The sequence below is a fragment of the Mixophyes fleayi genome, chromosome 2 (assembly GCF_038048845.1).
Source record: "Mixophyes fleayi isolate aMixFle1 chromosome 2, aMixFle1.hap1, whole genome shotgun sequence".
NCBI classification, from domain to species: Eukaryota; Metazoa; Chordata; class Amphibia; order Anura; family Limnodynastidae; genus Mixophyes; species Mixophyes fleayi.
The window spans coordinates 185617446-185689534 of record NC_134403.1 but is presented as its reverse complement, the minus strand read 5'-3'; the positions used below and the strand labels follow the sequence as shown (position 1 = coordinate 185689534).

Sequence of the window (72089 nt, the reverse complement as noted above, 5' to 3'; positions counted from 1 at the left end):
CTGAGGGTTTCGGCTGACCATGATTTTGCTGCTCCCTTGCGGGTGAGAGCAGTAATGGGAGAAATGAGAGTTGAAAAGTCTTGGATAAAGTGCCGATAATAATTGGCAAAGCCAATAAAGCGTTGGATCGCCTTAAGGCCCAATGGTTGTGGCCAATTGAGAATGGCAGCCACTTTCCCAGGATCCATGGAAAGACCAGCACCGGACACAATATATCCCAGGAAATGGACCTGAGAGGCTTCAAAGACACACTTCTCCAGTTTGCAGTAAAGGTGGTTGGAACGTAGTCGAGAGAGAACCTCCTTGATGTGACCTCTATGGGATTCTAAGTCTCTGGAGAATATAAGTATGTCATCCAGATAGACAACAACTGAGAGATAGAGTAGGTCTCGGAAGATGTCGTTAATGAACTCCTGGAAGACCGCTGGGGCATTGCATAGGCCAAAAGGCATCACCAGGTATTCATAGTGGCCATCCCGAGTGTTAAAACCGGTCTTCCATTCATCTCCCTCACGAATCCTAATCAAATTATAGGAGACCCTGAGGTTAGTTTGGTGAATATTGTGGCACCTTTGATCCGATCGAATAACTCGGAAACCAGGGGTATGGAATACTTGTTCTTCACGGTAATGGCATTGAGTAGTCTGTAGTCGATGCATGGTCTTAGAGAACCATCCTTCTTCTTTACAAAAAAAAATCCTGCACCGGCAGGTGAGAAAGATTTTCTAATAAATCCTCGTTCGAGGTTTTCAGATACATACTCGGTCATGGCTCGACTCTCAGGGAGGGACAGAGAGTACGTTCTGCCACGAGGAATCCTTTCTCCAGGAATAAGTTCAATGGAACAATCACAAGGACGGTGGGGTGGAAGAGTCTCAGCGGCAGTCTTACTGAAGACATCCACGAAGGCAGCGTATTCAGATGGCAATCCAAGACTTGGTCTGAGAGTGTGACATCTAATAGGTAGGTTATTGAGGCATCGATCAGCGCAGAGAGCGGACCCCAGGACGTAACCTGAGCATGATGCCAATCAAATTGGGGTGAATGGTCCCTTAACCAGGGTAGTCCTAATATTACCGGATTAATAGTCTGTGGAAGGACTAGAAACGAGATCCATTCAAAATGGAGGAGACCAACTTGCAGTCGGATCGGCCGGGTGGCCTGAGAGATAGATCCATTGGCCACTCTGTTACCATCCACCGCTGTCAGAACCAAGGGTTGCAATAATGATTCCAAGGGGAGATGAAGGTTAGCTGCTAAGGATGCAGAAATAAAGTTTCCAGCTGCCCCTGAATCCAAGAAGGCCCGAAGGGAGACCAGACCCTGGGAAGCATGGATGATGATGGGCATCAAAAAGTCTGTCTTGTCTGGGGAATACGGGGAAGATGTACTCAGTCCTAGACCAGCTTTCCCGGCACCGACTAGGATCTGGCGTTTCCCCGGTCTCTTGGGACACTGAGATATAATGTGAGAGGGGTCAGCGCAGTAGAGGCATAGATGGTTTTTAAACCTTCGTTCCCACTCCTCCACAGTTAGACGCGAACGCCCGATCTGCATGGGCTCCTCAGGTAGAATTGGTGGGTTCTGAAAAGTGGAGACCAAACGTGGCGAGATTGTTCTCGTTCCCGATTACGCTCCAAATACCGGATATCGACCTTGATGCATAAGGAGATCAGATCATCTAGGGTAGCTGGTAAATCCCTGGAGACCAACTCGTCCTTGATCCGATCTGTCAGCCCATGCCAGAAGGTAGCTATAAGTGCCTCATTATTCCAGTTCAGTTCAGAGGCGAGAGTTCTGAACTGAATCAAGTAATGACCCACGGGATGGCTTCCCTGGCGTAGCTTCAAAATGCTGGAGGCTGCAGAGGCAAGTCGACCAGGCTCATCGAACACTTTTCTGAAGCTTTGTATGAAGGAGGATGGATTTTGTAACAGGGGGTCATCATGCTCCCATAGAGGAGAGGCCCAGGCAAGCGCTTGATCCGTGAGTAACGAAATAATATATTCCACCTTGGCTCGTTCTGAAGAGAAATTTCCTGGTGATAGCTCGAACTGGATAGCACATTGGTTGAGAAACCCTCTGCACTTTCTCGGATCACCACCAAATTTTTCGGGAGGTGGGATGCGAATCCCTTCAGTAGGATTAGGTGCAGCTGCAGCAGGGGAGCCGACAACGGGGTGTGCGGGAGCAACAGATACTCCGGGAGGAGTCAGGGTTCTCTGGAGGGTATCCATGTGCGTAGCCAGTCCCTGAAGGCATTGCAGGAACTGAGTCTGGTTAACCTCTTGTTGATCAACTCGGCGAGTCAGGTGCTGCAGGAGGTCAATAGCAGAGAGATCACCGGTGCCTTCAGTATTTGACATGGCCAGAGTATACTCTCAGAATCACTAGGTAGAATTAATGATACCTGCCAGCAGTTGGCACTACTGAGTACTGAGGCTCAGAGTCTAACACGCCCCTGGTTTTCACCAGGAACCCCCGCAAGGAGGTATGGACTTTGCTGCAAGGGACGTGCAGGGCACGGCCCTCAGTATCAGTCAGCTGGCAAGGTAACAATTGAGGCAGCGGTGAGAGCCCACCAGGATGCAGGATGGAAGAGTAGTCAGCAAGCCGGGTCAAAATCAGAGGAACGGATATAGCCAAATCAGAAGCAGGAGAATGGTCAGGAAGCCGGGTCAATACCAAATATCAGTCTAAGCCAGAATCAGGAACCAGGGAGAACTCAGGAACAAGCCAGGGTCAGAATCCAAATAACAGCAACACAGGAACAAACACTGGAGCAAGGCTGAAGACCAAATACTCTGGCACTAGACATGTGTCAGAGGCTGCCTTATATACCCTAAGGTGCCTCCTGATAGGGTTAGGGAGATTTTGGCGGTAAGACATGTTGGCTGCAGACAGGTGAGCAGAGATAGCGTCCCGCTGCCAGGCAACAGGACGTGGTTGCTTGGAAGGTGCAGACGTCCGTCTCCTGCGGAGACGGCGCCTGACATTCATTAAGCCACATCAATGCCGATACGTGCCGTATACGGAGTAAAATCACACTGCACATGCCTAGAAACTAACTATATGCAGCAACAACCAATTCATCTTCGAGCGCAAAGAACCCTTACTACAGATTACGATTTCAAGGGCAGATGGGGGAGAGAAATGGGTGTATGCACATAGTCAATGTATTGTAAGGGCTATAGCGCACACAGCAGCATCCCATTCAAGCTTTGGACATGTTAACGGTACGTGTTTTTCAGTTGTAACATTTGCACCATATACAAATCTGGTTCTATGTCTAATTCTACGGAGGTTGGTCCTGTCCTCTGGGTTTATTTTAGGGATGTGCACCGGCCACTTTTGGTGTCTCGTGTTTTGTGTTTTGGATTCGGATTTGCTTGAGGTTTTGGGTTCAGATTTGTTTCGCAAAACACCTGACGAAAGGTTTTGGTTCGGATTTAAGGTTTTGGATTCGGATTTATTTTAAAAAAAACATAAAAAGTGTTAAAATCAAGTTTTTGGGTTTATTTTCACTCCTACACTATTATTAACCTCAATAACTTCAATAACAATCATTTCCACTAATTCCCAGTCTATTCTGAACACCTTACACCTCACAATATTGTTTTTAGTCCAAAACATTTCACCGAGGTAGCTTTCTGGACTGCATAGTGCAGTGGTCCCGGTACACAATTTGGTACTGGGGCCACAATACCTCCGCCTTCAAATGGTCTGAATTCCACTGCACAGCTGCCTGCTCCTACATCCTCTGCAGCATATACAGGGTGTAGTTCGAGCGTGTCAATACCTCTTGTTTTTGACGATGACAGGTCATTTTCATTAATTTATGATTTGGCAGCAACAGTCAACTTTGTTTAATATCTGATACGCCTCTATCTGGACTGCATAGTGGAGTGGCCCCGGTACCCAATTTGGTACCGGGGCCACAATACCTCCTCCAACTTTCAAGTGTAGTGTTTATAATTTATAAAAACTACAGTAGTTATAGCACGTCAATAACTCTAGTTTTAGACAACCATGGTACAGAGCATTCATCATTGAGATCCCATCAAGTATGTGAAAGACAGACAGCGTCGAAGTGTTATTTGTTGACTTTGTTAACCAAAAAATTGTCCCTGTTGCAAATATTCGTGCAATGAAGAGTGACTTTTTCATTTAAAGGCTCAAGCTTTCAAGTGTAGTGTTTATAACTTATAAACACTACAGTAGTTCAAGCACGTCAATACTAGGGATGTGCACCGGCGACTTTTGAGGTCTCGTGTTTTGTGTTTTGGATCCGGATTTTCTCGATGTTTTGGGTTCGGATTTGTTTCGCAAAACACCTGCCGAAAGGTTTTGGTTCGGATTTAAGGTCTTGGATTCGGATTTTTTTTGAAAAAAAACTAAAAAGTGTAAAAATCAAGTTTTTGGGCTTATTTTCACTCCTACGCTATTATTAACCTCAATAACATTCAATAACAATAATTTCCACTAATTTAAAGGCTATTCTGAACACCTAACACCTCACAATATTATTTTTTTTTTAGTACAAAACGTTGCAACGAGGTATCTTTCTGGACTGCGTAGAGGAGTGTTCCCCACAATATAATTAAAAACCCATCGACTAGTCTGAATTACACCCAAAAATAGTATCTGGACTGCGTAGAGGACTGGCCACAGGCCACCACAATATAATATATAGAAAACCTTCAACAGGTCTGCATTACACCCAAAAATAGTATCTGGACTGCGTAGAGTAGTGGGCACTGGGCACCACAATAAAAAATATATAGAAATCCTTCAACAGGTCTGAATTACACCCAAAAATAGTATCTCGACTGCGTAGAGGACTGGCCACTGGCCACCACAATATAATATATAGAAAACCTTCAACAGGTCTGAATTACACCCAAAAATAGTATCTGGACTGCGTAGAGTAGTGGGCACTGGGCACCACAATAAAATATATAGAAAACCTTCAACAGGTCTGCATTACACCCAAAAATAGTATCTGGACTGCGTAAAGGACTGGCCACTGGCCACCACAAAACAATATATAGAAAACCTTCAGCAGGTCTGAATTACACCCAAAAATAGTATCTGGACTGCATAGAGTAGTGGGCACTGGGCACCACAATAAAAAATATATAGAAAACCTTCAACAGGTCTGCATTACACCTAAAAATAGTATCTGGACTGCGTAGAGGACTGGCCACTGGCCACCACAATATAATATATAGAAAACCTTCAACAGGTCTGAATTACACCCAAAAATAGTATCTGGACTGCGTAGAGTAGTGGGCACTGGGCACCACAATAAAAAATATATAGAAAACCTTCAACAGGTCTGCATTACACCCAAAAATAGTATCTGGACTGCGTAGAGGACTGGCCACTGGCCACCACAATAAAAAATATATAGAAAACCTTCAACAGGTCTGCATTACACCCAAAAATAGTATCTGGACTGCGTAGAGGACTGGCCACTGGCCACCACAATAAAATATATAGAAAACCTTCAACAGGTCTGCATTACACTGCACATACGGCTGCTCCTCCATCCTCTCCATCATATACATGTTGGAGTTTCAGCGTGTGAAAACCTCTTGTTTTTGATAATCTCAGTGCATTTTGAATATTTTTCAATTTGCCCCACAACACTGAATGTACTTTATCTATGATACGCATCTATCTTTCTTGACTGCGTAGTGTGGTGGCCCCGGTACACAATTTGGTACCGAGGCCACAATATAATTAAAAAACCCTCCACGGGTCAGAGTTCAACCAAAAAAGGGTATGGACTGCGTAGTGTGGTGTGCCCGGAACACAATTTTTTACAGCGCCAACAATATAATTAAAAATTGGGCATCAACTGTCACCGTTGTTTAATATCTGATACACCTAAATATGGACTGCACAGTGGAGTGGCCCCGGTAGTAAATTTGGTGCCGGGGCCACAATACCTACTCCAACTTCCAAGTGTAGTGTTTATTGGTTTGTTTGGGCCCCCACACCAAAAAAGATATTCATCTCTCCCTGTACAAACTAAACAAGCTCTACTGAGGCAAGATGTCGTCCTCATCCTCAACCTCTGATTCCTCTCCCCCTACAGTGTGTACTTCCTCCTCCTCACACATTATCAATTCGTCCCCGCTGGACTCCACAACCACAGGTCCCTCTGTACTATCTGGAGGGCAGTGCTGTACTTGATTGAGGAATTGATAATTCATTTTTATGAACATCATTTTTTCAACGTTCTGAGGAAGCAACCTTCTTCGCCGCTCACTGACCAGGTTCCCCGCTGCACTAAAAACTCTTTCCGAGTACACACTGGAGGGGGGACAACTCAGGTAAAATAGAGCCAGTTTGTACAGGGGCTTCCAAACTGCCTTTTTTTCCTGCCAGTAACAATATGGACTGTCTGACATGTCTATTTGGATGGTGTCAGCAAAATAATCCTCCACCATTTTTTCTATTGTGACAGCATCCAATGCAGCAACAGTAGACATGTCTGAAATGGTTGGCAGGTCCTTCAGTCCGGACCAGATGTTATCAGCATCCCCGCCAGCGGGTCTTTTAGGAAAACTGAGCTTTTTCCTCGCAGCCACAGATGTGGAAGAAAATGAGGGTGGAGCTGTTGGCATGTCACGGTCCTCTTCAGAGGACAATCTCCTGACCAGCAGGTCTTTGCACCGCTGCAGACTTGTGTCCGCCGGAAACAGAGACAAAACATACGCTTTAAACCGAGGATCGAGAACGGTGGCCAGAATGTATTCCTCTGACTTTAAAATAGTGACTACCCTCGGATCCTGGCAAAGCGTACGAAGGGCTTCATCCAAAAGAGCTACATGCTTGGTGGAATCGCAATGGTTTACCAGCTCCTCCCTCACTTTCTCCAGCTGCTTCTGCAACAGCCTGATCAGGGGAATCACCTGACTCAAGCTGGCAGTGTCGGAACTGACTTCTCGTGTGACAAGTTCAAACGGCTGGAGAACCTTGCACAACACGGAAATCAGTCTCCACTGCGCTTGACTCAGGCGCATCCCCACTCCTTTGCCTATGTCATAGGTGGCGGTGTAGGCCTGAATGGGCTTTTGCTGCTCCTGCTCCTCTGCAGCATATAGAGGGTGGAGTTCCAGCGCATCACAACCTCTTGTTTGAGGTGATGGCAGGGCAGGTTCAGGCTTTTTTGATGTGCCTCGAGCCTGCGGTAGGCACTGGCAGAATGCCGAAAGTGTCCAGCAATTTTGCGGGCCACCGCAAGCATCTCCTGCACACCCCTGTCACTCTTGAGGTAATGCTGCACCACCGAATTAACGGTGTGGGCAAAACATGGGACGTGCTGGAAATTGTCCATATGCAATGCCTGCACAATGTTACTGGCGTTGTCTGACACCACAAATCCCCAGGACAGTCTAAGTGGGGTAAGCCACTGCAAAATAATTTCCCTCATTTTCTCTAATAGGTTGTCAGCGTTGTGCCTCTTATTATTGCCTGTAATACACAATGTTGCCTGCCTTGGCACGAGCAGGCGTTGTGTAGATGCTGCTACTGATGCAGCTGCTGCTGTTGCTGCGGAAGGGGATGCATCTACCCAGTGGGCTGTCACAGTCATATAGTCCTTCGTTTGCCCAGAACCACTTGTCCACATGTCCGTGGTTAAGTGGACAGTGGGTACAACCGCATTTTTAAGAGCACTGAGGACACTTGCTCGTACTTCTCTGTACATCTTTGGTATCGCCTGCCTAGTGAAGTGGAATCTCGACGGGATTTGGTACCGGAGACACAATACCTCCATCAACCTTCTAAATCCCACTCCACTGATGGCGGACACCGGGCGCACGTCTAACATCAACATAGCAGTTACAGCCGCAGTTATACGCTTTGCAATAGGGTGACTACTATCGTATTTTGTGGTCATGGCAAACGACTGTTGGACGGTCAATTGTTTTGTGAAAGACGTAGCGGTCTTACGACTTCCCCTCTGGGAAGATGACCGACTAACAGCAGCAACAGCAGCAGTGGCAGTAGTAGGCGTACCGCTGCAGGATTCCTCGGATGAATCCTGTATAGAAGAGGACTCAGTCTGGCTGGTGACATGGCCTGCAGTACTAAATCTGATGGAGATCGTGGAGGAAGTTGACGAGGAGGGTGTTGGTGGTGTGTATCCAACAGGACCAAGGGATTTAGGTGTCCCTGTACTGATGACAGTCCTAGGCCCAGTTCCTGAACTAACCACTGAACTATGAAGGTTATTCAGGTGACGTATAAGGGAGGATGTTCCTAGGTGGGCAAGATCCTTACCCCTGCTTATTTGAGCTTTACATAAGCTACATATGGCCATACATTGGTTGTCCGATTTGGATAAAAATAACTCCAGACCGAAGAGGTGCATTTTTTGGTCTTCTGACCAGGCATGATGATGGGCTTTTTCATCCCATGGACATCAGCTGTTTCCCCCCCTGGTGCCTCATTTACAATAACCACATCACCATCCTTATCATCAAGTTCCTCCACAGCGCCAGCTACATCAATAGCCTCCTCCCGGTGTACAACATTGACACCTTAATTATCCAAATCTGGATCTACACTGTGGGTGATCCTTCCAACATATGCAGAGGGTGTGCTGCAAATGCTGGATGGAGTCACCTCTTCCCATACAGTGATGGGAAGGTCAGGCTTCACAACCACCAACACCCTTGGACTCGCCTTGGGGATTTGTGATGTCATCTGTTTAAAAGGCAGAGTTCTTTGCTGTTTTGTTGTTGTTGCTGACAGCATAACTCTCTTAAATTTTTTGTAGGGGGGGGAGGAGGAGGGCTTAGATCCTTGGGTGAAGCTGGACCACTAGTCATGAACATGGGCCAGGGCCTAAGCCGTTCCTTGCCACTACGTGTCGTAAATGGCATATTGCCAACTTTACGTTTCTCCTCAGATGATTTTAAGTTTCTCTTTTTGCTATTTTTTGAGAACTTGGGCTTTTTGGATTTTACATGCCCTGTACTAGGAGATTGGGCATCGGGCTTGCCAGACGACGTTGATGGCATTTCATCGTCTATGTCATGACTAGTGGCAGCAGCTTCAGCATTAGGAGGAAGTGGGTCTTGATCTTTCCCTACTTTATCCTCCAAATTTTTGTTTTCCATTATATGTAGCACAAGAGAGCATACCCCTAAGCCACACACACTCGGCAAAGCCTTTAAAAATTATATGCGGCACAGGAGAGTACCACTGGACTTATACTGCTGAATCAGTGAACTTTGTAATATAGCAGTACCACTGGACTTATACTGCTGAATCAGTGAACTTTGTAATATAGCAGTACCACTGGAATTATACTGCTGAATCAGTGAACTTTGTAATATAGCAGTACCAATGGACTTATACTGCAGAATCAGTGCACTTTGTAATATTGCAGTACCACTGGACTTATACTGCTGAATCAGTGAACTTTGTAATATTGCAGTACCAATGGACTTATACTGCAGGATTGTTTTTGGATATTTTTTTTTAATTTCTTTTTTTTATAATTATTTTTTTTATAACTTCTTTTTAAATGTTTTATAACTTGGGAATAATGGGGAAATAACAATGCCCTTAGAAGGACAGAGCACAGGACACAGCACCACTGGACTGAACAGGACACAGCACAGGACCCAGCAGCACCACTGAACTCAGAAGGACAGAGCACAGGACACAGCACCACTGGACTGAGCAGAACACAACACAGTACAGCACAGCACAGCACAGACCTGAACAGCACAGCACAGCACAGAACTGAACAGCACAGCACAGCACAGCACGAGATATAGCAGGACAGAGGACCACCTAACACAATCTCCCTCTACCCTGATCAATGCCCGAGTGAAGATGGCGGCGGCTAGCGGGGAATTTATAGAATACGAGTATCGCGAGATCCGACAGCGGGATTATGACTCAGAGCCTCGGTTTCAGTTTTGCAATTGGCGGGAATACCCGGATCTGTCTCGGATCCGGCTCGGATCGGCAACGTTCGGGTGGGCTCGGATTTCAGATATCCGAGCCCGCTCATCTCTAGTTTATTTAGGATGAAGATAAGGGAACAATGACAAGAGTGGAAGCAAGGCTGATGAAGAGGAGGCAACTGGGAGAATATAAAGGGGAAGGATTTGAAGAGTGAGACAGAGAGAAGTTAAAGAAGAGGATTGAGAGGGAAAGGAACAGTGACATGGTGGAGATTGACTGTGTGGTGGAAGAAATATGAAGAGGATTGAGGATGGGTGTGATATGGGTGGAAGCAGGCTCGGACTGGCCTGCAGGGCAGCAGGACTATCCACCGGTAGGCCCCGCCACATTATAGCCACGCCCCCTCCGTTGTTAGGGAGGAGCTAAGAAAACAGCTGACTCCCGACTTGCATACAATTCATCTTTTGGACATATGCGAGAACAGGAAGGGACAGATGCGTTCCACAGTGGAACGCAGGCACCTTCCTCTCCAACAGTAACAAGCACGGACCACGAGAAACATCCTCTGATTTCAGCACACTGGGTACCCGGCCACCATCTCTATATACATTGAAACTGCAAGTAAACAAAGTTAAATTTGAAAGCATCGCAGCAATAACCATGTGATATATGTGGACAGTGATCTGAATATTTATATTGCACTAGCAGAGACTTAAAGAAATACTAATTCCCATCTACTGAACTTGTATGCTATGAACATTATTTTATTGAGATATCAGTGACTGTGTTATATCTAGATCAATGCAGCATTTATACCCACTGCCATTTGCCTCCCAGTAGCTAGACTAGTCCAGGTCTATATACCTAGGTTTGTCAGATTTTTTATGTATGTTCAATTGATGCCATACCATATGTATGTATATAGAAATCAATGCCTCATAATATAAATACTGTGGTTTAATTGGAGTATTTTATTTATCTATATTAATGTATTTTTATGTATTTTAAACAGGATTCAATAAATTGTGATAAAACTAACATTAAATGTTATCCCACTAATTGAACCGAGCCTCTTGCTCACAGCCTAATACAAGATATAGAAAAATACGAATTGTATTCAAGATAAAAGAATACAAATTTTATTATTAGCATTACACTTGGAATAATACATAAGTCAATGAGCGCTTAACTTTCAGTATATTATTAGTTCGTAGAGAGGGATAACCTGTGTTAATGCTGCTCTTGCAGCAGTAGGGGTAGAGCGCAACTCCTCCCTCCCCCCTCCCCGTTTTTGCCAAACACTCCCGTTAAACAGACTAGCACACAGGTGTAGAGAGTCGCGTCTGGGCTCTCTGAACCTGCGCGGTAGTGTGTTTTTCACTTTGAGCAGGGCAGTTGAGAGTAGGAGTTCCGGATATCCAACCGCCCAGAGGAGCATGAGCAGGTTAGTAACTAAGTGCGCAGTCAGCCTGTCATTTTAAAAGAAAAGGATGAGCACACTACATTCTTTATATACTACACTATGGTGCTAGCTGTCCTTCGTGGGCTGACCACTCTCCCTTTAGTGTCTGGTCTCGCCTCTGATGGCTGGCCACACCCCCTCTGGTGGGCCCCTAGCGTTGCAGTCCCCCGGTGGGCCCTTCATGACCCAGTCCGACACTGGGTGGAAGGGTCAAAACACCAGTCTGCATGGGTCGCCCTAGCTTAATAAGCACCGCCCCACTATGCAGTACCAGAAGTGTACTGAGTGAGCCTGCCGAAGTTCACAAGCAGAGCATGAGGATAAACTATGTCTACATTTCAACAACATTAAAAACAGCCCAGGCCCAGCAGGCCCAGGTAAAGTGATTAATAAGGTGACTTAAAACTGCAGTACCACCTACAAGTTACTTTTTCTAAACTCCCTCCCTTTTCTACCTGGAGAGTATATACAATATATACCTTTTATAAAATGTTGTTTTCTTTATTTAAAGTTATTTCAATGCATAAAGTTTTTCTTTTGATTCTTGTTGAATTACATGACCACTGTTGTTCACCAGCACCGTGCTGGCTAACATGATGCCTTATTCACTGACTAGAACCAGGCAATGTAAGATTTAAATAGCAATTCAGGTGGAAGACACTGGTGAGCTATAGTATCAAGTACCTTTCTTTTTTATATCTTTCAATATAAATAATGTAAAATATACTGCATTAAAAATACTTTATTTTAAGAATAAAGAATGTTCTTTAATGTTTTTGTTCTGGTAATGCCATGTGATGAAGCTGTCATCATACCAGGAAGGACTGTCTTGATATTTGATAAACAGGCACAATTGGAGTTGTTGCTGGTGGCAACCCCATTAATCCATAAGGTGATGGAAAAACAAGTTCTTTTATCCGCGAAAACACCTGTTTTTGCTTTTTGCCGTTTGATAAATGAAGTTAATGAACCCATGTATCAATCCTAAAACCACTTTTTAATGACGGGCCACTGCTCATAGGCCAGTGGCTGTGTGCTTCCCCAGGGTTAAACCTTGCCAGCCAGTCCCTGCTCTGGGTAATGTTTGGTTGTTTACTTAATAGTTGTTTACTTAATACTCTCTTCTCATACAAACGCTGCAATCCCTAGGTCTTCAAGACTCAGTTTTATCCTGGTTCTCATCTTACCTCTCTAATCGCTCTTTCACTGTTAATTTCTCTGGAGCCACATCTGCTCCGCTTCCCCTATCAGTTGGAGTACCACAAGGCTCGGTGCTAGGTCCTCTGCTGTTCTCTATCTATACCGCTTCTCTTGGAAATCTAATAAGTTCCTTTGGCTTTCAGTATCATCTCTATGCGGATGATACCCAAATCTATCTATCCTCTCCTGATATCTCGACATCTGTGTTGTCCCGTGTAACTGACTGTCTTTCTGCCATTTCATCTTGGATGTCCTCTCGTCAACTCAAACTTAATCTTTCTAAAACAGAGTTAATAATATTCCCACCCGCCAACAAGAGCATACCTGACATTTCTATCTCTGTTGATAACATGACCATAAATCCCACCCCACAAGCTCGCTGCCTAGGTGTAATCCTTGATTCACGCCTATCCTTTGTTCCCCACATTGACTCTATATCTAAATCATGTTACATACATCTAAAGAACATTTCCAGAATCCGCACATATCTCACACAAGACACTGCTAAAACCTTAATTCATGCACTAATCATCTCCCGCATTGACTATTGCAATTCCCTCCTTACTGGTCTTCCCAAAAACAGACTCAAACCCCTAAAATCTATTTTGCATGCTTCGGCAAGACTGATTTTCCTTGCAAATAGCTATTCCTCTGTTGAATCACTCTGTATGTCTCTACACTGGCTGCCTGTCTTCTACCGAATCCAATATAAAATACTTTTACTAACCTACAAGGCCATCAACAAAGCTGCACCAACATACATCTCCTCTCTTGTCTCAAAATATCTCCCAACTCGGCAACTCCGTTCTGCAAAAGATCTGCGTCTCTCATCCACCCTCATTACATCCTCCCATTCCCGGTTACAGGACTTTTTTCGGGCTGCACCCACTCTATGGAACTCTCTCCCTCGCACAATAAGACTCTCCTCTGTTCTACAAACTTTCAAGCGTTCTCTGAAAACCTACCTATTCAGACAAGCTTATAATATTCCTCAACCACCATCTTAACCTCACTACCTTTAGCCTGTTACACAATTTCACACAAGACAACTACCCCCGGACCAACATTGTTGTGTGACAGGATCATTTAGCTTATGAGTCACCCTACCTTTGCAGTCTGGCTGGGCCAAGATGCAAAATGTATACTTAACCTCATGTGTCAATCTCCCATTGTCCCATAGATTGTAAGCTTGCGAGCAGGGCCTTCTCACCTCTTTGTCTGTTTTACCCAGTTTGTTTATTAGTTTATTACGTTTGTCCCCAATTGTAAAGCGCTACGGAATATGTTGGCGCTATATAAATAAATGATGATGATGATGATGATAATAGGACTTCTATATCTAATAATCCAGATTCTATGTAGGCGGAGGTCAATAGCAAGTGCTCCAGCTTCCTCCCAGTTCAAAAACATACTAAATAGCTTCTGAAAAAATGAACCCTACTATGCGTCTGTGTGGTAGAGAATTTAAACTGTAAGCCCCACTGGGACAGGGACTGTGAATGATTAAAACAATCTCTGTAACACAGTATATAATCATATATATAACTGGATAAAAATATATATTTATTCCAATATAACATGGTTATGAAATTGTTAAAAGACATTTATGTATTTATTGTCACCACACAGGTGTCCCTTGCAGTGCAGTGTTGTTGTGCTGTGCTTGTGCAGTCAGTAGGTGGCGCTCGGCCACATCTCACTGATACGCTATAACTCTGGAGGGCGGTGCTGATGTTATAACCACAGTAAGGCTCTTATTCGCGCATGCGCGTGGCTGCAGCGCGTCCCACCACGGCTGTACGCCATGACGTCCCAGACAGCGGCTTCACCAATGAGGTCGTCCAATCCCATCCCCCAGTATTTGCTGTTGAAATGATCGTCCAATCAGCAGCCGCCAAGAGAACGTCGCTGAGCTTCCCTGCTGGTCGTCTGATAGAACCCAGGTACTGAACGGACCGCCGCGGCTTCGATTCCGATACTCCGGTTGGTTAATCTCTTATTTTCTCTCATTGTTATTGGGTGGAGCGATGTCCATTCAGCCCCTCCCCCGACCTCCAGCTGGTGTACAATGTATAACGTTTATATAGTGTCATGGTTGGCTGGAGAAAGGGATATAGCTGGAGAATCCCAGGGCCAGCAGTGACATTACAGCAGTGTCTCATACAATGAGACTCAGTCATCAGTTGTACAAGCTTCTTCTAATTCCTGCTACTGTCTCTGTCTCCTGCAGGAGGCCCGGGGTGCTGTCACTTGCAAATATGTGATGCAACCTACTTCTGTGTATGCAGCTGATGATTTAGGAGTCTGTTTACGAAGTGACTTAATTGCTTTGAGCAGATGTCACACTACTTAATGCTGCTCAGCAAGGGGCTTTTTCTAGATAGGGAGAACATTACATGGGTACTTGAAAAACATAAAATTACACTTTATTCACTAATTTAAAGTAAAAATAGATACAACTTTATTTGATGTATACGTTGAATGATGAAGAGAATTACCTACAAAATATAGTGTACAATGGACTTTCCTTTTATCCTCTGTCAGAGCAGCTTTAAAGATGTTTGACTGTTGCTAAATTAACTGCAGAGAAAATATATGTACGATATCGCTACTAATAATTGTGCTTGTGTTATTGGAATTAGCGATGAGCAACTTTTTCAAAACTGTTGCACATAATATTTATCTCATTTCGCATTTGGCTGAGCAATTTTGCACCTTTTTTCCTGTTGGAATTTAGCTTTAAGTAATCTATATGGATTATCCAATGTCATCTTTGTCCCGCACGGAATTCAAACACTACAAAGAACAGAATGAATTCGCTGCTGTTTTCCAAGCTCTATTTATAGACTGTAAATTCTTTGAATTTACTAAATACAATGTGGAATGGCAAAGCAAAACCTGTGCACTCAAAGGTTGTATCTCCATAACTTCCCACCTCTGCAAAACTGCACATTCCGCCACAAATTTAGATTTGCATGAAAACTCAAGACAACTTGGCTCATCTCTGAATAGAGCAGCAGGTCCGTCACATTGCTAGTGGCTTCAGATTACACTTTTGTTTATATAGCTGATTACAATATTTATGTTGCTGTCACACAATACATTTGGAAAATACTACAATTGTCATATAGAGGTTTTTTCTATAAAATTCGTATTAGGAAAGGAAGAATGAATAATATAAAAGTGGATGTGGCAGAGAAACATCATATAAATGTCATATAGGCCCATTTTAAAGTCTGTAAAGGAAGGAAAATAACTTTATTGTGTTGAGTAAATTATATCAATAAAACAAACTTAAAAATACATATCACATATAACATAGTAGCTAGATAGTCATATAGATAAGCAAGAGAGGAGTGAATATAAATCTCACTATAGATGTAGAATAAGTGAAATTGATTAAATAGATAATCAAGGGATATAGATCTATAGTACAAAGATGTGCATTAATCAAACGCTTTACAAATTAGTGAAATCACATACTAATGGATCAGTGCGTTATGGTGTATGTTAAATAGAGTTACTATTATTAAGTTGGTTGTTGATATGACACCTGATTGGATTGATCAAGATTCTTGTCCAATCAGGTGTCACATTCACTTCACCCCTCATACTGGGCAGATTTAAATTATTTGCTTATGTTTGGATGCCACACTCAAAGCTCTCTAATTCTGCTCCTAGTAATGGTGTCTGAAATTCTGCATTGGGGAAGAGAGGCACCACAAGGAAATGCAACATGTGAGGATATCATGTAAGGAGGGATAGTTGTCTAAAAAGTCATCAACCTCTGTAAGAGGGGTAGGTGGTAACTTTTTTTCTCTAAACATGAAGTTCCACTTTATGATTAGTGGAGAAACTTGACTATGCGTTGGACCATCTGGAACAGGGAGAAACAAGCATAAACATGTCTAAGGTAGAAAGCATAAGTAACAAAACCTCTTTATGATCTACTGAACTTTAAGTTCACATTTATGTGAACACTAACTGGGGTATTTTAAAAGCATACAAAAAGATGGGGAAAATACAATTTTTATTTTTTGTTTATTCTTTTAAACAACTTTTTTATTAAAGCATGTGTATAAAGGCATTACAACAATAAAGACATTGTGAAAGAAAAACAAAATACACTTTTTAACTAAGGTCATTTATCCAATCCAAAAGAAAGGTATGAACATGGAGGTAATACTTTTCTACACACTAACCTTCCTGTTATTAATGCATAACAACACCGCATAAGCCTCTTCCCAGCATGAAATGACTGATAGCTGAAATCAGTAGCTTAAAAACATTTGTATTGTAATATAAATTCAATGTAAAATATTTAAAGTTCTTTGGGAACTTATATGTTCATACAATGCATTTGTAGTGTACTTAGGAAAGGCAAATTTTGTTTTAGGTTTAGTGGTTCTTTAAGTAGTTTTGCATTGGTCTCAGACTTAACCTGGTCAACTTTATACTCAGAAATCAATACATTTCTTACAAATTAAAGGGTAGAGAAGAATTCAGGGCATAAATAAGATGAACATTGTAAATAAATGTATTTAAAAAATCTGAAATGTTATTGAGAGCCCACATTTCATTTATCAGAGTAGGTACCTAAGAGCCCAAGGGGCATATTCAATTGTCGCGGAAACGCTGAAAATCTTGCGCTCCGCGCACTATTACCGTTACGGTAATAGTGCGCAGAAAAAACGTTATTACGGTAGTTTTCTCACTGGATTTCAGCTCGTAGCTCCCTGAGCCGCGAGCTGCAATCCAGCTAACTACAGTAGTTTTAACGCCGCGGAAACCCGCGACAATTGAATATGCCCCCAAATGTTTGCATAGTCTCAAACATAGATAGGTAATGAAGCCTGTTAAATGTGTGACATAGGTTGCTTGTTAGAGTTTACAAGATCATTTAGTCAAATACCACGCCATATATTATTTCCTGTATGTATAAACCTATTAAAGCCAGACTAATCTTTATGGATTAAGGAGTAAGGACTCCCTTGAGACATCTAACACATCGGTAGTGAGCTGTTTCAAATCTAAGTTTAGGTGGAGATTGCTGCTAGGACACTGGGTTGTTCTCAACACGCCAGAGGAAAGTTTTAATTAAACATTCCTTACAGATTTTTCGAAATTGTATGTTCCATCAGCGGGTATCAAGTCATTTGCCTTTTTTCATTTTAGAGAATGAAAATCTGCCATCATTGACTAGCTCTGGATTGACACACACTTTCTACCGTTCAGCCATGCAAAGTGATGTCATTACTACTGAGGAGGTGGAGTATGGATTTCCGCAGAAACGCAGGAGAGTTGCCTCCATGATGTCAGACAGCACTGTATGTATAATGATCAGAACAAATCAAGTATTATTTCCCTCCTTTTCATTTTACCAAAATATTTTGAGCTAGAAAATGCTTTCATATTCTTTAAAGAGTAAGTGAATCCATCCTTAACTTTAAACGAACCTGTCCAATACAAAAGTTTGAATATAGGTTAAACAGACATTTGAGCAACATATATCTAAATATATGTTACAGTTTTTGTTCATTCTAAATTCACCTTTATGACAGTTAAATGTAGCCACCTTCTGGACAGGTATAATTACGCTTACTCTAAATAATGCCTAACACAAGGCAGGAAGCAGAAAACAGAGGAAGGGACAGAGTGGATTATTAAACTGTACAATTAGACTGTTAGGTGGTCTGCTCTAGTAGTTTTAGATTTTTCAAAACTATGATATATATACATAGTAACATAGTTGATGAGGTTGAAAAAAGACACCAGTCCATCAAGTTCAACCTATTTTGGATCTCCTGTGATCCCTCACTTATATTTGAAATTGATCTGTTTCAATTGTGAAAATCCCCCCAGACTCAATATTGAAGTCCTATTTTTACCCTACATCCAGTACTATGCTTCATTTTAATTAACAGTCGTATCCCTGGATACACTTTTCCGCAAAAAAAGTCTAACCTTTCTTAAACATATCTATTGAATCTGCCATTATAACCTTCTCTGGCAGTGAATTCCATATCTTGCCCTTACTGTAAAGAACCCCTTTCAGGTTGTGAAATTTACTTTCCTCTAACCTTAGAGGTGACCACGTGTCCTGTGTATAGTCCTTGGGGTAAAAGTTCCCATGAAAGTTCTCTGTATTGACCCTTAATGTATTTGTACATAGTAATTATATCTCCCCTTAGACGCCTCTTTTCTCTATAGCTATATCTATATATTTGTTATTCTTTTTTTTTTTTTCATTTGCAAGTGAAGGGTTAAGTGTAATTATATAGTGCTAAGCATGAGGGTACGGGGTTATTTAAACACAGCAAATAACCATTTGGAGTATAAGATAGGTTCAAGGTTTTGCTTCTTTTCTTTGAATATTAAATAACAGAGTCACCTAAAGAAGGACATTTAATATTTAGGCACTTGTGCTTGCAGCAAGTAAGGAGTTGATATGCAGCTTCTGTAAAGACCATCTGATTTATATTTTGCAAACTCTGTGAAACAGACATTCTACTTTATATGAAAGCTGCAGTATAAAGACAAGATGAAACTGAATTCTGCAATTCATATGGGGTATAGTTGTGCTGAAGGGTCAAGCAACAGTATTCATTTTCTCTTTGGCCAGAAGTGTGTGACCTTTGGCTGATGTCTACAGTTAGTGCACTGAGAAGATGAGCGCACACTCAGGCAGACAACGGTTATCATTCTGACTGCATTTTCACTATAAACACAAAACAATCAGGCGCTAAGAATAAAACACACAGAATAATAATCCTGGAATTGAAGTGCCGTAACTAGACATTTTAGTGACCTGGGCGAGACAGGGCACCGGCGCCCCCCATTTAAGTGTGTCTGGCCAACCTAATGTGGGGGTGTGGCTATCACTTTACTGAAAGAATTATGTGGGAAAGTAAAAGTGTAATACAGAGTCAGGTAGCAGGCGGCTGTGCGCCCCCTTGGGCTTGCGCCCTGGGAAACGGCACTGCCTGCACCTGCCTCGTTACGGCGCTGTGTTGAGGCTATATACATATTTTTTTTTATATGAATGATATGTACTATTTAGACCACAGCTAAATAGTTCAGTTTACCCATAATTAAACCTTTATAATTTCTGCAATTGTCACTTGCAGTGTTGACGTTGGAACCAAGATACAAATAAGGGACAGATATTCATGGCAGATTATAGAAAAGGTTAAATTAGGCATTGGTCAAGCCAATAGAGATTAAATTAATTAAGTTGTTTAACCAGAAGCTGGTTTAGAATGGAACAATACAAAGTGTTACCCTTGATATCAAAACAATTTTGTACCTCAGGGTTTGCTGTTTGAGTGTTTGCAGCACAGCAGTGTTTTTGGATGTTACCTGCTCTATTTTCTTGTGTTAAAATCATATTAATGTATTGAGGTCAACAGAGTGTCTTCACTTGACACCTCCCTCTCGACTGCAAGTGCAAGCACTGGTGACCCCTGCATGTCAAATATGATCCCTTGTGATTGGCCTTTTCCTAACACCAGTGGGTAACCAGACTTTTATTATGATATTTTAATGTTCCTGTGATTCATATCTAATTTTGATCGTAAAGGAGATTACTTGAGGGTAACAAACATTTCATTGGCTGGCTAATTTTTTTTTTTGGGGGGAGGGCGGGGCGAGAGATTTTTTTCTTGAGCCTTTTACCGTCCCACAGTGGAACGCACATGCGTTCCACTGTGGGACAGTAAAAGACTAATACAGAGCCAGGTAGCGGGCGCCCCGTTGGGCTTGCGCCCTGGACGAAGGCGCCGCCTACACCTGCTTCGTTACGGTGCTGTGGAATTGACTGCAGCTGGACGTGGGATGGAGGATTCCCACACCGAATGCACAAACACAAAAAAAGGAGATTGTCCAGCGCAAGTCTCAAAAACCAGATAAACACAATATAGAAAAATATATAAAAACCAATCGACACAAAAGAGAAGATCCTAAATAAATGATATGCACTTGATATAGCCAATAAATGTGCACTAATAATGATATTTATTATGAACAACAGTACTAAAATAGAAAATATCTAGTTATTACTAATACATCCATGAATCAACATTAATATGACATAAACTGAGCTGATTGATACATTGAAAATCGCAGTAAGTGTTTACATATTGCTCTGTATGCATTTTCTTACAACCATGCATGTTTTACTGTATTATATATGCAGATGGGAATTCAGGATGACGAATATGAAGAGGTTAACAATGTAGAGTATGACTATGAAGCAGAATATGAGTGTGTAAGTGTTTGTATTAATATTTAATGTTAGAATTATCTTTTATAAGTTTTAAGTGGTACTTTACAAGCTAACCTTTTATCCTATACTTTTTTTGTTGTTGTAGTGTACATGCTTTTTTTTTCATGTATTGAATAATACCTACCCAGTACTGTAAGCCACCCCTCTTTCTACAGCTCCCTACACCCAGTAAGGATGTTAGCTGCACTTATTTTTGCTCCTTCAATGCACAATTTTTACAAAAAGCACATTCTACCAATGTAAAACATGATCTAAAATGATAATAGTTTGGAATTTGAAGTGACTTTCGGTAATGCACATTTTCATGTATATCGCAGAACTAAGCATGGATTGGGCTTTTGGGGGTATTTCTGTTAAATGTGAGTATAACTTGAGACACACTAAGGGGACACTCAATCTCAATTGTGGCTCTGCTCTCTTTGCAGTTCATTAAGTACCCTTTCTGTTACATGTTATTTTTTTTTCATGCACAGGTGAAAGGTCCAATTTAAGTTTTATGTTAATCTCATGCTATATCATTGATGACATTGCTTTATCTGTTCAACAGGCTAGCGTCATTTCAGATGCCTCTTATTCTGGAGATCAGCAACCAACACTCACAGACGTCCTGAACTATTGTCAGGTATAGAAGCCAATCATGTGCTAGTTTCAAATAAACTAAATGAATAACCCTACAATAATATAAATCTTTCATCTTACGGTAGTTGTTATACAAAAAACAGACTTGGCAAAGGAAGAACAGTTTGCTAAACACCCTTCTCTTAATACACTATGAAAAAAATGTTGTATCCAGTAAATTCTGTAAGCTATAAATAAGATTTAAATACAGAAGGGGTCCACTTCTAACTAAAATTACTTTGTAGCCCTTATGTCCTAATGTTAGTAAAGGTTCCCATATTAGGTGTCTTCTTATACTTAAAATTTACTAGAACAACAATCTTTCCAGTTATGAAGCCCAGAGGTGCTTGGTTACCACCAGTGTTTCAAAACCAGCTTCTTGAATATCTGTCATTAAGACCAGGAATATAAGAGACAATAAGACACTTAGGTTTTCCTGAAAACACTGTCATCTGTCCAGGAATTTGTCCATTCATCATCATCATCATTTATTTATATAGCGCCAACATATTCCGTGGCGCTTTACAATTGGGGACAAACATAGTAAACTAATAAACAAACTGGGTAAAACAGACAAAGAGGTGAGAAGGCCCTGCTCGCAAGCTTACAATCTATTGGACAATGGGAGTTTGACACATGAGGTTAAGTCTACATTTGCAGTCGGCCCAGCCAGACTGCAAAGGTAAAAGTGACTCATAAGGTAAATGATGCTGTCACACAACAATGTTGGTCAAGGGGTAGTTGTATAACAGGTGGTAATAGGGTAATGTAGTGAGGTTAAGAGGGGGTTGCAGAATATTATAAGCTTATCTGAAGAGGTGGGTTTTCAGAGAAAGCTTCTAGACTAGAGGAGAGTCTTATTGTGCGAGGGAGAGAATTACATAGAGTGGGTGCAGCCCGGAAAAAGTCCTGTAATCGGAAATGGGAGGATGTAATGAGTGTGGATGAGAGACGCAGATCTTGTGCAGAACAGAGTTGCTGAGTTGGGAGATATTTTGTGACAAGAGAGAAGATGTATGTTGGTGCAGCTTTGTTGAAGGCCTTGTAGCTTAGTAAAAGTATTTTATATTGGATTCGGTGGAAAACAGGCAACCAGTGTAGAGACATACAGAGTGATTCAACAGAGGAATAACGATTTGCAAGGAAAAACAATCTTGCCACATCGTGCAAAATAGATTGTAGGGATTTGAGTCTGTTTTTGGGAAGGCCTGTAAGGAGGGAATTGCAATAGTCAATGCGGGAGGTGATAAGTGCATGAATTAAGGTTTTTGCAGTGTCTTGTGTGAGATATGTGCGAATTCTGGAAATGTTTTTTATATGTATGTAACATGATTTAGATATAGAGTCAATGTGGGGAACAAAGGATAGGTGTGAGTCAATGATTACACCTAGGCAGCGAGCTTGCAGGGTGGGATTTATGGTCATGTTATCAACAGAGATTGAAATGTCAGGTATGCTCTTGTTTGTGGGTGGGAATATTATTAACTCTGTTTTAGAAAGATTAAGTTTGAGTTGGCGAGTCCATTGTCCCACTTTGTTCTAGAATTTGAAACCATATGATATAGATCTGGAATAATCACACCATATGCAATACATACTAGTATGTGATATATAATTTGGCTTACTTATGTTTTTGGGTTTTCTAGATAATCATCATAATCATCATCTATTATTTATATAGCGCCAACATATTCTGTAGCGCTTTACAATTGGGATAATGAGTTTTTCTGTAATTTAGAGCACAGCGCCTAAATTATATTACATCTAAAAATGCCATTGTGTTTCCGCACGCCGCTCTGTCATTCTTCTCTGTAAGTGTTTAGCATAATTATTGTAGAAATAAACAATTTGTGATCATATCTGTGTGTATGACAAACTTGTCAAAAAGTATCAATCGTTTCCCTTTTCTCTTTTTTGTGGACTTTCTGAATAATGGGTTTCTGGATAAAAGATTCAATACCTTTGTATTACCTTCAGTATTTTGTAAGCTTGTTACTACACATGTTGTTGATTATTTTAATTTGTAGTTTACTTAAGTTTAAGTTTGCCTTCTCTCAAATTAAAATGTTAATTTTATGTATCAGTAAACATTACAATTATCTGACGGTCAACTAAATATGAAAATTCAGTTTTTCCTGATCAAGAATTCTTTCAGCAAGGAGGGGATTTCTGTGAGCAAATCTTGGCTTCCGTGTAGCTTATATTTTTTACTGTCATTGCAAATATAAAGTCTGCACATTAGCCACCCACCAAAACCTTGCTCCAAGCATATAGAAACACTGTGGAGTAGATAGGATTAGTGCTGCCTGATCCGGTGCACCATCTTCACTTGCTTTGTAAGTCTAAGAAGAGAATTTTGCTTCATCTATACGTCTCTTTTTGTTTTTTAATTAGTTATGTTTTAATTTGGGGGAGACCCTGACTAGCTTGATCTCCCCATTTACACTAACATTGTTAATGTAAACCAAGTGTAATAGACCTTCTTTTACTAGATCCAGTTTACAAGGATAGTGTAGTGTTAGCAGACAGAAGAGAAGTGTTTCTACTTTAAAATTCTGGATTTCCTGGTATCCAACTCAAAAAGTCTGAATATTCCCAATCAAAATAGGTGCTTTAAAACACTCCAACCCCTCCTGTGTCCTCCCCTCCCCTTATGTACACTTTAAATAAATTTAATAAATGCTTCTACTTTTAACAAAGGCCTAGATTGTTCAACTAAAACACTCTAAATTACAGATTTGCCACTAGTATTCATTTTATTTTATTTTTTTTGCAAGCATTACAGTCTGGCAAATTATTATATTTTTAACCAACCAATCTTTAATATCATTGTCTTTTTGCCATGAGTCACAGAACTTTTGAGAACAGTACAAAGACAGTTTATTTAATTTATTTGGTCAGGGAAGCGTATCCTCATTGTCTTCATTAGTGTGATTTTCATCCTCAAATAGAATGTACTCCTCCTCCTTATAAATATCCATTGTGTTTTATGAACCTTGTAAAATGTTGCTGCTTTATTGAGTAAGGTTACACTAAAAATGCCCTTCTAATCCTAAATTACTTAATTTAGGGTTCTTGTAAAAACTTTGCTGGTTAAGATTTACACAACATAAGGGAATGATGATTTGTTAGACTGTGTACTGTTGATTGGTGGAGGGGCACAACATAGACATATTGTCAATGACAATTTGTCTAATTCCATCCCAGTGAACAGTACACAAAGCAACAAATATATAATTTGTCCTAGTAAGGAGAACTGTGTGTCTTTTGTTGTCTCCTCCCCTGACCTATCTCCCTGGGGTGCTCGGCTTGCTATTACCCAGCCCCCTTGGGTGACCAGACCTGTTTCCAGTAGTGTCTCACTCAGTGCCATTGCATCAGTCGGTCTACCTCTGCCAAGCAATTCACATTTGGAATTATAGTAATCTATCCACAATTAACTTCTGCAAAATAGACATACCCTATATATGTTTTTTTATGGAGCACAAAATATGTATTATACATCCTATTTTACATTGTTGATGGGGTGGGGGGAAACATAGACATAGTAGTGAGAGCTGACCTACTATGTCTGTAGTCTCCAGCAGGGATCTCTCTTTCTGGGGTGCTCAGCTCCCTTGTATGTACAAGGGAGCTGAGCACCCCAGAAACAGAACACTGCAGAGACATGTTACCATTTGTCAAGCCCCCTTGTGGTCTGAGAATGTGTGCCTCTGCTACTGATGCCCATTTGCTGCTACTCCAGACACTGCTGCCAGTCTCCCACTTTTACTACTACTGCCCAATACCATTCACTGCTGGTGATGCTGAGGGAGAGCGAGTAAGCTCAGGTGGAGCAGAAAAAGGCAGGGAGAGCTTCTAGAGAGCACAGGAGTGCGAGGCCTCTCCTCCCTCCTTAAGTGCAGGAAGCACAGCAGGTGGTGGTGGTCAATTTTTTTAAAATGTCATTACAATTAACGGTTCAAAAGCTTCTTTTTTTTTTACCGGTAAATGGAAACCATGCACAGGAGAGGCCTGATGCAGGACTCTGCTGCGCTGCATTCTCTGAGCGTTGTATGTTTGTTAAATGAACAATGAAATTAGCAGGGACATTAATGTGAAAGACAGGCAACGGCAGACAGGTGATGGATGCACACAATTTGTTATTAGTAAAATAACATGCCTGAATAAGTGGGTTTCCCAGATTCCACATGTTTTTCCCACTGTATGTGGTAACTGAAATGGGGATTGACCCCAGCTGTTATTGACAGTTGGGACTAGTGATGTCTTTGGTCATCTGAGTTTATAAATGGTTGTGCATGGTTAAAAGTCCAATGTGCCTCTGACTACATATGTTGTTCAGTCAGCAAGTGATTAAATAATTTGTGCTCTTTGTAGAGTTTTGGGTGTGCATACTATGCTTGCTGCGTGCATTTCTGTAAGTTATTCTCTTGTTAAAACCATGTTTTATGTTGGAGTTGTGCCATGTCAGTGTGACTTCACAGCCAGTGATAAAAATGGAGTGGGTAGAAGCTATATAGAACCTATTGTAAGGATAAGAAAATAGTTGTGATTCACCACCATGATGGTTACTGACTTCATAAACATCATTGCTAAAATGTGTTGTTTTGGGTGTTTAATTAAAATAACAGACTGGCGTGTTACACTGCAAATGTAAATGACTACTAGTAACACTTTCACATTGTAGGCAATGTATGACATAGTCCAGAAACTGGATAAGAAGATGGATTTACTCCAGAGGAAGGTTTCAGAGATGCATCATGCCCGGATGAAACCACACTTCAAACCTGTGAGTCACAATGTTACGTTTTCTTGAAGCCTACAAGTGATATTTCAAACAACCTTATATAAGTTATCATGAGGGAACCTCAATTTTTCTAAAATGTTTGTGTTTCCCTGCACAAGCTACAAAATACAATGGAGTATATGTTTATGCTTTATTAATAAAACGATTTAAAACATTACATGTTCCCATTTGTATGCCCGCACACTAATGAATGCAGTTGTACTCAGTCAGCTTGCAAGAATGAACTTCAACAGTGAATCATACCCTCTATGTTGATTAATTACTTTAGATCATCATTTAATTTTCTAGAGGTGGAGCTCTCCAAACACTTATGTGAGGTAGAGTTACATAGCTCAGAATGTAATTACTGGGACACTCAGGTCCACTGATATACCCCATTAAAACCCATAAATTTGATTCATTTTAATTAAAATTTACCACACCTCTCATTATGGTAAAGTATGGGTTAAAAAAATTGTTTAGTGATAGAAATATAGGTTAATTGTGAAGAAAAAATGTAAAAAAAACTGGATACACAAAGACCTTGTTATACCAGTTGAGAATAAATTTAGATGGGAGCTATAATTGTTGTCCTCTAAAGGTCAAACTGAATATACTTGATATACTCTTTAGATAAATATTGTTGTAAATCAAATGATACATATTGGGTTTAGATGCTATTTTGTGTAGCGTGTCTGGCGTGAATCACCAGAGGAGGTTGTTCTAACAATGGACGAATACAGTAAAGGCGTGCAAACAAATTCAGTTTTAACAGACCCACCGAAAATCACATTTATATCTGTTAGGAGGCATATTTTTTGCACCTGCTAATACTCACTGATGACGAGGACTTATCATAAACCAGAAACATATGCTGCTGATACAGAACCATCTCGAGGTGCATAAAGTTGTGCATATGGGCTTAAATACGCTTGTTTTCCTTGTTCTTTTTTTTTTTCTTGTAAAGAGTACTTTCCTCTTGTTTTCTGCATAACACTTCATCAGCCCTTAATTTAATGAACAACAATATTTGATATTAAGAGTATATCAAGTATAATAATTTTGACCTTTAGAGGAAAACAATTATAGCTCCCATCTAAATTTATTTGTAACTGGTATAACGGGTTTTTTGTGAATACCTGTTTTTAACATTTCTTGTTCATGACCAACCTATATTTCTATTACCAATCTCTCCATTTGTAACCCATATTAGGTGCACTATTAATCAGCACTAGAAAACATTTATTACATTTTTTTTTATGAAAACTTTTTTTTTTTTTTTCTTATATATGCAGAGGCCAGTTAGCCTACCTGCCAACAGAAGTAATAATCCCTTAGCTCAAGGGAAAATGAGATTACAGAAACTAAACCAAAGAGTTCCAAGCTCACAGATCCCACAGCTTCGGCGAAGTGCTCAAAACCATGCATTAAAACCTGAAGAGGGGAGAAACCGCCACCACCAAGGCACTGCAGCATTTAAGCCTGTTCCTTCAATACCACTTCCAAGAGAACCTCATCAGACTCTTCATAGATTAAGTCCACCTCTGCCAACCATTGTATCTACCCATTCCTTGCAGTCCATCATTACTGTCACAGACGAAGACCACAAAGATTTAAAGATTGAGACATTGCCTGAAAGCACTTGTGCTTCACCACCGATCATCAGTGCATCCTTGGCAACTTCATCAATGTGTTCAAAAACGGCAGGAGAAAACATTAAGGAAATTGAGACAGTCTTGGTGCCATGTGTACCTGTGCAAAGAAATATCATTACCAGTGAAGAACTGCCTTCATCTTCAGTTCAACCTGTTCCTATATATGGTGAGTTGCACATGCTTCATTGTAGAATTATTAACCTAAATGGGGTGTCTATTCTATTAAATGTCCATACTGCTAAACCGTTGGTAAGCAGGTAAAGTGCTCCATTTTATTGTTGGATCCCAATAATTACCTGTATTTCAGTGTGTGTTGCTCCTTTCCAACAGTCCGATACCAAACTTCTAATTGAAATAGTAACTGCTAGGAACGAGTATGGTTGCTGGGGTGTTGTAATATAAAAAAAAATCTTCCATAATATGTTACTGGTGGGCTAGTCTTCTGGAGGGTCTGGGATTTACGAATCACAAATGCAGCATGCTAAAGTGCTATTACCATCAGTCATTATGAGATGATATAGTTACTACATTCATAAGCACAGGCAATATTTTTCAGATGAACTGGGCTGTGTTCCTTTCAATCATGTTTGAACGGGAGCAGTGCTGCTAGGAATAGCTTTAACATGAAGGGCTACTGGTCGAGAGCTGTGCCCATTTGGACTTAATGGCTTTAGAAATCTTAGACATATAGTCAAAACTGATTTACATCTCAAATTCTTACTGCAGGCTGTGGGAGACTTGGAGATCCAGTTTAATCTGTAGGGGAGAGTGGTCCAGAATAAAGTGGATGTAGGGGTCCATAGAGTCTAGACTTAGGTCAGTGCGTGAGAATTATTGGTGGTTTGATTAATAATATTCAGGTTGTCCTCAAGTTTAAGTTTCTATCTCTCCAAACAACTTTGATTTGTAGGTTTGTCATGAGGGATATGAGGGCGTTCGATATTGTTTATATAGGGGTTGAAAGCCTGTCTAGCGAGGGGTCTGTAATTGCATTATCGTCACAGGCACAGATAATTAAAACATATGTGGCTTCTTCCACGAATGTCAGACATGAGCAAAGTATCTGGCAGTGGAACAGGGGAGGTATATAAACAGCACATATGATCATTGGGTTATTGTGACTCGATCCTTGGAGAAATACAAATCGTTCTTAGATTCTGCATTCACCCGAGATATTTTATATGAAAAGGACCTCTTAATTAAGCTAGTCACTTGAAGTATAAAGAGTGGTACATTAAGCGTATGCAGGACTGCTTAAGATTACTTCTATCCTCTCCAGGTGTATTTCCTGTAAACAGAGTATAGATGGTGCCGATCTATTCAAAAAGTGAAAGGCAATATGTCTCTTGGATTCATCTCTAATCCCCCTCGTGTCACATGAAAGAAGTGTAGCCATATTAGTTGTCATCTTAAATGTATTAAATCAGCTGTTCTACATCCCCATATTCCAAAATCAGAGCACCTATTGCCTACATTGTACCCCTGAGGTGTTGCAAATGTATTAATGCATATGAAAAGGACAGGAAAAAATGGGCAAAGCATATCTGTAAACTTGTCATGTCAACAATAGTAAGGGCAAGGTGTATTGCCTGACCCACCCGATATGTTTCCAGTATAGATTCACCCCCAATACTTGTTATTTACATATTAAAATAGCTTGACAGTCAACTAGTGTTGTGCACAGTATATTGTTATGGGTTTTTTTTGTTTTGTTTTTTTTAAGCCCAAGGCCACCAAGTTAAGTAAATTGCCACCTGTTCCTTTCCCACAAATTCAAATAAGAGCCTAAAGGATTTGGAAGATTCTAATAGCACATGATTCAGTCTATTTGCTTCATAGAAAATGAAACAAGATTACTGTTTAGTTCTTTGGGTCATTATTTGCCAGCATTTGAAGTCCTATTATTTTTCTTTAATGTAATGTGTTACAAATAATGCTATTTTGTTTAATGTTCCTGAATCATAGAGTTTCTTGGAGACCCAAGTAGGAATATTAGAATTCCAGGAAGCATTTTGGTAAAAGCAAGACAGAAGACGCAGCCCAAGTATGCCGCCCGTTACTTGGTTCGTGCCTTGTTCCCTAAAGAGGCGTTATTGGCTAGTACTACAGGAAAGAACGTGCAAGGATTTATGGCGCTTGATGTGAACAAAGTTTCAGCTATACGAGGTATGAAAGATATAAATAATTCCTGGTTTGCTATGTCAGAGTTTAAAGAACTTGTTTCAAAGGATTGACTTAGATGCAGTAAAAAAAAGAATAAATGTAGGGTTCTTTAATAACTTGAGTAAGATATGCCCATAATAATTAAAAGAAAATTCCCAAAACACTTTCATGCCTCAATTGTGTGTCTTGGCTAATTGTTTTTTGAGACTTGTCAAGCATAAAAATTATTGTATGAAGCGTCAGGTGAGTGGTGCATGTGCAGCTTTGTGTAGCTGCACAATAAACTGTGCATTTGTTTGCTCTATATGCCATATATAACAGACAGTGTGAAAGCCAAATTCACAAGTGTGAGTACGCTCTATGAATACTACCCAGGGTGTTCATAGAGTTTATTGATTTTAGTGTGTTAGGATGTCAGCGTTTACACTGAGTGTACAAATGCTGAGTACAATATGGAAGCTCACCAAGAGCCTGTGTGGCTCTAGCCATATTCATTGGATGAACAACAATTATGTTGGTTATTTAACAGAACAATGTTTTGGTCTGTATATATTCTCCACTTGTCTCACTTTCATAATGTAACAAAGAAGAATAAATAGCAAAACAAAATAAATTATATATGTACATGCCTAAATGTGTAACTATTTTCAGTGACTGTATTCACGTGAGACACTCAAGAAGGCATGTAACCAAGTGTGTTTATAGATAATAAAAGGTGAATAAAATTATTCAAAGGCAGATCAGATATGATATTTAAATCCTTTATTTGAACCATCTGAGTTTAGATGCACCAACGTTTTAGACATAAATAATTTTTTTTATTTTTATATATTTGTATCCACTCAGATATATAATATCATCAGATATATAATATCACATATATACAGACTACCATATACACATATCAGGCATATATGTATAGACCTTTACCACTAAAATGTCATTGGACATGAAAAGTTCACATAACCTTTTGACATGGTGGCAAGAAAGAGTCCCTGTGCTTTTCAGCACTAGGACTTGTTGGATTTTTTTTTGTTCCCCCCTCCAAAAAGCAGACAGCCCAGTAGTCCAGTTGTTGCGGCTGGTTACTGTGAATTAATTTGACAGATAATGTTGCTCTCTCAAAAATCATGGTATACCAGTCCAGTGTAGCTAGTATATGGGATGCTGGGTAATGGGTCGGGAGTTTTGTGCACCCCATGTCTGTGTAACAGACATGGGGTGCCCCTTATTTCCTTAGCCGCTACCAACATCAGGCTGACTACAAAAGCCCTTGCACTTTTCAGTGCCTGGACAGACTGTAATTAGTAGAAGAAGTAACTCTCTTTTTTATACTTATTATTGATTCCATGAGGTAGGTCTTGGTCATGGTATCCAACTTTTACTGACTGATTACCTCTGGTTTAAACATATGTGAAATTGGCCAAACTACTCCCTTTCGTATATAGTGTTACACAGGGATATAAGAATGTATACAATTTCTAGTTGTAATGATTATTTATGGTATGGGCCTGATTCATCAAAGCACAAAATAAAGGAACGTAAAGTGCGTTTTTTTTTTGTTTTTTTTTAAATGCACGTATTTCTGGCATACGCCTGTCTGTGTTCATCTACAAGTGGATCTGAAGAAACGACTCTTGTTAAATACAGGCCTAGTTACCCCATCTAGGTATCTCATCAGAATGCACAGATTTAAATTTTTTTTATTAAATACATTACCGCCTGCGAACATTATAGTCATTAATGAAAGGGTTTTTTTCCCCTTTTCATTTTTTCCATGGAATACATTTATTATAATGTTATCAATATCTATTGTACATAAAATGCATTTTTACAGTTGCTCCTGATTGCAAACACGTGTTTTGGCATACATTCGTGACCGTCATCAGTATCAGTCGGCACTTACACCTGACCTGTAGCTGGTGCAAGCGCTACAGCTGATAACCACTTTCCTGAGAGAAGCCCAAAGCTTAAATCGGACAGATGTGCGTGTGCTAAATCTTGGCACACTCTAAGTACATTGACTACATGCACACTTCCCTCCCCCATTCCATCCATGAAATTGTAGGCTGTAGCAAGTATCCTTTATGTTAGAAGATGACTAGGATGTACTTGCGTTCACTGGTGTGTATTCTTTTTTTGAACAGTGCAAGCTTATGCAAAATAGGGCATGTATTGGCATTTACATTCCTTAATGAATCGGGCCCTAAGTGTGGTTTCAGTATGAACATTTGGATATTAAATGATCTTGTTACATTTTGCTGTGCTTTCAATTTGAGGAAAAAACAGGAAATTAATTGAGAAAAGCTTTGTGAAAAACACCAATGGTTCTATTCTAAACAAAAAAGAACCCACAGTAATTGAACTGCCTGCAGCCTCAACTGTCCCCACCATCTAGAATTTTATGGTCATCTTGCCAAGACTAAGCACACTCAGCGAAACGCGCGTCGGCGTCTCGCTGGATATTTCAGCCATTCTGTTTATTATAGTAGGGGTATTTTTTTGCATGGCCAGATTTGCTCAATAAACCCAGAGTTAGTGGAGCTATACTTTGGTAGTTAGCAGTACACCTCCCGTAATATGTTTTAGTCTTGGGCTATATCGTGTTGCAGCGATTAGCATGGCTCTTTTCTCCGCTGCTCTATACTAGCTGCTGACACATAGCAGTCATTAATGAGGTTATCCATTTGGATGAATTTGAGGAGTTGTCTTACTCCACACTAATTATCTTGAGCCATCTTGTTTACCTATGCAATATCCATTATATCTATATATGGCAATGAGTGCATCCAGCTAGTTTTTAATACACACTGTTTTTATAAAGGATATTGTAGTATATCTCGCTGCTTTTAATTATCAATAAAAGTTATATTTAAATTTTATCTGATTCCACACTAATCATTATAGTTATCTCAATGAGCTCCAGTGCACCTCATTATCCTTCCCTGCTTTTTTTGTTTATGTACATCTTACAATCATATAGGAAATAACATAATGATGTCACATAGAACATTGCAAACATTATTACATTCCCTATAACATCAGATTATGACAATGTCTATAAAATGATACCAATAAAAAACCTTCAGATTTAATTTAAATTGATGTGTTTCTGAATAATATTAGCTTATTCCACACGGAAATCCATAAATGGACTGGGCAAAATTATTGGCACCTTTGTAGAAGTACCGTAGTCAGAAATTATTAGATTTTAAACAGGTGATTCTCCTTCACTTTGCAACTGAACTGACCTGTGGTGAGTAGCAGGTGTCGGAATTATAAAAAAAAAAATACTGAAATGAGCTTGAACAGAGAAAAGGACACATTCTCCTGATTTGTGTTACTGTGTGTACTGCAATCCGCATGGAGAAATGAAAGAAAACCAAATAATTGTCTGAGGAGGTCAGACAGATGATTGTAGCTAAGCATGTAGACCTTGATGTTTCCATTTCCACGTACGTAATGTTGATAGGAATCTTAAGGCCCAAGGCACTTTAGTCAACCTCCCTGAATGTGACCGCAAGAGAAAACCTTATCAAAGATTGCAGCGCTGGATTGTCCGAATGGTGGAGAAAGCACCTCAATTAACTGCTCAACAGATTCAAGCTCCCCTTCAGAAACAAGGAACAACAGTTTCAGCTCCACTATCTGTTGTTAACTGAATGAAAGGAGGTTATATGGTAGAAAGCCCATGACTGCCCCACTGCTTAAAGAGAGACATAAGAAAACCCTACTGGAGCTTGTCAAAACACACCTGAACAAGCCAAATTCCTTCTAGGAGAATGTCCTATGAGCAGATGCGACCAAATTAGAGTTTTTTGGCAAAGCACATCATCCCTATGTTTACAGAGCTTAATATTAATCTTTCTAAGAAAAAATAATAACTTCCTTAAAGTTAAACATGGAGGAGGTTCATTGATGTTTTGGGGTTGGGGTACTGTATCTGTCACTGCGTGCTTTGAGCGTGTGCATAGCAACATGAAATCTGGACAGATTATCAGGCCATTTTGAATTGCAATGTTTAACCCAGTGTCAGAATGCTGCTTCTCCATCGAAGGTCATGGGTCTTCCAGCAGGAAAATGACCCCAAGCACACTTCAAAAAACACCCAGGAGTGGTTCAAGACAAGATGCGGAACTATTCTGTGGCCAGCAGTGAGTCCAGATCTAAATCCCATAGAACACCTGTTGCACAGGAAGAGTGGACCAAACTGCCAATAGAGAGGTGCCATATTATGGCTATAGGAAGCTGTTGATTGCAGTTATTATTATTGCAGTTTGGTTTGTGTTACCAAGTGTTATGTCTAGGGTGTCAATCATTTTGTCAGTGCCATTTATTTTCATTAAAAAAAAAAACAATTTTATATTAACAGTAAGAATTGTGAAGACTAGTTACTGTTGTTAATTTCAACTTATGTTTAGAGGAATATTAGAAAAAAGGGCAAGAGTGCCAATAGTTTTGCCCATGACTGTATATATCCATAACAAATATAATGTTCTACTTTTTTAGTATTATTATTGGCTTTTATTTGAAGGGCACCACAAAGTTCTGCAGTTTCGTACATGGCTGTAGTATAAACATAGTAGTCCTAGGTCACAGGGGTTGAGGACAGAGCCTTGAGGCACCCGTTTAGAAAGGAGGTAGAGATGGTGATGGATTGGTTTTAGAGATAATAGGTGAACTAAGAGAAGATATATTGGAAATGTCAGGGAAGTGAAGGGCATGCAGTACAAGATGCATGCCCTTGTACTGTAGATGCATGCCCTTGTACTGTAGATGCATGCCCGTGTACTGTAGATGCATGCCCGTGTACTGTAGATGCATGCCCTTGTACTGTAGATGCATGCCCTTGTACTGTAGATGCATGCCCTTGTACTGTGTCAAGAGCTCCAGGTCCAAAAGGATAAGCATGGAGAAATTATCATCTGAAAACATAAGTTTAAGCTTATGTAGCTGTGATTAATGCTTGATTTTGTTTTCTAGAGTTCTTGGCATCTGTATTCCCTGAATGTGATCTTAGTGAATATGGAAAGGACTGGAAAACCTGTACCACAAATGTTAATGCCATGATTCGTTGTTTACATTTAGAAACGAAAAAAAGCACTGTAAGTTGTAAATTGTATTTGTTTGAATATGTGTTTGATACAAGGCCTTTTTGTTTGACATTACAGTTGCCAGTTGAATGCATTCTTAGACTGTTCATTCAGTAATATTTCTAATATTCCAGTTTACTATCCTACATTTTTAGACTTTACAAATGTTTGTGTGTATTGATATAGGACAACATTTCATAATTTGTGTCTATGGTATTCCATCACAAATGTCACACACCAGGCTCTATAATACAATGTAAACTTATGAAGATCACCTAATGCTTGTCATTTACAAGACACATCAGCATCTGAGTATTTTGTTGCATTAAAGTGGAACTAAACACCCCCTCCAAATATTTTGATAATGAACTATGCTATCTTGTGTTTAGTGGTTGTTTACATGCTTTGTTCTAGCATTTAAATGCTAGTTCATCACAAGAAATTTGTCAGTGAGTATTAGGCCTTACTCAGAAATTCATTCCAAAGTTGTCCATTACACTCTGTCATATTTATTTTCACACTACATCTCAAGTTACGGATTTGGAGCATTCTGTAGTCGGCAGCACTGTATTCTACAGCAGAATTTGTTTTCCTTTTTTACCCTCTTTAACATGTTTCACTTAAAAATGAAAGTAGTATTTCCATTACCATACAATTGTCATCACTCTCAGCATATACAGCACAACAGCTCTCGCTCACAAAGTTGGGTTTGAGAGATTGTAAAATTGATTTGGGAATTGGTATAAGATGCCTCAAACATTGCGGCCTTATGCTGGTGATATTCTTTATAAGATAACGAAAATATATATGATTTGTAGATATTATGTGAAGTGAAAATAAATACATTACAATTTAAATTAAGCTTGGGTTAATAGGAAAGGTAGCCTTGGGAAAGGTGTTGGTACTGAAAGCACTTAGGGCTAGATTTACTAAGCTGCGGGTTTGAAAAAGTGGGGATGTTGCCTATAGCAACCAATCAGATTCTAGCTTTCATTTATTTAGTGCTTTCTACAAGATGATCGCTAGAATCTGATTGGTTCCCACAGGCAACATCCCCATTTTTCCAAACCCGCAGTTTAGTAAATCTAGCCCTTAGAGTGTAAAATGAAAAATATGAAACCCAAGTGCATAATAAAAAATTACGTGATTTTCACGCAGGATTAACTGTGGAAAATGTCATGTTCAGCAAAACGAGTTTTATAAAACCACTTTAAGCCAAAAAACCTTGTTTGTTGTCTTTTTAAGTGTGTTGCTCTAATCTTAGTCCAATTCTCAGCGATGCACAATGGAAGAAAGGATTTCCTGAGAAGTTAGTACCCCTATCTTCAAAACTGGATTTTAAATGTTGCCGCACATGGACGATTTGCTCTTCAATTGTCCCTGTTTTTACGTAAAGTATATTGGATTATTGGATTTTACCTTCTGAAACTATCTCACCATAATTTTACAGGTAAAATGGGAACAATAAAAAGTAAATCACTCTGTGACACAAAGTAGCATTAAATCTCCACTTGTGAAGAAAGGGCCACTAACTCCTCGGGAACCCTTTATTCCAGTACATTACTAGTATGTAGACTAAAGCGCAGCGGACTGCTACATTGTAGTGAGGTGCTCTTTCATTTACTGGTTCTTGAAATAGTTCTATTGTCTCTGATATTTTTATAAATGGCATTAGCTGAAGCAACTATAATTGTCAAGGGTATTTTCTTCCCCTGAAGATTAGAGTGCTAACATTGGACTCTTAGGGGCGTATTCAATTGTTTGCCGTGACCGCCGAAAAACGAGCGCGTTAAAACTATTACCGTTTATACGGTAATTACTCGCTCAATTTCAGCTCGCAGAGAGCTGAGCAGCGAGCTGAAATTGAGCGAGTAAATTACCGTATGAACGGTAATTACGCGCAATATTACCGTATAAACGGTAATAGTTTTCGAGCGCTCGTTTTTCGGCGGTCACAGCAAACAATTGAATACGCTCCTTAGGGGGGTATTCAATTGTTCCTCCGGGCGCCGCCGGAACGAGCGCGTTAAAACTATTACCGTTTATACGGTAATTACTCGCTCAATTTCAGCTCGCAGCTCCCTGAGCAGCGAGCTGAAATTGAGCGAGTAAATTACCGTATGAACGGTAATTACGCGCAATATTACCGTATAAACGGTAATAGTTTTAACGCGCTCGTTTCCGGCAGCGCCCGAAGGAACAATTGAATACCCCCCTTTGAGTTATTGTTTATGGTGGACCCGATTGACATAATGTATTGTTTTGTTTCTATTTGTTTATTGATCACATTTTGTTTTCTTTACAGCTATTGTTTTTGTTTGTTACATTTATTTAGTTTTTGTCTGCTAAAATTAGATGTTTTTTTCTGAACATTTCTGAGTGCAGATTACATTTAAATTTTTATTCTTTTCAAATATGTTAGTCACTTGTTTTTAAGAAATTTTCTTGTGCAGTGTACATTTGTCTAATCTGCAAGTTAGGTGTTGATAAAAAGAATCACATGTGTTTTGTTTTATTATTAATTTATTTATTTTCCTGAAGGCAAACATTTATCCTACCCAAGCTACTTCTCAAGCTCCTGAAGATTCAATTTGTTTAGACTCTGATGATGCTATAGAGGAGGACAATGAGGCAGAAGTCCCAGAAGATAACGTACAGAAGACAAACTCTGGAAAAACAAATTCATTAAACAGACAGAAGGATAACAGAGAATCGGTACCTCAGGCGCTGGGAACCTCAATAAAACAGCATTCTTCAGATCCTATAGGTAACATTCCTAACTAGATAGTCTTCTAGGTCTAACTTTAAATAAATCATTTGTAAAAGTGACGACTCTGCTGTTTTTCTAGTTACAGTTACTAACTGTACCAGTTATAACAGCCTCCTGGATTTGTCAGGGGGAATCACAGCTATTTACACAGGAACTTTCCAACCTGGTGGCAGGCAGGTGCCGTACATAACGGGATAAGCTCCACCGGGTACAGGATATTAATATAATAGCTTTGGTTCCTCATTATAACTTATTAACTCCTCCCACTGTACCCTAAATGAGCAGTGTGTGTGTTAGGGAATTTAGACTGTAAGCCCCAATGGGGCAGGGACTGATGTGAATGTGTTCTCTGTACAGCGATGCGGAATTAGTGGCGCTATATAAATAAATGATGATGATATACATGTGGATATGTGCTGTGCTATCACTATGTGGTGACCAGAATAGACTAGTCAACAGAGTGGATCTATTTTCTCCATACTGATCAGAGTGGACATTATCACTTGTTTTCTGCCTCCCTCTCTGTCTGTTTTTTTTGTGTGTAATTTGTTTTTATTGGTATAATAAAGACATGTATACATCTGATGGACTGAATATATAAGCATTATTAACTCAAAGCAACATAATCCATCAACTAATAAATGACATTGGATATAGTAACAAACAAAATATACAAGACAACTGAGAAGAAAGAATGAGAGGAAATAGAGGGTATGGAAGGGGGTAGGGAGGGAGGAGAATAAGAGGGAAAGGGGACTGCTCATACCTAGTACCATGATGTCAGACAAAAGTGTTTGACTCCTGCCTGTCCGTTAATATATCTACCCAGCCAATCCCCCAGCCACAGACGGCCATCCATGGTCCTTAAGGGAGCGAAAAGATAGAGACTCTTTAAATTCAAGCCAGCGGAGCCACATCGCTGCGTATTCGGTAACCTTTTTTTGACCAGATAGGGTGATGTCATCCATGAGCCTGTAAGGTCAATCCATCGGAACCATTCTTGCACGCTAGGCGTGGCAGGAGACCTCAAATGAACCAAGATAACCGCTATGGCTGCATTATTCAAATACATCAAAATCCAAAATAATATGTTTATTCATGTATATAAAAAGTACTAACAGGGCCCTTCTATATGTATTTATTTTTAAGGATAATTATAATGGGGTTTTTTTTTCTCATTTTGTAATATTTCTGTTTTTTTTTTTTTTATCTTTTCAGAGCATTTTGGTGAACCTTGGAGGAATGTGCAGTTACCATTCTCAGTTATATATATAGGCAAAGGAAAGCCTCGTCCAGAGCTCTCTGCTCGGTATTTGATTAGGCATCTCTTCCCAGAGGATATTCTGGTGAAGAGCAATGTGTATGGGAACCTGGAACGTGGTGTCCTGCCTCTAGACACCAACAGGATTGGTGCTTTAAGAGGTACAATTTACACAGCCAAATGGATTGTAAAAATATATCAGCTCTTTGAATTTTCAACTCTGTGGAATGGGCCAACATGTCCATTTAACTAAATATTATTAGTTAAAAGGAAATACACAACCGTAAATAACCTTATGGTTACAAAAATCAAACTATGTATGAACAAGTGTAAACTTTAGTGAACAGTGCCCTCCAACCTTTTCTTTCACATTTATATTCCCATTTTGCTGCCAATTGATTTGCTTTTCTTCCCAGTAGTATAGTGGCACTGTTTATGCTGGAACTTTAGAAACAAAGTATAGTATTTAAGTACCATTTTTGTAAATGTTCTTGTTTAGACCATATTAATTTCACATCTAAATTGCTATATTTTTCATGGTTGCACTTTGTTGTGAAATGAAAATATGTAAATTCTCCAATTTCTAGATGTTTATTCTTGTTTAAAGTCATGTACAAATTCTGCCCTGTAATATACATATTATGTTAATTTGTATGTCCCTAGGAAATTCACCCCAGTGACTTCCACAAGTCATTAGGATGCACTTGATGAGGCAGACACAGCTTATGTGAATGCTGCATGCTTTAACGGTCTGTGGAAAAGGTGTGTGTAGATTTACCTGTCTGACACAGTGGGGCATATTCAATTAGCTTTCCGGTCCGCGGGATCGCGCCGGAACAGCCCCGAAACTTAATACACGGTACCGCAATAACGTGGATTTTCGTTCACAGCCCATAGGGTTGCGTACGAAAATCCGCGTTAATGCGTTACCGTAATACCGGCAAGAACGCGCACTTTTCGCGGTAACGGGCGTTACCGTGAACCGGAAAGCTAATTGAATATGCCCCCGTAAATCATTGATAGGTTTTAACAATAATAAACTTGTACAAGCACACCAGTAGGTGACGCCTCACATATACCAAAAAGTGTCACTTCACTTAAATGCAATAATAGCCAAACAAATATATGAATACATGGCGCACCCATCATCCAAAAATTATATCTAAATAAAAATCACTTTCTTTGTGTTCAATCAAGCATCCAATGGTAAAAATCACAAGTCCTTATAATTTTGTTGGATTCTTCTGTATGTGTAATTTCAAACAATTGTTTCAGATTCCGCCTAAAAATGAAATTAAATACAGAAAAAAATTAGGTATATATTCCATATTGAGGCGGAATCTGAAACAATCGGCTGAAATCACATGAACTGATAAGCCAAAAAAATAAAAATGAAATGTACAATTTGTGTGTGTATGTATGCGTGTGTGTGTGTGTGTATATGTATCTGCTATATAAATGCCTAGTGGCGTGTGTGAAAAAAAAAAAAAACAAGCTGCAGCGCCACCTGCTGGGCAGAGTTATACACTGACCTATATATTTCTTGAAGGAGAAGTGACAGTTGGGAGTGGTTGGTGGTTGCCGGGGGTGACAGTGGGGAGTTTTTACCACCTTAAGTAGCTTGATGAAGGATGTGGCGATGAAGATGAAGGATGAGGTGATGGAGAAAAATGATGAGGTGGTGACATGTTGACAAAACCACGTTAAAAAAGGGCGCTTGCGTCGGGAAATAACGCTCTTCCCCTGAGGAGGCCTGGGCTAGGCCCAAATGCATGACAAGAACCTTTTTAACACCTTAAGTAGCTTGATTTGACTAGAATGCATGAGTATCATGCACGCGTTAACTTGTGTATATATGTGTGTGTGTGTGTGTATATATATATATATATATATATATATATATATATATATATATATATATATGTATATATACATTTTAACTAATGTAAACTTTGTTCAGCTTAAATAACTAACATTTACCTAAGTGATAGTAGTCCCTGCATCTTATCTTCTCTCAGCGGTGGTCAACGCTTCCACCCGAAATATATAGCTTTTATTGTATTTTCAAATCTGCCATTGCCTTTTATGTCCGCAGTGATGTTCTATGGGTTTGAACTTTTATGGTGACTTGAAACAAAATGCTTATTAACCCCTTCGCCACAGAGCCTATTTTGGCACTTTTTGGGTTGTCACATTCCAACATGAATATCAGTTATTTGTTTGTGCGGCACTCACACAAATTATATCTTGAAAATAAACCATCCAGAAATACTTTGTGGTTCTTGTTTTGGCCAATCGGTGCTTTAGGCAGATAGGATTGAGCTGTTTGTTAACATTTTATGTTCAGTAGGCTTGTAATGATCAGCAAAACACACTCAAAATAAATATATAATAAAAAAGCAAAACAAAACTGCTGGTTGTATTGGGACATCTGTTTTGGACAACACCAAAGCAATGTTGTACATATACAATTCCAATGTAAATGGAAAACATTAAATCTCAGATCAATATAAACAAGATATTAAGATAAAAATAGGAGTCCGCTGTTATGACGCTAAACTGTAAACTTTCTTCCGAATATGTCCAAAGAACAGTAACCATACTTAAAGCAACTGATACTTTTCAGAGTGCATATTTAAATTACATAAAATAGTGAGAGTTTCGGTACACGCATCCTTCCTAACTTGTTAATTTATAAACTAGCAGTTGTATTCTTCTGATTTACTGAAAGTTAATTGCATGTAAACACCCCTATGTTTCTATGAGAATTTAGCCATATGTACATTCATTGTCAAAATTAGAAATCTCATAATGTATTTAAAGTATTTTAACAATATGATTAGTTTTACAACTGTGTTGTTGTTTCTGCGTATCTTTAAATAGAACCGAACAGTGCTTAAGTCTTTCTTAATGCACATTCACAAGGGTACAGGGTACTGCTATACAAGTGCAACTGGCACAGCTGTTTATATAGTCTGTTTATTTTATTTCATTGTTCCAGACTTTCTACAGATGAATTATCCAACATTTGATTTGAAGGAATGCGGTCATGACTGGAAAGCATGTGTGGCCGCAATTAACAGTACCATCCGCAGCCTACGCCATGATCAGAAAAAAGCAACAATGCAAACTCGGAAAAAAACCTCTCTTGGTAGTTAGATGCCATGGGCACAGTTATTGTTACAGCCTATTAAAAACCATCTGATGGCGACACTGTCAGTCATGTTTTGATTGCTTTTCATAAAATTCTTCTCGGTTCCGGGATGTGCCTTTGTCTACTGAAGAGTTGTTTTTTTTTCTACTGAACCAGTTTTTCTGACTACTTTGAAATACAATCCACTGCAGAAAATAGAAAACCACACTTTCATATGTATTTGGGGTTTTTGTTGTTTCTCAACCTCTATCCCAAAGACTTGCAATGGTTATCAGCTCGGCTATTAAAGGTATTGCTTTATTTTTATTTTTTTGTGTCTGAAATATTTTCTTATTTAAGAATTGGATGCAGGTCCTCTGTTATGTAAAAATAACCCCTAACCAAAAACAGGTTGCTCTATATGGCTATCTTTTGGTTAAACTATTTTCTTCTCTTGTTAAATGGTGTTGCTTCACCTGAGGCAAAAGATAACCAGGATACACACTAGAACATCCAACATTTATTTAACTTGCGTATTCATATTTACAGACAAGCACAAGTGTATACATTTGTTAATATTGTAATACAATAGCACTGGTAATAGTGTGATAACCTACTATACATGACATTATTGTAATTGGTGAGTAGCAGTGTGAGTGATAACTGCAGATTGGTGCAGTTATTAGAATCTGTGAGTAGTGACAGTCACTGAATAGTTTAATGCTAGGAAAACGGTTACAAGTCATGTATTATAAGGAATACAGTTCCTCCTTCAGAAGATCGTTCTGTGATCTTTATAAAAAATATAGTTTTGCCATATTATATGGTTTCCAGAACAATTTAATAGTTTTGTAATTTAGGGGATCAATAGCCCAGTGAATACACACATTTTGAAAGCATTTCATCATCTAACCTCTTGTGGCTGTTTTGGTAATGGGTGAATATTTGAAAGCTGTTTAAAATACACATGCTTGTTGACATGTTATGTTATTTGTGTACAGGGAAACATAAGCAAATTATAGTTCTGTGTTGACAATTTCAGGAATACTGCAGGGATTTTTCATATATTTTTGTTAGCCTCTATGATGCAGATCACCAAACAATCTTGGGATTATTTAACAAATGTGAATTTTTTAAACATATTTTTAAATAAAATGCATGATGAAATAAACAAACCAGTTCTTTTTTTGTAGGTAGATTGTCTCCCCAGTGAAAGCTGCTTAAGTAGAACCCAAGTGATGGGCATCACCTAGTGTGAACAGTGCTGCAGGTCCTTGGTGATCCAATCCTGTGTTCCAGAGTTGCCAGATAGGTGTGTTTTGGTTTTATCAGATTGTTGATATGTGGGTGTGTAGAATGCTATTAACTACTAGCCAACTGGTCACCGTTTTAAAACGGTGGAGCAGTGGCCTTTTCTTCTTAGCTGCTTTGTAAAAGAGCAGGCAGAAATTAATGTTGTCACTCTCTGGAGAATGCTGACACACTTGACCTCGCTGTCAGTAACAGCCACAGGATTCAGAGATGGTGCCGGGAATAGTCTAATTTTTGTTCCTGGCGCTCTAGTCACGTGTGTTCAAAGTGAATGTTATATTCTGCTTCGCAGTCCCAGGGCATTACAGGAGAGGCCTGTATCCATGCCGGCTACCACTATTAGAGCCATTTAAACTGGATATAATAGAAGGAACTCAGTTAGGTCTAGGTTACACTGAATTACCAAGTTAAAAATCAAAATAATATATTTTAAAAAATGTGGAAAAAAATAAATATAAATGCATGCTTGCATTTATAGTCTTTATAACGTCTTCAGTTTTAAAATAAATTATACATAGTAGGTATCACTATACCCTGACTACATGTTTAGGTTAGTTAATGGTCTTTTACCAAAATGTTTCCTATTTTCCCTATATAACAGACTTAAAATAAAAATATTTATTCCAATATGCTTCTATTAGTAGAACCTATCTCTACAAAAAAACAATATAAAACTGACATTGGTAGATTAATAAAAAAAAATCTAAAATTAAATTATTACCAAAATAGAAGCACCCCGCAACTCAAAATTGACTTGGTCATGTGGGGGGCTCTGTTTATGAAGTAGGTAAATAAACATTAAATGTTGTCAGCGCCTGTACTCATCTGTATAAATTTAAATATGTCTAGCACATTAAAAATACAGGGAGTTAGTAGCCTTATTTGGCTGCAATATACAATCTTGCAAACTGAAAAATACAGGTGCGGCAAATCGCCTGCATATTTCTTCTTCTTTTTGCTTGTAAACCATTACATATCACACTTTCAAATCATGAACTTTTTATATTTCACCTTCTTAGAACAACATTGTGAATTTAGTGTACAAAAAAGAAACCATATTGCGTATTTTTATTTTATGCATTGTCTGTTTATTTTATTATTAAACACTAAATTACTAGTGAATAACACTACAAAAGTATTTTGCTAAGGAAAACCTTGCTTTACTATCAGTGAAGCTTTTTAAACTCATTTTTATACAGGATGCCAAGATTATTAATTGGACCATATAACCTTTTATTGTTTCTAGCACTAGATATTGCTATTTAATTACAGCGATAGGCAATGGTTAATGAATAACCTAGTTCTATCTACACCTAAAACAGAACCACGTCACCAAAAACCTGCCACATTGTCTACAGCAAATTCTAGAGAGAACTGGACTTCTACTTGAGCAGCTTTACAAAATTGCCCACAGGCTTCTCTGTTGCAACACTTGGTTCTCTACAGCACGGTCAAGTCATGTATAATATTTATATAACTGTCGCTGATGCACTTCCTACCATTTTACCATTGACTTCTGGGCCCTCCCCCACACTATAGGATTATGCAATGGTGTGCTTTGTGTTTTAGGTTTAGTGGCACTTTATATGTATTAAACCCAACATATGTTTTTAAATATAGTTTAAAGGTAACACCAAGTACAATTTTATGTTCTAGGTAACCAGTTACATATTATTATTTAAAGAAATGTACCATATTCTGTGTTGGACTTTGTTGTGTGTGTATAGATTTTTTGTTAAATACTTTCATTGTACTGTTATACTGATCTAAAGACATGCCCAGTGGAAATTAATTTAACAATAAAGTATCTTATCAGATCTTACATTTTTTTTAAAGCTGCTGTAGTGTTTTGAAGTTATTCAGTGTATTGTATGCTTTTTAGGGCAGACATTAACAGATGTCTATTTATTGCAATTATTTTTTCCTTCTCCATAATTTATATTCAATAACACACATCTGTGTGACAATTTGAAATGATACAATATGGAAATTAGAGCCAACAGCTATGTGAAATGAACATTAAACCATTAAGGTAAACAAGGTAAAAAAAATTAAACAAACTTAAGGGTCATTTTAGATTTTTAACAGAAAACATGGATATATATCAAACAAATATCAACTAAAACACATATCAGTAACTTACTCTGATTACATAAATATAAAAACAAGCTCCGATACTATTCTTCCTTTATTGCCACAGTTTAGTACATATTGAGTTTGACTTTACAGCCCATGGTCCTGCACTTCTGAAATTTTAAGCATTGTTACAAAAGGTCCATGTATGGAATTTTTGGGACTGTATTTTTTGGTATTGTTGTTTTATTCACCACATTTTATAAAAAGGCTGCGCTGTTTTTATGATAATCTTGGTAGTTTAACAAGCTATCCAATTCTGTGTTTATAGGGGTTTTAACTTTTATATTCTTCACAGCTGTCCTTCATTTTCTGAACAGTATTAACCATTTAACTATCCCCCCAAAACCGAAGCTCATTGTTTCTGGGTAGGTGCTACTTTGCAGCCATACCCTGCCTACACTAAGCAGTATTACATCATTTGTAATATGTTGGATCTGCTGTTTTACATGCTATTTCTTATCTTCCATCTTGAGATGGCTCTTTTTATAGTATATGCCATTATCCCTTTTATTTATTACACACAACATGTAGCTCTTTACCACATGTTTTATGTCATTGTATGTTGTTTATATTACAATCCCCTCAATGTAAAGATGACCATGCCCAAATAAGCTTACAATATAAGAGATGGGGGGTAATACGTAACGTAAGTTAGCGGAATAACAATTCTAGCTGTTGGTGGAGATATATGTCCATGGAAGCCACAGTGCTAATTCTTGGTTCAGAGAGTTGGTAATTACAGGCACAGTGTTAGTTTCTGGTAGCAGGCACAGTACCAGTCCATGGCTCTGGGCAGTTGGCAATCACAAGCACAGTTCTTAGCCGACAGGTGTGGAACCCAATGCAGTCTGTAGCGTTCCTGTCAGCTTGAACCAGTCTGGCCATTTTCCTCTGACCATTCTTATTAACAAGGCGGTTTCGTCCACAGAACTGCCGCTCACTAGTGTTTACAGAGAATAGTGCACAAAACAAAAAACATCTAGAGACTGTTGTGCATGAAAATCCCAGGAGATTGGCAGTTTCTGAGATACTTTAATCACCCTGTCTGGCACCAAACAATCATTCAAAGTCACTTAGATAATTTATTCCCTTTTCACTATGTCTGCGTGCCTTTATGCCTTGAGTTGCTGCCACGTGATTGGCTGATTACACATTTGCGTTAATGAGCAGGTGTAGAATTGTACCTTATTAAGTGGCCACTGGCACATTAGTACATCCTGCTGTCATGGAGCATAGGTCCCATTGGATTCTCACTGGGATATATTTAAAGCTAAGAAAACGTATTTGACAATTTATTATATTACTAATTATATTACACATAATATACCCAGTGATTATTCTAGACCATATTCCAAACTGTAGAGTATATTCAAGACGAATAACTAAAGCTCAATTTGTCATAGACTCCTCACTTCTGTTGTCTTAAGATTTTAAATATATTTACTCTGTAGCGCAATTATTACCATAGTGTGCAGTGTGCTGGATACCAGGTATTACTCTAGGTGTATACATTACATGCCTGGCCTACTCATATCTCTTAAAATGCCATCTCAGAAGATAATTTAAACCTAATCCCTGGATATCATTATTATAGCACTTAAAGTATAGACTTAATAGCCATAATACACATAGAAGCCAATATAAAAAAACATACATTACTGGACAAAATGGCCAGTGACAATAACGTTTCACTTGTTGAGTTACAAAATAGGATTTACTCACAGAGTAAGACCAACAGTGCTTTTGTAGACGAAAGGAAATGGGAAATCATAGATGCAACAACCTTAGGCTCATTGGTGTACCTGAAAATGTTTAGGACAATGACCTTGAATTCCTTAAAGATATAACCAATGATTTGGGCACCAATACAGGAAACAATTTTGTGATAATTGAGAGCTCACATATCAGGCATGTAATGTTTTAGAAATGACAACAGACCAGTCATAGCCAAATTTGTTAATGTAAGTGGTAATGAGGCTATACTGTCAGCTTACAGGCAGGATAATCTAGTTGTGAAAGACCATAAATTGTAATTTTTGCTAGATTTCTTATCAAAGTAACACAAAACAAAAAGGAATGTGCCCCACTTGTAAATATCTGTTTGTGAAACGCATCCAATTTCCTATACTTTATCCTGCCAAGCTCCTGTGATTAAACCCTGGGTTTCCGTGACCTGGTGAAGGCTAGCAAGCACATTCAGAGCATGAACATCTCTGACAAATTTTATAAATAGGCCACCTCACAGATGAGAGAGCCAAATAGTGAATAATTAGCTCATATATTCGGTCTGAATTTCTTTTTTGTTTTTACAGTTTAAATCCACTACATAATGCGTTTTAGATTATATGAAATGATCGCACCAAGCTTTTTAATGGTCTTATTATTTACTGTTTGTTTGTTTTTCATTTATATGTTTATGTTATGGTTTTATTATAAAATATGTTGACTGGATCCACTATAAAACACACACAATAGTTTGTCATTTAAAATCTGTATTGTATACAAATCATGTGTTTCAATCTAATAAAAACTGTTAAAAAAATAATAAAAAAATCTTGATGGCGGCAAAAATAAAAAGTGAATAAAAATTAAAATAATTAGGGTTGTCACAGTTTCTGGGAAAATACTATTTCCCCAGTGGTCGAAGTGTAAATTTAGAAGTGATGGTATGAAAAATGTTCTGGGAATGTAAATGAATGGAATTTTATAGTCTTACAATGAAGGCATGCAGGCAACAGAAGTGGTGGTATGGCAATCCACTATATACACCCCCACTTCCAACACTGTATTCACCATATGTTTATCCACAAGTGCGTCCTTGTCTAGATTAACAATTCATTACTAATGCTTAAACATGCAAGGGGGGGGGGTCACATAGAGTTTGACACATTGCGTTTTTGGCTTATAATACGGCTTTTTGCTTCTGAGCATGCGCACAAAGCACTAGTTTTGGACATAATGCTTTGTGCACTTGCGTGGACATAAAGGAGCGAGTTATACGCCAAATATGCAATTTGCGTCCAACTCTACATGACCACAATTTATTTAGTAATTTTTTCTTTTGATTTGTAAAGAGTTTTTGGATTCTGAAAACAGGGGCAAAAGTTAAAGTAAAGGACTTTTCCTGCTGACATTTGTCTCCCTCTGCAATAAACAAATAGATACAATATGTAGTCCGTGCAGTGTTTGAAGTGGAAATTTAGAAGTGCTGGTATAGAAATTTCACTTTCAAATGAACGGCCAGGGGCCGCCTAGGTCCCTCGAAAGTTTAGGGGTTTTTATAGAGTGAAATTAATTTTAGATGAATTTTAATACTATAAGTATAATAGAAAACATATTAAATGATGCAAGGCTACCCACCCTGTGTACTCCACTTCTCCCTCATGTCTCTTTTGTGTACTTACATTTTTTCTCATATCTCCATAGTATTATAATACAACTTTACAAAATATCTTCCTTATATCTTAACTTTATCTTTTCCTTTTCTGTTTTCTTTCTCTGTTCCTATGTCCCTATCTTCATTGCAGGTATCCTCCCCTCTCCCCTGTGTCTCACATCCGGCTTTTCTCGCTCCTCCCTTATTCCTTTATCCTCTGTCTATCCCTGTTTCTGCTCTTATTTTTCTCTGTCACTAGTGAATTCACACTTTTGCCCCCCCTCATCATCACAATGCACCCTCCTACATCATACTTTTGCCTCTTCATCACAGTGCTGCACCCTTTGTTCTTTTCTTAACTTTCTATGACCTTCTTTTCTTCTGTTCTCTTCCTCCTCTTACATTTTTGGTCTTCCAGCTTCTGTCTGCACCGCTCCTCACTGACAGTGTTTGGACATGATGACGTTACGCTCGACAGTCAGTGAGTCGCTGCCAGATGCTGCACCAAGTATTTGTTTACAGGGCTGGTGGACAAGCAGGGAAGGCGGAGCGGAGCCGCCTCCCAGGCATGGCGCCCCTGCCTTGTTCACCCTGCGTTCTGCCGGCCATGGTTGTCTGTAAGAAAGTGGGGCGAAGAAGTGCCGGTATGTCTCATCTGCACATACCACCAAACTTCGAGTGCTGATATCTGCCAAGTTTCTGTCCTGAACTAACATTGACACTGAGTTGCCTGTTTTCATTTTAAATACTCTTGTAAGTTAATAAATATTAACTTACAAACCATTGGAATAAGGATAGTGACATCCTATCCACAGATTAAATAAATAAAAGTACTGTAATCTTGATCAATATATAAATAGAGACATTGGCTGGAGAGTCATTTCCAGGGACAAGCCTTGGCAAACGTTGCAACTCCCAGGAAATTATTGGCAAGTTGTCATATGTCTATCAGCCAGATGGCAAACCTACAGTATACAGAACGTGTGATGTGCATAGAAGAACTTCCCTCATTAATCGTACTGTTACCTAAGAGCTACTAATACAATTTACAAATATACTGTATATGCCAAGTTTAAGAAATATTTTCTAAAACAACGTTGAAAATGTATATATTTATGTATTATATTTGTATTTTTTCTATATAAAGCAACACACACTTACACAGCTGAGGAAAGATCATTCAATTCACCTCCACCTTTGGGTGTAGTTGACCCAACAGTATTAATTTTTGTACATTATCTGGTATCTCACAGTCTCCTTACTACTTCCAAAGTGACACACTGCCAGAAAATGTAACACAACTTGGCATCATGTTATACAATAAATGGCCAGTAGAGGGCCCTGAAAAGCTAGTTATTTATAGCTGGTCTTTATTTGTGAATGACCCTGAATCACATCTATGTGATGATTACTACGAATGCCAGAGGGAAAAAAAGACATCACTGAACTAACAAGAAATGTTGCTTGTTGAATGTCCTTGGCCAGACTCTATTATTATTATTATTATTTAGATGAAATTACTAGACATAAATGTAGCAAAGGAGATTGAGCAAAACCATTCTGCTGATTTTTTTATTCTGGGAATAATAAGATTAGTGAAATACATGTTTACATCCAGACTTTGCAGTATTACCAGGTATTCTTCTTTTATAATAACCAAGAGATCACTTCCACCTCTTGCTCTCTGCTACACACTCCTTAGCAGTGATATTTAAAATTATAATGTCATTTTATGGATTTGTACACACCCGTTTACTGATATGCATTTACATTCAACATTGCTTGCAGCATTAACAGAAGTTAACACTTGATACAATATAATACAGTTATATGGAAGCGCTTGTTAAGTACATTGTGGATTGTGCTGCAGGGAGGCCTCACAAACACAATTTGAACTCTGTAAACAGTGAAGACAAAGTTAATGGTTTTTATCTATTCTTTTAACAGGAGCTGGTTTTTTTAGTGTCTTTACTATCCCTAGGCCAGCATACTGCTTTTTTATAAAGTTAGTAAAAAATTAATGAATATCTCCTCTTGGCTCCTATATATGAACTACAGTAGATTATCAGTGATAAGGTGACCAGTGTCTTTTCTCTAAATTTGAACAGCAGCCTAGTCTAAGGGAAGAGACTATGGGGCTCATGTAGAGTTGGGTGTAAGTCTTTTTTTTTTTTGCATAGAATATATCTGTACTGCACTTGGCACCAAAGATGTGTATGCATCCGTTTATATGCAGATTTGGTTGCATCTTATGCTTCCAGAGAGACGGAGGGAAGGAGCAGAAAAGTGGAGGGAGTGGAGTGGAGTACATTTAGACCATGTTCATGCAATTGCGATACATGTACAAGTGGACACATCCACAGATACGCTTTTCAGGAGCTGTATGTCTTGCAGGTGCTTTACCACTGTAGCAAATAGTCATTGTCATCAGCACTGACCTTTGCAGTATAAGAAAAGGATTAAATAAATTATTAAAAATGTGTTATAGCAACCAGCACCCATCTGATGAGTGTTGGTGTATCTATTTTTTAAAGTAAAAAAAAATAAGCATTTTCATATGTGGCACTACTGGTCAGAGCAAGTCTTGCCTGCCATAAACTTCTTGGATATGTTGGGACTTGTAGATGTGCCATAATACCATGGCTGCCAGTGCGTACTGGCATTTGTAGATGCTAGGGCAAGCGCCATCTAGGGCCTGATGGGATATGTAGTGTCACATAAGGGAAGAAAACATAGAAAAATTAATTTAATTTAAATAAATGCTCCCCCAATTCCTTGTTCTCCACTTCAGTAGACTCTTAATTCCAAAGGGATTCTCTTCATTCTTTAGTTGTAATTCAAAAGGTAAAAAAAGACCCTGTTAGCTTAGGCTAAACTGCACCTTGTGGAGCCACAACACGAATGACAGGCCTGGGGACTGTCCACAAATAACCAATCCACAACAGCTTCGCTCTGATTGGTTTGAGTGTGAGAGAGCCAGTCTGATTGGTTATTTTCTTTTACACCCTATGTGGATCTCCATGAACTTCATTGTACCAATGAGATTCATGAAATAATAATTTCTAATAGAAGTACAGTGTTTTGTGTTTTCCTATGTGGCACTACCGGTCCCAACGGGCCCTTGATGCCCTGGCATGCAGGCATTTATAGTTCTACAAGTGCCAGTATACACTGGCAGCTATGAATATGCTGGCACATGTAGTTCTAAATATAATCATATGTCTAACTGATTCTTCACATCTTAGATGTAACCTTCTGCTATAAAACTGCTTGTTTTTATTATTCTTCATTTATAGAGTGGCAACAATATGCTCTGTACATTGAGGGAATCGTGATACAAATAAATAACATACAATGACAATGATGCTGAAAACACTGTAGTGTATAGCCAGTGACACTATAAAGTGGCTATGTAACAACAATTATATAATGAACCGCTCATCTCAACTTCAGAAATCTTCTATACATCCCCCTCATCTTCATGGGTCTCATACCTCTCATTAAAAACAAAAAATATAGGGTGGCCACATAGTATTTTTTTTTTTTTTTTTTAAAAAAACAACTTTTATTACAATCAATAAGAACAGTAATGCAAGTACAGCAGTGTTAAAAATGGAAGATGATGATGAAGACTTAGCTGACTATTCCTAGGTATAGGATTAATGTCAGGTCCTTAATCTTAATATGTTCAGTCTATAGATGAGAAGATAGGCATTTAGTCTTTTAATTTAACTGAACTTCATCATGGGAATAGGGACATTACCCCTCTATTGTTTAATGGACTCGTCTGAGTCTAGGAATTCATACAACTGAGTACTTCAAGATCTAGAAAAGAACAAAAAGCTTGAAACCATCAGGGAACAGGACAAGTAGATATTCTGTCAAATATTAGGATTACACCAACCAAAAGGACGGTACTTGTTCAGTGATAAAGAAGTCTATGAAATGGTATTGGATTGGTTCTTTCCAAAACTCCGGTTGTTAGCATATCCCCAATGTCAGCTGTATATTTGTATATTGACATAAACAACACAATACTTGGAATCAAGGACAAACTGGCATCATGAAGACGGTAATATATAATGGTCTCTGGAAACCCCCTTGTTGTCCTGAACTGACTGACAGGTTGGTCCTTCTGCTAGGACCAACAACAACACTGCATTGGGCGGGATTTGCCACAGTATGTACCCGCCCCTGCTTCGCTGACATCGTATCTCATGTGGGCTGACATCGTATTGCATGACCTGTGCGCCCTCCCACTGTTCTGGAAACGAGAGGCAGACAGAAGTCTGCCTCTCCAGCACAGCACTAGTGGAAGAAGGTAAGTGAGTGAGGGGTGCAGAGGCTCTTACTGTAACGCGGATGGAGGCTGGGCTATTTATTTAATGGTGAGGGTGGATGCAAATTGTAGTAGGTAGGATATATTAATTTATTAGTAAGGACAATTTATTTGATTGCTGGTGCTATTTAATAGTGGGATCATGGCAATACCTATTCATTTAAGATGGGTTGGTTTTGGGCTATTAATTTAATGTTGGGCTGAGTTGTGGGAGAAGGAGGGCTATTTCTTAAATGTGAATACTAATTATTTAATTGTGGAGCAGTATGAGAATATACAGGTTTAGTTCTTAAATGTGAATACTATTAAATTTATATTTGACCATATGAGGAGGGAGAAATGTATGTATTTGTTAAATGTGAATGCCATCAATGTAATATTGGGCCATATGGGGATAGTTACTGGTTAAATGTAAATACTAATAATTTAATGTTAGGGTTATTTGGTAGGGAAATATTTGTATTTAGTAAATGTGAAAAATTTTAATTCAATGGCAGTGCATGTTGGGAAGGGGGGAGGTCTATTTATTAACTCCGCTATTAATTTAATACTGGGGCTGGTTGGGGGAAATAGGTTTGCTTTGGGGGCAAATATGAATATGAGAGCCATACATATTTTTTAGCACAGACTTAAGGAAACATATATCCTTATTCAATGTTTTAAATGTGGGTTTATCAATTTTGTAGGCAGTTATCCTACCAAAACATTCAGTAAAGGCATACTGTAAAATAAGGATATCATCTAAAAATATGTGATGCATCAGATAGAGGTAAATTAAATTTTCACACGTTCCTGTGTATCAGACATGCTCATAGAATCCACTTGTTTGTGGCCTTCTGATGGATCACTTGTTAATAGAGATGCTCACTGACCCCCGAGTTTTGGTTTTGGATCTGGATTACCGTCAGGTTTTGGTTTTGCCAAAACCGCCCTTGCGTGTTTTGCTTTTGCTTAGCCATTTTTTAAAAATTTTAATTTTTTGGACTAAAATCACATAATTTAGGTATTATTATTTTGTACCTGAATTATTATTAACCTCACTAACACTAAATGCCAGTGATTTCCATTACATTTTTACCATCTCACTGGTCACAATATGCTTTTCAGTAATATAATCCTATAGCGCTTGAGTAATAGAATATATAACTCCACATGAACAAATCACACATCAATATACACACATCAAATAAAAACGTGCACTGGGTGGAACTTAGTTGCACCCATGTACTGGTAACATACAGCCAATACCCCTTTGGGGTGATCTAGTGTATTATTCAAATTGAATGTTGAATAAGGGTTGAAAAAGGCATGAGCTGGAATATAAAAAGTACCGTTATAGACTAGAGTCTAGAAGACGGTGTTGTGCCACACAATAAATCAATCTTCTCCGTTCTGTGGGGATGTATCATCCGTTTGGGCAAGTTGTGTTCCTGGATAGGATTTAAGCCTCGCGGTGGTGAGCGCTGCTGATCTCCGTGTCTACTCCAGAAATAGTGGATAATGCTGGGTAATGTAGTCCGTATGGAGTGATAAATCCTCCAGCGTTGGACACTGTATACCACAGCCACCGACAGTGCCTTTCCAAAGCGTGCACGGCAACCAAGGAAGACCAAAGCAATGGATCAATATAAAAAACTTTATTGTGACATACAAATTACATCAGTACTTACACTGAGGTTTGGGTCATGATGTTCCTAGTACTCCTCTACGCGTTTCGTTCCTTTAGGGAACTTTTTCAAGAGTGAGTAATGCCATAGTTAAGGTGCTTTATATACCATTTGTTTCAATTTGGTTGGTTAATTAAGACCAATCCTAAATTGCTATAGTTAACTCCTCATGTACTCTGTTCTGTGAGTATTCCTATCATCTACTAGTACAATCTTACAGCAGTTATTAAACATTTAAATAAAAATAAAACAATTCAATAAAATCAGCAATGAAATATAAAATATAAACAATATTTTATGATGTTAACAATATCTCATATAACTATAGTTGTAGTAAAGTTATATATATAAAAACTTATAAAATAAAATTATGTATATGAGAACATATATATGTATATAAAAAATAATTAAATATATATGTATATACAAAAAAGGCCCCACATAGTATACCAATCGCAAATTTACATGAGCATGTCTGTTTCTTTAAGACACATATAGGTGTCAGATCCATATTAATTGACCGACACCTAAATATGTATCCTCTAGTGTCTTCATAGACAATATGTGTTCTCTTAGTACCTTATTTCCATATATTAAATTATACTTGGTATATCTTAACAATGTAATAAATATGGCAACAACCATTATCACAAGGTTTTGTTGCTCTAACAAATTAATCTAACATGTTTCAACATAATATGAACAATAGTGATAATAAAATAAACTTATATTAAATTCCATCTAAATAAAACCAGATCAACTACTCTTTTTGTCTTACAGTAATGAGTTAATTTCAAAATCTATGTTCATCCCCCTAGGGGCCAAAGTCCGCAATTTGAACATCCATTTAATTTCCTCTTTATTCAGTTTTTTGATATAATCACCCCCCCTCCAATCTGGTCTGATTTGAGTCAGTGCCATAAACTTCAAACCAATGGGATTACCTCCATGGTGTGTTGCAAAATGCTGGGATACACTATGTAGCATATTCAATTTCTTAATGTTCCGAATATGTTCGCTAATGCGAATTTTTAATTTCCGTGTGGTTCGACCCACATATTGGGTATTACATGGACATTCCAATAGATATACTACATTTTTGCTGCTACATGTAAGGTGTTGTTTCACTTTGAATTGTTCCAAAGTCTGATTAGACTGAAAGGCACTAACAGGCTTATTAGATCTCAGGCTCAAACATTTACAGTTTGTACACATACCACAGTAATAAAAACCCCCTTTCTGGGTGATGTCTCTAAGCCAATTCTTTGATTCTAATTCTCCAGGTATATAACTATGTGTAATTTTCAGGGCCACATTAGGTGCTCTACGGAACACCAATTTTGGTTTGGGGGTAAGATGGTATACAGTTGTTCATCCTTCAACAACACATGCCAGTGTCTGTTGAGGATTTTTTTCAATTGTGAAGCCGATCTTGAATATTGTGTTATAAACACAGGTGTTTGTAATTGTGATACTGCCTGGTTCTTAGCTGGTTTTATTTTATACTTGAGCAGAGTGGAGCGATCTATATCCCTATTGGACTCATAAGCTCTTGTTACTAGGTCAGGGTCATATTTTTTCTCGAGAAATTTATCTCGCAACTGTGTACTCTGTTCTTTGTATACATCAAGATCCGTACAATTTCTACGGATTCTACGGAACTGGCCATGTGGAATATTGGTTAACCAATTATAGTGATGGTGACTTGTGGCCAAGATGTATCCGTTCACATCCACTGGTTTAATAAAAGTTTTGGTCTTTAACAAATTCCCTTCTACATATATCTCTAAATCTAAATACTCCACTCTACTCTGGCTACAGGTATGTGTAAAAATCAGATTGCTCTGGTTTTGATTTATATACAACAAGAATTCATCCAGTTGTGTACGTGTTCCTTTCCAGACTATGAGGACGTCATCTATATACCTCCTCCAGAGCACCAGGCTTTGTCCCTCTATACAACCCAAATAATGTAATTATGAATGGATAGTACAGGGAAGTTCAGTTCACCATCCAACACAGTAAGCAGTCGTCATTTTGTGGGAGGACCAATTTGTGGGAGGACCAGATGTAATCTTCCTCCCACTTGCTCATGAATAAATTAGCATAACTCGGGGCAAACCTGGTGCCCATTGCTGTTCCACGTGTCTGCAAGTAGTATGTCCCTTCATACCACAGGTAATTATGTTGTAATATGAATGCCATACTATCAATAACAAATTCAATCTGATTTTGTGGCAGAATACCTGCGTTCTCAAGATAAAATCTTGAACTAATTAGTCCCTGGTGGTGATCTATCACAGTATATAAGTTGGTGACATCACAGGTCACCAACCAAAAATCCTCTTTCCATTCTAAACTATCTAATATGTTAATTACCTGGGTAGTGTCCTGAATGTATGATTTTTGGATTTTAACATGATCTTGAAGAAAATAATCTACGTAATGGGACAGATTAGATGTCAGGGAACCAATCCCCGAAATAATTGGTCTTCCTGGGGGGTTGTCAATACTCTTATGGACTTTAGGTAAATAATAAATTACTGGCTTCCTAGGATGGAGTGTCTCTAGGTATTTAAACTCTTTTTGGGTCAGAATACCATTGTCTAATCCTGATTTTAAATGACAGATTAATAAATCATGATATTCTTGTGTTGGATCAGTAGGTAAACGAGAGTATGTCTCAATATCATTCAATATTCTTGACATTTCTATTCTATAATCTTCTATGTTTAGTATCACCAAACCGCCACCTTTATCAGCAGGCTTGATGATAATATTGGTGTTGTTCTGTAATCCAATTAATGCTTCTCTTTCTACCCTAGTCAAATTATCATTATGTCTGCATATTTTACTATCTATCTGTTCCAAATCGTCTGCAACTAATCTCTCAAAGGTACTTATAAGGTTACCCTTCATGTAACTGGGGTTAAAGGTCGATGGTAGTTTTAAATTGGTGTGTGTATATTGGTCCAGCGTTCGTGATTCAGGTAATTTCGTATTTATGAAATATTTCTTCAATGATAATTTACGTGTGAACCTATGTAGGTCTAAATATACTTCAAATTTGTTCATTTTGCTGGTTGGAGCAAACTTTATCCCCTTATTTAAGAGTGTTGTTTCGGATTGGGATAGATTATGTGAACTGAGGTTGAAAATCCCCATAGGCTGAGTACATGATGTTAATGTATTTTGATTTTCTTTGGGGTGTCTACACTTCTGGCCTCCTCTTTTTCCCCGTCTAGTTGACTTAGTTTTCGTTTTAGTACTGGGGATCTGGGCTCTGGGTGGGAATTTGTTCCAAAAAACTCCCTCCCATATCATTAGGAGTGATAGATTCCCTATCAGTCTGTGTAGGATTGGCTACCAATATTCTCTCATCAGATGTTACTGTACTTGATTTTGAATAGTGTAATGGTATGGCAGACAGTACCTCTATCTGGTTTGTATTTCGTACTTCTCCTTGTTCGACCAGAGGGTCCCTTTTTATAGTTCCTACCTGGGAAGTCTCTTCATCTACATTCGAATGGCCTGTATCTATCGGGTGATCGAGAATTACCTCAGATCTACCAGAGTGGGTCATTGAATTGTAGTGTGATTCTTGCCATCCTAATTGTAAGGACTCATAGGCTAATTGTTCATATTCCTCATCATCTGTATTACTCTCATATGTTGAAAAGATAGACATGTCCAATATTGACATTGAATGGGAGCCATCCTCAATCACTCCCAAATCTTGTGATATTGCACTTTTAGTGTGTAATAATTTCATGTATTCTTGATATGTGTACCCTAATTCCATATATCGTGGTGTTCTTCCAGTCATAGTTTTACATTGATATTGAGTATTCATTCTATAACCAAGGGATGGTGGCTTTAAGGATTGATTTTGCTGGGTATTTTTTACTTGGGTGTTAAACTTATTCCCAATTATTTTCCCTTTTTGGGACTTCTTATTTTTACATGTCTTGTTTGTACAGCTTTTTATGGCTTCTAAATCCCTTCTAATTTTCCCCTCTTTCTTTTTAATAATCCTCTGTTCCTCATCCAAAATCTTCTGCTTAATTACTAACAATAATTCCAGATATCCCGTGTTGTCATGATATTAACTCATATCTGTTTCTATGTCTTGGATGTCTTTATGAATTTTGGACATTGCAGTTTTCTGATTTTCTATCAATACATGCATGAGAGATAAGGAACATTCTAACAAGATATTCTGCCATTTTTCTTTAAAATTTATACTCATATTTGTTGTGGTGGGTAATTTTTTGATTTTAAGTCCTTTAGGTACTAATTTCTGTCCCACATACCATTCCAATGTATTAATATTCCACCACAATTTCACCTCTTTCTTCAGTAATTTTTCTAATTTTAACATTTTCTGACAGAACTCTTGGTTATAAGCTGTGTGTGTTCTGGTCTTATCAAATTGCCCAAATAGTTGGTTAATAAGGGTCTCCCTATATTTAATATTCAATGTTGTTTCCATATTATTCTTAATTATTCGCAATGAACCCAATTAGAAAAATAAAAACCCCAAATCTATATCCACCCCACAATTGGAATAATGGATTATATATAAAAAGAGTGTATACACAAATACTCACAAAACCATATACACTGAATGAGCTGCTATTATCCCAAGTGGGAGAACCAAATGCAATATATAGAGTATATTGGGAACAAGCGCTCAAATCCAGAATTAAAAACATACACCCTATCACAAGCAGCACATAGAGAGACTCTCTCCCAAGAGCCCAATGTTAATCCTGTAATATAATCCTATAGCGCTTGAGTAATAGAACATATAACTCCACATGAACAAATCACACATCAATATACACACATCAAATAAAAACGTGCACTGGGTGGAACTTGGTTGCACCCATGTACTGGTAACATACAGCCAATACCCCTTTGGGGTGATCTAGTGTATTATTCAAATTGAATGTTGAATAAGGGTTGAAAAAGGCATGAGCTGGAATATAAAAAGTACCGTTATAGACTAGAGTCTAGAAGACGGTGTTGTGCCACACAATAAATCAATCTTCTCCGTTCTGTGGGGATGTATCATCCGTTTGGGCAAGTTGTGTTCCTGGATAGGATTTAAGCCTCGCGGTGGTGAGCGCTGCTGATCTCCGTGTCTACTCCAGAAATAGTGGATAATGCTGGGTAATGTAGTCCGTATGGAGTGATAAATCCTCCAGCGTTGGACACTGTATACCACAGCCACCGACAGTGCCTTTCCAAAGCGTGCACGGCAACCAAGGAAGACCAAAGCAATGGATCAATATAAAAAACTTTATTGTGACATACAAATTACATCAGTACTTACACTGAGGTTTGGGTCATGATGTTCCTAGTACTCCTCTACGCGTTTCGTTCCTTTAGGGAACTTTTTCAAGAGTGAGTAATGCCATAGTTAAGGTGCTTTATATACCATTTGTTTCAATTTGGTTGGTTAATTAAGACCAATCCTAAATTGCTATAGTTAACTCCTCATGTACTCTGTTCTGTGAGTATTCCTATCATCTACTAGTACAATCTTACAGCAGTTATTAAACATTTAAATAAAAATAAAAAAATTCAATAAAATCAGCAATGAAATATAAAATATAAACAATATTTTATGATGTTAACAATATCTCATATAACTATAGTTGTAGTAAAGTTATATATATAAAAACTTATAAAATAAAATTATGTATATGAGAACATATATATGTATATAAAAAATAATTAAATATATATGTATATACAAAAAAGGCCCCACATAGTATACCAATCGCAAATTTACATGAGCATGTCTGTTTCTTTAAGACACATATAGGTGTCAGATCCATATTAATTGACCGACACCTAAATATGTATCCTCTAGTGTCTTCATAGACAATATGTGTTCTCTTAGTACCTTATTTCCATATATTAAATTATACTTGGTATATCTTAACAATGTAATAAATATAGCAACAACCAATTATTTTTATTTAAATGTTTAATAACTGCTGTAAGATTGTACTAGTAGATGATAGGAATACTCACAGAACAGAGTACATGAGGAGTTAACTATAGCAATTTAGGATTGGTCTTAATTAACCAACCAAATTGAAACAAATGGTATATAAAGCACCTTAACTATGGCATTACTCACTCTTGAAAAAGTTCCCTAAAGGAACGAAACGCGTAGAGGAGTACTAGGAACATCATGACCCAAACCTCAGTGTAAGTACTGATGTAATTTGTATGTCACAATAAAGTTTTTTATATTGATCCATTGCTTTGGTCTTCCTTGGTTGCCGTGCACGCTTTGGAAAGGCACTGTCGGTGGCTGTGGTATACAGTGTCCAACGCTGGAGGATTTATCACTCCATACGGACTACATTACCCAGCATTATCCACTATTTCCGGAGTAGACACGGAGATCAGCAGCGCTCACCACCGCGAGGCTTAAATCCTATCCAAGAACACAACTTGCCCAAACGGATGATACATCCCCACAGAACGGAGAAGATTGATTTATTGTGTGGCACAACACCGTCTTCTAGACTCTAGTCTATAACGGTACTTTTTATATTCCAGCTCATGCCTTTTTCAACCCTTATTCAACATTCAATTTGAATAATACACTAGATCACCCCAAAGGGGTATTGGCTGTATGTTACCAGTACATGGGTGCAACTAAGTTCCACCCAGTGCACGTTTTTATTTGATGTGTGTATATTGATGTGTGATTTGTTCATGTGGAGTTATATGTTCTATTACTCAAGCGCTATAGGATTATATTACAGGATTAACATTGGGCTCTTGGGAGAGAGTCTCTCTATGTGCTGCTTGTGATAGGGTGTATGTTTTTAATTCTGGATTTGAGCGCTTGTTCCCAATATACTCACAATATGCTTTTCATACACTTTCAGTCAAATACTGCAGCAATCTGGCTGGATGGTAAGCGACAGAGCAATGACTCAAACACACGGCAGTTCCTAGCACATCTAGGAAATATTGCCACACAGCAGTGGCAGAAAAGAAAAGTGGTGAAAGATGGAATTGTCCTTGGATCATGAAACCAGTTATGGTTCATTTGATCGCTCCACCTGTTTCTTGGATAAGTGAGGTAATTCTACAGCTAACACATGGCAATGATCGCTCCACCTGTTTCTTGGATAAGTGAGGTAATTATACAGCTAATACATGGCAACGATCACTTCGCCTGTTTCTTGCTTAAGTGAGGTAACTCTACAGCTAATACATGGCAACGAGCACTGACCCCCCCTGGGATGCATGCTTTTATCAGACGCACACCAATCCAGGGTGCCAGACAATGCACTAAAAAGAGCCATTGAAATTCACAGCAAAAAGCCAGTTCATCAGTGAGCTTCGAATCAACCCCAATTCCCACAAAATTATAATCTAGTTAGGTACCTTTCATGTAAAGTACTGATTACAAACACATACAAAACAAAACACGTGTGGGAGAATGTGGCCTCTAAGAGCCTGACTACTAGACACAAAGACATTGCATGGATGACTATCCAGGGATGTCTGCCTCTCAGGACATTCATGCACTCCCGGAACCTGTGCCGATATGTCCACTGCCCCTTCTGCATCACCAGAAGGGAAACAGCACAGTGTATTTTTTTGGAACTGCACAGGCACTGTTGGATGCCTTGGAACATGAACATAAGGACAGTGTGCCCAGAACTTGTCTTTTATACCATTAGGTATTTTATGGATTATTTCCTGGGACCCACATCATTGGGGCAATTCAGGAGGCCTGGAGCCTAATGAACTGCTTTAAGGATGCTATTTGGCTTGCCAGAAATCGCCTCATCTTGAAAAGGGAGAAGATGACCATCCAGGACTGTCGCAGGCTGATCCACGGCCTACTAAGAGACTATAACACCATTGACAGTCCTCAGTAAGAGGAAGATGATTAATTTTCTGTCTCCCTCTTCTCTTTCTCCCCCTATGTGTCTGTTTATTCAATGTAACACTGTTGAATTTGCCTGCAAATTCTACAGACAAGCCTGCTTGTCTTCCTCTTCATCATTGACTCTTAGCAATGGAGCACTCGTCTTTGGGTGTATATTAGACCCTACACTTATTAGTGCAAATTAAGAAAAAAAGGCTGCAAAGACTTGTAGATTAATAAAAATGACCAAAGCAGCTCTTCTACAAGGGTGTATATATTGGACCCTACACTTAGTAGTGTAAATTAAGAAAAAAAGCCTGCAAAGACTTGTAGATTAATAAAAATGTCCAAAGCAGCTCTTCTATAAGGGTGTATATATTAGACCCTACACTTATTTGTGCAAATTCAGAAAAATACAGTTTAATCACTACTAGGCCCTCCCTAAACAAGCTAACAATGGGCTTGTTAGAGTAATGGCAGAAACGCATATCAGTGCCAGGAAAGATTAATGGTGCAAGATGGAATTGTCCTTGGGCCCTCCCACCCACCAATATGTTGGATCTTACAAAGGACATGCACACTTTAACAAACCAAGCACTTTAGCGACAAGGGCTGCCACTTTTGTGGCTGAAGTGCTTGGTTTGTTTGGGCCCTCACTAAACCAGCTATCAATGCCCTAAAGGCATGTTAGACCAACAGTGCTGTGAAATTAATTCTACACTGTCAAGATGTTGTCGTCATCATCTTCAGCAGCATCAGTACTCTCCCGCCCGCTCGGATTCCAAATCGAGGCCAAACGTCATTGTGACGTCGGGGCTCGGTTCTCGCGATAATTGAAAATTTTAAATACCTGCCTCCACAGCAATCCATCGCCAGAGGGACAGAGCAGGGTGTAGTCACAGGATAACAATTCTGATTACAATTCTGATAACAATTGATAGAGGAGTCTTTTTTTCAATATTTGGCACTACAAGTGCTTTGGGGTGTCCCCCATTCTTTTGCATTAATATTTCTGGCTGTCAAAAGTCCTGTTTGTCAGCAGTCTAAAAAAATAATTTTTAGCACTCTCAAGTGCTTTTGCGGTGTCCCCCATTCTTTTGCATTAATATTTCTGGCTGTCAAAAGTCATATTTGTCAGCAGTATCTAAAACAATTTGTAGCACTACAAGTGCGTTGGGCTCATAATGGATTCAAAGCAGTCCACATATGAGCAGAATCAGCAACCAGGTTCTGTCACCAGTCCTGATGGTAGTGTTCCCAGTACGTCATCTGGGAAAGGCAATGTCAAACTACACAGTCTTTTGAAATCAGTCAAAAAAACACACACCAAAGAAAAAATTACTGTGTTGAAGCGCTAAAGAAGTGTAACTGAGGAAAAGTTAAGTGCTGATAAAAAAAAAATTGCCAACATGCCATTCTAAACACGCAGTGGCAAAGAGAGAATGAGGCCTTCACCTTTGTCTATTAGTGGCAGATCAAAAAATGTTACCGAGCCTACAAGTGGTGCACAACTTCTATTACGCGTCAAAGCCGAGCTGCAAGAAAACCGTAAGGCATTTGAGGATAATGTTTGCTCTGAATCACAAATGACACCAATCCCTGTGGAGAGTCCATCCAACAGGTGGGATGTCTAATCGTGAGCATTCTGTTAGTGTACCCATAAAGAGGGACCCTTTCAGCAGTTCTGCTGATGTGTGCCTGAACAGCCAGAGTGTAGCCGGTGATACACAAATTGAGAATGCCACTTTGGAAATAGAAACAATCATTTGCTAGGGGAAGCAAATATGACAGCAGTTACCCAGTCACCAAGCGAATCACAGACACCATGGCTGCCATGTTAGTGTTAGATCTGCGTCCAATATCCACAATAAACGCAGCTGGTTTTTCACAGTTAATTGAGGTTTTGTGTTTGCGTTACAGAATTCCATCGCAACACCATTTTTCTCATAAAGCTATTCCACAACTATACCAAAAAGTGTGTACAAATGTAAAGATTGCGCTGAAAAATGTCATTCTGCCCACTGTCCACTTAACCACAGATATGTGTACAAGTGGAAGTGGTCAAACCAAAGACTATATGACTGTGACAGCCCACTGGGTTGGTCATTCACCTTCACCAGCAGGAACAGCAGCAGCATGTACACCACAACGTAACATTTGTCACAGGCAGACCACTCTTTGTATCACCGGCTTCACTAACAGGCATACAGCTGACAATTTGTTACGCATACTAAGAGATGTGATTGATACATGGCTTATACCACTTGGACTCTCCCCAGGATATGTCATTTCTGATAACGCCAACAATATAGAACGAGCATTACAGCTGGGTGATTTCCAGCACATTCCCTGTTTTGCTCACACCATCAACTTGGTGGTGCAGAGCTTCCTACGAAATAACCATGAGGTGCAGGAGATGCTTTCGGGGGCCAGTAAGATTTCAGGCCATTTCAGGCATTCGGCCATAGCATGAAGGAGATTGCAGCAGCTCCAAGAGCAGTTTAACTTGCCCTGCCACCAACTTAAGCAGGAGGTGGTAACTAGGTGGAATTCCACCCTGTACATGCTGCAGAGGATGGAGGAACAGCGCAAAGCCATCCAAGCATATTGCACAAGCCATGACATTGGGAAAGGAGGGGGCATGTATTTCAGTCTTGCACAGTGGGGAATCCTTTCAGTGCTGTGCAAGGTGCTGAAACTATTTGAAGTTGTGACGTGTGAAGTGAGTGCAGATTCTGCTAGTTTGAGCCAAGTCATTCCTTTAATTAGATTATTGGAAAAGCAGCTTGAGAAACTGAGGGAGGAGATGAAAGCAAGCAATTCCGCAAAGTATGTTGGCCTTGTCGATCAAGTACTTAATTCGTTTCACAATGATCCTCGAGTTATTAAGATCTTGAGCTCGGATCAGTAAGTTTTGGCCACTTTGCTTGATCCAAGGTTTAAGATCTTCATTGAGTCTTTGCTTCAAAATGAACGAGATGTGAACTTTTGCAAGGAGCTATTGCTCAGCAAGTTGTCTGCTGAACTGGGCCTTGGCTTGACGACGTGTCCTCCTTCAGTTTCTCAAGCAGCTGCTGCTGGTAAAAAATTAAATTTTCAAAAAAAAAGGCAGGGAGGACGCAGAGGGCAGACCAGAACAGTTTAACATCTGGGCTGGTTTGAAGGATTTTTCAAAACAATCTGTGACCTTGCCCATAACTCCATCCAATATAAGTATTAACATGCAAAGGATGGTGGAGGATCACTTTCAAGAGGTAATTGATATGGAAATGTCAGACAGTCCCTTTCCTTACTGGGAAGAAAAGCAGGCCATTTGGAAACCCATGTACAAACTTGCTTTGCAATACTTAAGCTGCTCACCCTCCAGTGTGTACTCTGAACGAGTGTTCAGCACAGCAGGGAACTTAGTCAGTGATCGCCGTCGAAGGGTACTTCCCAAAAATGTGGAGAAAATGATGTTTATAAAAATGAACTACATCTTCCACGAGGAAGGCCTTCACCATCCAAGACATCCAAGCACTGACTGTTCTCTAATGGTGGATTCAAGCGGCGATGAATTGATAGTCTGTGATGATGACGTACACACTGATGAGGGTGAGGATGAAGCTGAAGATGATGACGATAACATCTTTTTAAAACTTTCTATGTAAGTGTAGGGTGCAATCTACCCACAAAGAGGAAAGGGACTTGGGGCATTTTCATATCACGTACCGTCTTGAAAGGCTGCTGTTTGGGGCAATTTCTCCTTAAGGGTAGGGTGTCATATACAAAGTGACCCCAAGAGGGCCTAGAGAGACAGAAACCAAACTGCCTTTGTCCATTTCTATTAATATTGTACAGTCTATAATGGCTGAATTTTTTTGTATTTTCTACAACTGGAGGGGGGCCTAGAGAGACAGAAACCAAACTGACTTTGTCCATTTCTTTACATATTTAAGTATAAGTGTAGGGTGTAATATACATCCAAAGACGATGGCTGCATTGCCAATATTCATAGATGGAGAGGAAGACAATCTGGTCTGTGTGTAGAATTAATGAAGGCCTACCAGGAATTAAACTGTTTTTTGGATAATTTATTAGCTTTACAATTACATAACTAATCCAAGAAACAGGTGGAGCACTAAATTTGGTTATTTTAGGCCCAAAAACATTAATTTTTAAACAAAATAGCAAACCAAAACCAAAACACGCAATCACGGTTTGGCAAAACCAAAACACGACGGTAATCCAGATCCAAAACCAAAACACGGGGGTCAGTGAGCATCTCTAATTTAAATATAAAATATCAGGGCCACAGCTCACAACATTAGAGTTTTATTCAGTTCGTTAAAAATTACACTAACAAGCATGGCTGGTGTCAGCACATTTTGGTTAATCCAAGCGGGACTGGTCCTGTCTGGTAACATAGTGTGACTCATACACCAACACATTTGCCTCTTCAGTAAATAGGTACAAGTTTAATATCAAGTTGTCATGAACAATAGGCACCCAAATAAAAATATGATTTGAAAGCATTATATCACTTAATAAATTTCACAGCCATCAGTCCACTTCCTCAGACGAGTGCTATTCCAGAGCTGGCTATGGACTATGTGAAGAATGAAAACCTCCAGCACAGTAAATGACAGTCATACTACACTATGGTATGTGTCTATATATCAGCACCATGCCATGCTGGTGCTTCACTATTTAGCTGTAATTATAGTACATCAGCTCAGGGAATACCAAAAGTATCATAGTTTATTTAAGATGCTATGTGGAATGGTCTTTGAGGTTGAAAACATTTTGAGGGTCATTTATGAGAGCCCTGCAATACAAAATGTGCTAGCCTCTTCATAAATACCTGTGTGTGTATACCAACAAGTGTAAACATTTTCCTGGCATTTTCTTCTGCTAACTTCAGACTCCTTTGTGAGCCCTACCTCTGCGCAGCCTATGCAATATACATACCAGGGGCCTGATTCATTAAGGAAAGTACTAATTTATTTTACTTAAGTTTTCTCCAGGACAAAACCATGTTACAATGCAAGGGGTGCAAATTAGTTTTTTATTTTGCACATAGGTTAAATACTGGCTTTTTTTCCTAGATCAACTTTAAATTTCAGTGCATAAATAAGCTATCAAGTATTTGCATGCTACGTAAAAAAAACAGCCAGTATTTAACTTACGTGCAAAATGAAAATAAAAAAATTGCACCCCTTGCATTGAACATGGTTTTGTCCAGAAAACTTAAGTAAGAAAACTTACTCAAGTTCTTACTTAACTTCCTTAATTAGTCAGGCCCAAAATTATTTCTAAACCATGCCTACTTGTGTCTCTTTGTACCTGCCTCGTGGACTACCACAATCCAGCCACAATACATGCATCTCCACAATGCTGCCATCCTCGCTCAACATGTAAGTACAGGCATACTGGCTAATATTTCTGACTGGTGCTTGGGTGCTGTATATGACCACCATTTTTTCAGTGCTGATGTTTGAATGTTTCCAACAGCTGTAATCATTTTGCTGACACTGAAGGGGTTATGCTCTTTGCAGAAAGGGAAAAGACAGGATAAAGACACATTTAATAAATTGCAGATACTTGTCATGTTGAATTCTGGATGGCTGTCAAGTCTGCAGATGGATTGTAAAATTCAATAAAACATACATTTTCTGCTTGCCAAAAGCTCATTTACAGCTGTAAATATACAATGACATTAAATAGTATAATTAAACATCTCTATGGCAACGCAGGAGAACTACCAATTGCAGACATGTAGTACTATTTCATACAGACTGAGAGCTTTTTTGCCTTTGTTGCCAAGCATTGTTATGTGATTAGCTTTGTAAACTGTGCTAGTATTATGTACTTCCTTAGGAAATCTCACCATGTGAGATTGTAAACTGATGAAGTCTTGATAACGTATGATAAATGTCCATCTGGTGTTGGCTCTTGCTGATAAAAATTGGCAGAATGTTGTAGAATATTGTAATACATATTTGGTTACAATATCAACTTGTACTTTTTTAAAACCATTACATCATGTATTTTCAATGTGTTTCTGTTCAATTTTAATTTATTAACCCAGTTATTGAAAAGAGTGTATGCTTATGCACTACAGTCCATGTAAAAACATCTGTTAAAAGTACATTAAACTTTGCTAGATTAAGCAAAAATACTTCCAAAGTGAGTTATGTACATGCCCCAATATTTTTGGTAAAGCCTGACAGAGGTATTAAAGGGGCCAGTAACTGGTGGACAATAGGGGTCTGAGTGCGGCATGCAGCCATCCTTACCAGAACGATTTGCTCGATTTGGTCCTTTTCCTATCTGCTGTCACAGAGAACTTAGTGCATGAACAAATGTAAAATAAAGAGACTTACCTTGAACCCGACGCTGGAGATCACCGATGGAAGCACAATGCTGAAAGCAAGCCATTCCGATTGAAGAAGTGTTCGGCAGTGCGGGAGGACGTCATTGCGACAGCTGTCAATACAAATTTAAAGCGGCACTGTGGGCTTAAGTGTTTAAGCACTTAAACTTAGGGCTCCCCATATTGCCGCTTTAAACTTGTATTGACAGCCGTCACGATTACGTCATCCCCGCACTGCCGACCACTTCTGCAATCGGAATGGCTTGCTTTCAGCATTGTGCTTCCATCGGTGATCTCCAGCGTCGGGTTCAAGGTAAGTCTCTTTATTTTACGTTTGGATTTTAATTCTTTAGGGTTTTTTTTGTAGGAATTGCCCCTGTCGGTATTGTGGTAATCGTATAAACAATTACCACCACTTTAGAACACACCTTCCCTGACTCAACTCTCCATGTGGGCATAAGTGCCAGAATCGATCAAGTCTGCATAGGCGCATATGAGTGAACCAACTTTCTGGCTATGCACAGACCAATTTCATGCAAAATACACTATGCAAACTGGCGTACATCCCACTATGCATCAGCCTCAGTGTATGTAACATGATGTTTCCATTGGCTAAATTACACTTACTTTTAATGCTGATACATTGATTTCATAATGAGACTGATTCATTAAGGCATGCAAAATGAACGCATTGTGCAGTTTTGTTTTTTGTTTTTTTTAAAAAAAACACACATTCATATTCAACTAGAAGCGGATCTGAAGAGAGATTTCTGTTGAATACTGGTCTAGGTCCGCTCTGCTTTAACAGACAATACACTGCTGGATATGTACATTACATATATGGAATATAAAATCCTAGCAGCAGCACAAAAAAGTATTCTATCATTGTCACCTATTAATAATAAAGTCAATAATGAACGCTGCTATATGTGCTCGAGCTTGGAACACCCTTACTGTACATTGACTACGTTCATACGCCCATTCCCCTCCATGTTCCACCTCTGAAATCGTAGCCTGAAGTAACTTAATTATGGGGGATTTTAATTATCCGGACATTGATTGGAGTACTGAGACCTGCGGTACAGCTAGGGGAAATAGGTTTCTGAGCACGCTAAAAGACCATTACATGTCCCAATTAGTTGAGGAACCAACTAGGAACCGGACTATACTGGACCTAGTAATAACAAACAATGTAGACGTAATATCAAATATTTAAGTAAAGGAGCACTTGGGAAACAGTGATCATAATATGGTCTCATTTGAAATTAGTTTCCAGAAACAACAGTATAAGGGATCAACTAGGACTTTAAACTTTAAAAAGGCAAATTTTAATATGCTAAAGGAGTCTATAAAGAGCATAGACTGGGACAAAGCCTTTGAAGGAAAAAATACGGAAGAAATGTGGGCTGTCTTTAAAATGTTGTTGGAAACATACACGTATAAGTTCATTCCTATAGGAAATAAATGTAAAAGAATTAAGTCTAAACCAATGTGGCTAAATAAAAAGGTAAGGGAAGAAATGCAAAGGAAGAAGCGTGCATTTAAATTGTTTAAGTCTGAAGGGTCAGAGGAGTCCTTCCATAGGTACAAGGAATGTAATAAAACATGCAAAAAGGAAATTAGATTGGCTAAATTAGAAAATGAAAGGCACGTTGCAAAAGAAAGTAAGACAAACCCCAAAAAGTTTTTTAAGTATATAAATGGCAAAAGGATTAAAAAAGATAATATAGGACCACTAAGAAGTGAGATGGGTGAATTGATAAATGATACTAAGGAAAAAGCAGAGATATTAAACACGTTCTTTTCTTCAGTATTTACCAGAGAGGAACAAATGGCAGGAGTAATACATAAAAATGGAAATGAAACCATGCCATTAATTAATACTTGGTTGTCAGAGGAAGAAGTCCAAAGGCGACTGAAGAATATTAAGATAAATAAAGCTCCAGGTCCAGATGGCATACACCCAAGGGTCCTTATGGAATTAAACTCGGAAATAGCTAGACCGCTATTCTTAATTTTCAGAGATTCAATCTCATCAGGCTCAGTACCAATGGATTGGAGAATAGCAGATGTGGTGCCGTTGTTTAAAAAGGGGACGAGATCACAACCAGAGAATTATAGACCTGTAAGCCTGACATCAATAGTGGGGAAACTACTGGAAGGTATTTTAAGGGACAGTATTCAGGATTACTTGGTACGCAATAAAATTATTAGTGGGAATCAACATGGATTTGTGAGGGATAGGTCATGTCAAACTAATCTAATTAGTTTCTACGAGGAAGTTAGTGGGAACTTAGACCAGGGCAGGACAGTAGATGTGGTCTACTTAGATTTTGCAAAGGCCTTTGATACAGTGCCACACAAGAGGTTGGTTTACAAAATAAGGGAACTGGGTCTAGAAATCAAAATTTGTACTTGGATCGAAAACTGGTTAGAGAATAGGGAACAGAGAGTTGTGATAAATGGAACATTTTCTAATTGGTCAAAGGTCTTAAGTGGAGTTCCTCAAGGTTCCGTGCTGGGACCACTCCTTTTTAATATATTTATTAATGACCTTGGTGATGGTTTAGAGAGTAAAGTTTCTATTTTTGCAGATGACACTAAACTCTGTAAGGTAATAAAATCAGAGCAA

The 72089-nt window shown here is 38.8% G+C and overlaps 1 protein-coding gene across 2 annotated transcripts; it reads left to right on the top strand.

Annotated features, from left to right (window-relative positions):
• Positions 1-14403: 14403 nt before the first annotated feature.
• BEND2 (BEN domain containing 2) lies at positions 14404-42439 on the top strand. 2 transcript variants are annotated; one of them, XM_075195085.1, is made up of 11 exons: positions 14404-14541; positions 17774-17925; positions 20793-20864; positions 21430-21504; positions 26188-26289; positions 27582-28107; positions 29907-30107; positions 35088-35209; positions 37739-37964; positions 39186-39389; positions 42230-42439. In XM_075195085.1, exons 2-11 carry the CDS (start codon positions 17836-17838, stop codon positions 42385-42387), a joined length of 1776 nt encoding a protein of 591 aa, XP_075051186.1. In that variant the 5' UTR covers positions 14404-14541; positions 17774-17835; the 3' UTR covers positions 42388-42439. The 2 variants fall into 2 exon arrangements, with proteins under 2 accessions (XP_075051186.1, XP_075051185.1); XM_075195084.1 differs by having other exon boundaries at positions 14404-14581.
• Positions 42440-72089: the final 29650 nt, after the last annotated feature.

Coding starts and splice junctions, on each gene's coding strand:
- BEND2 (XM_075195085.1), top strand. CDS start 17,836: ATGCAAAGTGATGTCATTACTACTGAGGAGGTGGAGTATGGATTTCCG. Junction 21,505..26,187: donor ACGTCCTGAACTATTGTCAG/GTATAGAAGCCA, acceptor TTCACATTGTAG/GCAATGTATGACATAGTCCA. Junction 35,210..37,738: donor TAGAAACGAAAAAAAGCACT/GTAAGTTGTAAA, acceptor ATTTTCCTGAAG/GCAAACATTTATCCTACCCA.